This window comes from Homalodisca vitripennis, chromosome 5 (assembly GCF_021130785.1).
Source record: "Homalodisca vitripennis isolate AUS2020 chromosome 5, UT_GWSS_2.1, whole genome shotgun sequence".
Taxonomy (NCBI): Eukaryota; Metazoa; Arthropoda; class Insecta; order Hemiptera; family Cicadellidae; genus Homalodisca; species Homalodisca vitripennis.
Genome location: NC_060211.1, coordinates 123,529,625 through 123,601,713, shown reverse-complemented (window position 1 = coordinate 123,601,713; position 72,089 = coordinate 123,529,625). Strand labels below are relative to the sequence as shown.

Genomic DNA, 72,089 nt, shown 5'->3' with positions numbered 1-72,089 from the left:
AAGTGGCTGAGGGTCGCTTAATTTGTAGGAAGTAATCCTGTATGAATTACTATAAAACTATGGAATATAAAAGTATTATCATCATTAAAGGTGCACTATTACTATATAGGTATAGTGCAAATATTATTGTTCTTATCTCCATGTGTGTACAGCTAAGGGTTTGTAAGTATTGTGAGTTGTGGGAGGAGTCTATGCGCGTGTTACGATCAAACTTAAAATTTATTCTGCTGCGGCCAAAAACAACAATTCCCTTGAGAAATCGCTGTGTAAATTGAGATTCCGACAGGCTAAAATATATTCATCGGATCCAGAGGAATTAATTCCAGAAGAAGGGACGTAGAAATTCTTTCTGGGCAGTTGAAACATTGGTACGCCAACAAATCTGTTTCATTGTAGTATTTGACAGATTTAGATCAATGTTTCAAATATATCACTAATTTTGAGATCATCTTTTTAGTAAAATTATGTGTAATTAATTTATATTGTGTACAATTCTGGCAAAATATTTATTTTATTAAACATGAGGTACTTTTGTATATGTGTAAAATTTCAAGATTTATTCTATATTTGTTTATGTATAGCCAATATTATTTAAATGGCCAGCATATTTTAATCTTCATGATGTTTTCAGTGCATTTATATAAGTTAATTTAAAGGATCGGCCGGGTTGTCCTAAACAGAGATTTTGGCATGCGTTGAATATTTTATTTTGTTCAATAGACAATATTTAAAATAAATTTTAAATTTTAATTTATGAAAAGTTCATTTAAGTTTAAACCTTTAAGTTCATTGTATATTATAAGGCCAAGGTTACTATAAGATTTGAGTTTTAAGTCAGACCCTTATAATTTACTTCTGTCTAAGATATTTCAAATGCCCTAGTTAAGGTTTTGTCTTTTTATAACGAGGAAATAACTTTAAACATACTTAAATATGACTGAAAAGATACTGCAGTCAAAAAGTGTCTATTCCAGCTGTTTAAATTAATTTTCCTTCTCATTTAATGACGGTTCTATAAGTGAAATTACATTATTGAACCGACTAGGAAAATATATGTATTACTGGTTGTTGGAAACCAGCTAACATCAAAAGCGTCCACTTCTGGTTATCTGGCTTATTTTAAAATTACAATTATAAAATTAATTGTAATTTTATTACTCCTTTTCATCAAATATATACATATGTGGGCTTAAATGACTACTTCGATAAAAAATTATCTACTTCAGTTGCTTGCGTTTTCCTTCCGATACAAGGGGAATAATAAAATATCCTTCAATTCAAAATAATTGTTTATAAAGTTTTGCCATATTTAAATCTTGTATTTTTTGTATTGCAGTTTGAGAAGGAAATTCCTTGTTGAGTTATTTTTAGTTTATGCCTCTGTTTTTTTAAGACAGTAAAAATATCATATGCAATGTCAAAGAAGCCAACTAATTTTGAATATCTCATGTATACAAATTAACAGCTTTGTTCATTATGATGGATTTTATAACTGCTTATCATATTGCTATCACATTCATGGTATAAATTCTTCACTTCTGCAATTTGTTGTAAAACTTGGAAATTAATATCGTCTATGCAATCTGCACTACACTACTGATAAAAACTATACGATTAATATTTTCTTTAATTCTAAATCTTAATATATTGTTACGTCTCTTTCGTGAACTTCTGCTGAAAGTGTTACGAGCTCTTTAATTTCAGTTAAATTTGGATTATGTTGCGTGAATATTACTATCATTTTTTTAATCCAAAAAAAATCTGGGTAACATTTCTATTTTTCTTTTCAGGAAAGAATTTCTCGTAGTCCAAACAACATTTTGAAAATTAATTTCCCGAATTTACTTTTTTATATGCGAATGTTCAACTTAGCGCTATACTTAGTGCAGAGTCTGAGATCTGACGCTGCCACAGACTGGTCTCCAAGAATCAAGAATCTATATATGTCTGATGAAATGGAGCTAAACTCACAATTTTCATTGCATCAACTTGTCACAACAGTTCTATATTATATACAGAACATTTTGATAGCAATTTTTTTCTCAACAAGTATCTGACTCTGGGGCCGGAGATGGAAAATTAAGGAACATATGAGAATCATTGCATTGTTACAAACTATCTATAGAAACTAATTTTAAAATTTACTTAGTATTAAGAAGTTTTCACCCGAGATGAAATTTATCAGGGGTCAACATTTCACTGATTTTACGAAACTAAATTATTCTCTTGTCAATGCATATTGTCTGCGGTAGATTGCAGCACATGTGACTTAAGCTAAATATCTCAAATAATCAACCTAATAACGGAGGGGAGTATTGCATGGTAGAAGGGCAACGACTTGTCCAAGAACTGGCTCTAATACCACGGCATGCTCTAACCTGGGTACGCATAACAGTGTCACTGTAACCATTGCTGTTGGTTACAGTAAAAGTGATAATTCACGGCAACTGTTTTAAGCACAAGCTGTCTCAGTCCCTGCCAAGGTTGGCCATTTAAGATTTTTAAAGTTATATTTTAATAAATCTCATTCAAATGTTCTTCGCGATATATTTTCCGGAAAGGTGTTTGGAAATTTCACAATTATAAATGTTACGAGAGTAACATACCAACTAGTAAAGAGGTTAAAGTTTATTTCCATGGTCCAAAATTGCTAAACAAACACGTTGAAATAGTTAAGTCTAGCAAAGTGAAATCCCTTAAAAACAAAGTTGGACTGTAATTTAAGAGTTTTCAGACTTGACGAAATGTTCATATGTAAATAGCCGTTGAAACAATAACATCCGAAAATGATAAGGTTGATTAAAGCCATTTTTGGATCATACAATATAGTTTTAAATTATTTTTATATTTTTAAATTTTATATACTCTAAGATAAATTTGCTGGATAAAAAAAATATAAAAACACATTTTTTATCACTTTACGTAAAGTTTTCTTTTTTAAATTAGCGAATTTATGAAATTTCTTATCGGCCCCATATAAAAACGTCCCATAAGAAATTGTGACATTTTTGTAGATTGTACAGTTTACATACTCACTGAATAACAATTTTGTATTAAAATGAGTGGTAGTTTCGTTAATTATAAATATAACTTCCTGAAGTCATATATTAATAACAGATTTGTCACATTCTAAAATGTACATTGGGTGGATTTGTGTACAACGCAGTAAATAAAATTCATATTTACTACAGGAAAAACTTTAGTTTCTATTGATAACATAATAATATGATTGATCCCAATCAATGTGAGATGTGATAATTGTTCACTTTGATAGAAATCAACCATTTACCCCTGTTCCTGTAATTGGAATATCCTCCTGTGTCGGGCAAGACGGCAGCAGCATTACTGAGATCCACTCAAATGCCAAGTGGCTAAACAGCCTCAGATTATTGAGGCTGAGATCCTCGTACCTTCAAGTACAGATAAATACTCTAGAAGACAATGGCTCTGTGGCTAGACAATGACCGAAGAGTTTCACCCCGGCCTCTATTACTTGTACTTAAGTCTATTAGGCACATTTCATCATTTCGTAAATGGGAAACGCCCCTATTCCGCGTCTATAAGATAGTTATACAAGACTCTCCAGAGTTATTTTATTTTATAATGCTCTAATAAGATTCAACTGAACTTTAATCTTCAATTGAATTCAAAGTGTTTATGTCTCTATGTCACATTAAATTCTGTATGTCCGCACAAATATTTCAAACACGAACTGATTTATAGACTGACGTTCAACATGAAACTTTGTTTCTACACTTAGGTCAATGATGTTTCGTGCCCAATCGTGGAAATATTTTGCTAAAAGTCGTTGCTGTCCAGCACTCAGTACCATGACACAGGTTCTCTTACGTACACACAGAAATGAATGTCTTCTTTTGTGTATGTTTAGCTGCCTGTAGAGTTGAAATATTGTTACCTCAGCGTAATGTGTTACGCAACACGTTGAGTGTCGTAGGCTACTTGGGTCTTACACAATACATAACAATGTACCTGCCGTGCTAGATTGCGTAATGTTTGGTTACCTCAAAGATATTTTTATGTAACCAAGCCTGGGAGCTCTTTTGATGTAAGCTAAGCTTTTGCCATATCTTAGACTAATACAAACGCCAATCGACAACAGTACCAAAGTGGTTGTTGCCTGGTGAACGCGATCAACCAAAGCTCTTTCGAATTTAGTATTAGCCATGATCTCAAACCCATCCTACTTAGACAAAGATATATACCGAATTTCATGTCGCAAGAATCTCCTTACTAAGTAATCAACTTTTGTTAAAAGGGCGTAAGTCAATTTTTTTTCGAAACTGAGTTATATGTGGATTTATTATGTTAGATGATAGACACATAGATTTTTTTAAAAGGGCGTTTTGAAGTGCTACCATAACAGCACAATAAATAGCTGAAATTTGTGGTTTTTGTTTAAAGGGCGTAAGTCAATTCTTGTTTTTTGTTAAAAGGGCGTGAGTCAGCTGGAAATGCCACAACAGCTGTGCTTAGAGTTGACTCCCGCCCTTTTAACAAAAACTAGTTGCTCTCTTTGCAGTCTTGTACTAGATTCTGACTGTGCAATAAGTAACATAACTTCACTTTGTTGGTTAGTTCATTGTGTATTGTAAACATTTTTTGAATTTAGCGTTTGCATTTTATATTATAGAAGAGATTATAATTGGAAGTCCTAGGAAGAGAAAAGGTCGCAATGACTTTGATTATGCAAGGACTAAAATCAAACAGGCTAGACTAAAAGGACAAGCCTATGTGAACCATTTCAGTAATCCAGTAGCAGCAAAACATCCCGGATTTTACTGCAGGTTTGTTTCTAATTTAATTCATATCTAATTAAACTTATCTTAATATTTGTCCAATATCCTTTTATGCATGCATACATAGATACTAGATACATAGATAGTATTTACAGTCATTGCCGGTGCTCAAACAAATCATAAACTTAAAATTGTTTACTATCTCATCTAGGCTCTAACAAACTTAACCACTCTTGCATTGGCTAGATGTAATTCATGGTATTTATTTAACCTAAACATAGCTTATTTAAAACACAACTAACTATATTATGTACAAAGAAATACCCTGTTATACAAAATTGCCATTATGTAGTGTCAAACGTAAGATTTATAATAGCCTAATCGTTGTTTTATTTTCTGATGCTCCAAGAAGTGCCTACAATCGATGGGGGAAGAAAACTGTCTCGAAATTTTCTCCAAGTTTTCCAATATGACATCACAAAATGAACAGGACTTATTCCTACAAGGACTCATTGATGTTATTGATGTCCAGCAACGGCGACCCAGAGACAATGTAGACAACAATGGTCCAAAAACAGCCTCTTTCAAGATTCATGTAATGGTGGGAACTGATCGAAAGGAGGTATGTTTCAACGCTTTTTTATCAGTATGTTCAATAAGTGAAAAGAGAGTCAGACGAATACGGAAGCTCAAGCTCATGGGAAAGACTCCTGAGGATATGAGAGGAAAAGGTATTACATATTCCTTGCCACAGGAGGTTCAATATGCAGTTAGTTTCACATAAAGTCATTTCCCTTGAAGTGCTCACACTATAGTGGCAAAATAATGTACTATTTATCACCTGAGCTCAATCTGAAGCGTATGTAGAAACTGTTTTGTGAGGTAAACCTTACTCTAAAAGTCAGCAAATCCTTTTATTGGAAGTTTTACCGTGACAATCTTAACTATAGATTTGGGCGCCCGCAGGTGGATGTCTGTTTTGGCTTGAAAAATAAAATTAGATCACCTCACCTCAACCCGGTTGCTAAACGGGCAGCTGAAGCTGAGCTTGCCGTTCACACTAGAAAAAGTAAAATATTCTTCTCAGCTCTACAGCATGAGTCATCTAAAGCATGCTAAAGCAGAAACTCATGTTCTATCATTGGTGTTTGACTATATGAAGGCAATGTCTCTGCCAAAAATGCCAGTACAAGAACTTTACTATCTACAACAGCTCTTTGTAAATGTTGATATGATCGCATATAAACCCTAAACGAGGTTTCAGACCACATAAAATACAATACTTCAAGATTTGATAAGTTTAAAGTTTGTGAAATTTTATCTTCTGATATTTTGGACTTCAAAAATTGGGCCAAAGTCCACTACAAAAAATCTTGTATTTCAGATGAGACAAAGGGGAAAAATGTCCCAAAAAAAGACAAGGTGTACTTCCAAATAAGTACCTTATTCCAGTTTGTTTATAAAACCCAAAGAAAAGGGTACATCGAAACATTTTCTTCTATAAACAGTTTGATTCCTCCTTCCACTTTTTTATGTCTAAGTCTCAGGCAGTTGTTCAACCACCAACTGTTCCAGCATATCCATCAGGAAAGTACCCATAAATAAAGTTAAAATCCTGGATATTGTGAAGATGAGTGAGTACATCCCTGACCAGAACAAAGATTACTATGAGGTGATAAGAAACTGGCCTACAACAGATGCTGAACTTGCTGACAGTGATTTTGAACCTGAGTACAGCGACAATGAAAACTAGCTGCTTTCATGTTTTCTCTTTGTACAATTTTTTTACATTGCAACATTTGTATCTTGATCAAATTGTATTAAATACTTGATGTATAGTTCATTAAAAATATATTTTAACCTCAAAACATTTATTTTTAAAGTTTTTTAACCATATTTCCACATTTACTTTTACATTTTTGTTAAAAGGGCGTTTTTTTACAAACTTTAGGATTTAATTGTATTAACCAATTTACGTAAAATTTGTTAAGTATATTGAACAATAGGTTAACTTTCAAGAAAATGGTTTTTTGGAATTTATTTTTACCAAATAAAAATATATATGGTTTTTATTAATTTCCCGAAAGTTTTAATTTGTTGACTTACGCCCTTTCAACAAAAACCGATTCTATATATAGTTATCGCACATGCGGACGGACACATTGACAGACGTACTGTCGGACCTACAACAACATGATTGCAATAAGGCCTATTGGATTCATAATAAAGTTTATACGTTTGGAGGAAAACTATTCCTTGATTAGAAATTTCTGCAATTACAAGGAAGAATATATTGTAAAAGAAAATTTAACATCCACGTAATTCCTTAAAGTTACAAAAAAAATTTAAACTATTATCTGAGAATTGTTATTTATGCTATAGTACACAACATTATATAGGGTAAAGAAAAAAGCTGTGAGCATGCAAATTTTACAAAACCCTTTGTTAAGAAATTATGTGCCAAATTAGAAGCAGTGTTCTTTGTTGCCGGAACCTGCTCCAGACCTACCCACGTGTAAACCGTTACATTCGTAATTCTTCTGTACATTTTTACTGCAATTATGTGATGGACATTTGTATGTTTCCATTTAGTAAGATTGTTTATGAAAAATTATAGTTTACATTTAAGTGAAATTAAAATATTTTTCTCATTTGTTGTTTTGAAATATTCATCTGGAGGTATCAATAACAATCTGTAGTTGTCGGATTGGGTAAATATTGAATTAATCGGGCTCAGCAGCCAAATAAAACAATTGAGATACAACTATCAGTATGATTTATGTTAGGTTAAACCTTATGTTACCTAACAATACATATCTTCATTTCCATGAAAACGATTCCGGGGATTACAAGTTTTCAAGGTTTAGTTGTAGAAGCTTAGTATGAGGTAAATTTGTGATTAGACTACTATTAAAAAAGGATTATAACTAGTGCATGTTTAATCAGATGTAGACTACTGTTTGTATTCTCAAGGGACTACAAGGTCATCCAAAACTCTTAAAAATGGTAAATAAAAATGTTATATTTGTTTCCTCGCTCTTAGATATCGTTATGTACATTATAAACACTGTTTTATAGACGACTGTAAGGTATTGAAAGTGTTGCTGTGTATTGCAAATGGTTCTGTCCATCAGTACAAATCAAACACGACATCATCAGTGCGACATCGGAACACAATCAGTTCCAGCGGGACGCAAGAGTTACGTGAACGTGATCACTTACATGTAAAAAAACTACGTTGTGAAATACTCAGATAGAGCTTATGCATAAGTAATCCAGTTTAATTGACAGATAAGAATGGAAAGTTGGTACATTTTAATGCTCATACACTGTATACAATATTGTTAATTAAGAGCTAAGAGTGTAGCATTACTTGTTATCGTATATTGTATCGCTTCTACTAGAGCGCATGTTTATTATAAATAAATAAATATATATATATATATATATATATATATATATATATATATATATATATATATATATAATATATATATTTAGCAATATATATAAATATATATATATTTAGCAATATATATATATATATATTTAGCAATATATATAAATATATATATATATATATATATATATATATATATATAAGTATGTATGTATTACTGTACGAAATAGCTGTTTTCATTGCGCTATGTTTAAAAATAATGATGTGCTTCATAGAAAATATATTTCTAAACTTTAATAATATGCATTTAGTGACAGGTAAAGTAGTAATAATAATTTCAGTTTCCTTATTGAAAAATAAACTTTATGCTACATACTAAGAATTACAGATCCCTTCCGAGCATCTAAATTATGATCTTGTTTGAGCCACCCATCATATATAGGTATTATGAAGGATCGATAAATCCCACAACCACATGAGCAGAATATGCGTGTCTTCTAACCGCTGTTGATCTCCAACGTGAAATTATTGTCCCTTCCTAGAATTTTTCACTATATTTTGTTATTTAGGTCAGTAAGGTTTACAGTGATCCCCACTTATGGTTTGATCAAATATACGTTGCATCAGTCAGTTAAAACATTGAATTAAATATAGCTTTCCCGGAAACATACGTAGATCCTCCTCCTATAATAAAACCAGACATAGAATTTGCTAACTGCTATTAAAAACACTAACATGTGGTGATATTTATAAATATTATGTTAATTAATAGATATATCCGTGGTTATCTAGGAATCAGTAATTTATACAGAGATCTTTACCCAATCTGTGATCAAATATGTAGTGTAGCTTAGCAGCTCGTGTATTGTTTCATTATAAGATCTTAAATTTACAGTGTTTAAATCATGGTCCATGGTACTAACAGAAACTTGTACGCAGTATAGATCAAACAGATGCATTTTAAGTGATGGTCCAAGACAATCCATGGGCCTCAGCTTCGAGCTATCGTAACTTTATAAATTGGTCTTATGGATAACTTAAAGCGTATCCTGGCAAGGAAAAAATTAAAGAGTAAATAAATTTGTAAATACGCATCTCACACCTGGGCCAATCAAGTGAAATAGTTTTAGATGCAGCGTCAAGCGGCGCACCCACTTAAAACAAATTTTTATCGTAATTGTTTTAGAGATCATGAAGTGTTTTCAAGAATGATTATGAAAAAATAATTTAAATATTTATCATTACTAAATCATACATTCGCAAAGTGAGGTTTAATTGGCTAGGATTTTGCAGTATTTTGTATGTTATTTTATAACTTACCTGAACCATTATTGCCACCAATAATATATACCTGCTTCTCTGCAAAGTTTTTAAAATTTTAATCGAGACACTAAATTATTATTGGACAGGTACACTATTTAATACAATTTTGTACAAATTTTAAGCAAAACACTATTTAAAACCGAATGAAAAAATACAGGTCCAAACAGTTCCTCACTGAACGACCAACCACTCAGAACTGACCAGAGGCCAATATTAAATAGGGATTGTTATGTCTACAAAGTATGAGACAGTAATAGGGTTTTGTTATGGATTCATACTAGAAGAAATACCAAAAAACACACAGTGATAATAAGTTAATTGGACATTTGTAATCTGTTTGACACTTTTTTCTCGTAGGATAATTTTTAAAAATTGGCAGCTAAAGCGGGCCTTCAAAACACATTTTCTCGGTCATTTATTAGGGATCTTCTAAAATATTATTGACTTCGATATTAAAGAGAGACATTTTTCGCGGAGCATAATAAGAAGCAACTAAATGTTACGCCAAAAAGTAAAGGAATCATTCTGCACACGCAGTTGTGAGATATGTTGTCCCTTTATAATATTTAGATATGATGGATGGCCTAAACAAGATCATTGTTTAGACGCTTGTGTGAGATCTACAATTCGTAGTATACATCATAACATTTCTTTACCAATATACCATTTTCATGCTTACTGAGTATTTGGTTATTACTTTACATAACATATTCAATAAGTATAAAATATGTTTTCAGTATAATTTTTAATATTTTTTACAGTTTAAAAGTTAGTGTCTGCGTTGGTTTTACAGTAAGTAGTTTAATTTTATATGATTTTTGTTTTCATTAAGAATACTAATTTATTACTTAATTGATAGTCACCTAGAAAATAATTAACTATTCTTATGTTAGTAATCTTGTTCTTATTCTCTTTCTATATTTAATTGTATATTTACATTAAATTGTATAAATGGCAATAGCCTTATTTAATTTCAATAAACACTGAATCGCAAAAAGTACTTGCTCCGCCGGGAGTCGAACCCGGATCTCTCACTTGCCGGGTGAATGTGCTACCATTACACCACAGAGCGCTCACTTTTTCCGATTCAATTATTTTGTATTTGGCCGTATCTGTCACATATGATTTTAAATAAGCAAACTAACATATGATCGGAAGACCAAATACCTGTCAAACGACTTTTATTTACATTAAATTGTATAAATGGCAATAGCCTTATTTAATTTCAATAAACACTGAATCGCAAAAAGTACTTGCTCCGCCGGGAGTCGAACCCGGATCTCTCACTTGCCGGGTGAATGTGCTACCATTACACCACAGAGCGCTCACTTTTTCCGATTCAATTATTTTGTATTTGGCCGTATCTGTCACATATGAGTCGTTTGACAGGTATTTGGTCTTCCGATCATATGTTAGTTTGCTTATTTAAACTCATATGTGACAGATACGGCCAAATACAAAATAATTGAATCGGAAAAAGTGAGCGCTCTGTGGTGTAAATGGTAGCACATTCACCCGGCAAGTGAGAGATCCGGGTTCGACTCCCGGCGGAGCAAGTACTTTTTGCGATTCAGTGTTTATTGAAATTAAATAAGGCTATTGCCATTTATACAATTTAATGTAAATAAAAGTCGTTTGACAGGTATTTGGTCTTCCGATCATATGTTAGTTTGCTTATTTAAACTCATATGTGACAGATACGGCCAAATACAAAATAATTGAATCGGAAAAAGTGAGCGCTCTGTGGTGTAATGGTAGCACATTCACCCGGCAAGTGAGAGATCCGGGTTCGACTCCCGGCGGAGCAAGTACTTTTTGCGATTCAGTGTTAATTGTATATTTAGAAATAAAGTGTTTTAACGTATAATTTATTGAATGGTATTAGTTGAAACTATTTTATCGACGATAACTTTAGTTTTTATTGAGATTCTTTAATGGTATAATATGAAATGTATACCTTTTTTACCCTATAGATGTATTTTTCTAAATAGTATATACCAATTACAATACATAAAAAAGTTTTAATATGCTACTAATAAAATATGGACAATTGCGTAAAAATTCAAATTGTCTATCAAGTATATCCTTGCAAAGTTGTGGTTTAATATGACCTAATTGTTGAAGCTCAATAAATTTTTTTAATCAATTTTAATAAAGAATTTTATTGAAACATTAGAATTTAAAAATTGTAAACCGAAGCAATGTTTAAGAATTTTTTACTACGTGATGAATGTTATTTTATTCTAATAAGAATTCTGACTTACGTATGTTTTATACCTTAGAATTGTTATATATATATATATATTTGTATTCTTCAATTGTATCGACGAAACTGAGTAATACATGGTAATAAACAAAATTTTGATCGCTTTTTTAGCAATTTGCAATCTGTAATTTGTACCTCGTAAACGCAATCTCTTCCTGTTAAAACAATGTTGCAACACGTAGTTATTACCGTATTACATTATATAACTCTTTAATGCCTGAAATACTTTTAATATATGTATTTAAAAACTCATCACTGAATATCCTTAGTGTAAGTTACGCAGTGAGTATGAGGAGACTGACAATCACATAATTTTGGATTCTGGGAAGTTTGAGGCTGAGAGAAGGACTCTAGAGCCAGGTAATATGTGTGCTGTAAGTATAAGGCTGACACTGCTGGATCTCATTGAACTTACTTGGCATAGCTACTGACAACATCTGAGGTGCACAAGTAGGTTACGTGGACATACTAGGACTATTAATCATCATAAAATCCCCTCATACCCTAATAATTAAACATTAGGTAATCTGAAACCCAAAACGCTGTTATAAGGTATTTAAACTGTAAAGTTCACTACGTCACGGTGAGGATTTACGACTTATCTCTTGTCGTGTATATGCACATTGTTTACGGTAAATAGCAGCACACGTGACGTAAACCTAGATATCCCAACTATCCAACCAAATAAGGGAGGGGAGTATTACATGGTAGAAGGGCGACGACCTGCCCAAGGACTGGCCATAGTACCATGGAATGCTCTAACCTGGGTGTTTATAGCAGTGAAATTGCAGCCATTGCTGTTGGTTCTAGTAACAGTGATGAATGCACGGCAACTGTTTTAAACAAAGGCAGTCCCAATCCCTGCCAAGGTTAGTCTTTTAACATTGTCGAAGTAACGTTTTAATGGATCGCATATAAATTTCTTCATAACATATTTTCTTTGAAATTATGTAAAGTGAATTATACCCATGAATTATACACCTTAATTATACCCAGCACTGAAGCAGCACAACTTCTCCTGATTTTTAATATTAGAGACGAGGCTTGCTCTAAGACTTCACATATCTCCAAGTTCTGCCAGTATCATCATTTTGTAATCGTGTACGATTATTGGCAGACGATGACTTCTTACATAGTTTCTGTCTTACATATCGGCTGATTAGATAAATTACAATTATAGTTAGACGGGATAATAGAATTATATGGAACATGATTAATAGTACAGAAAGCTGAAGAGTGTGATGAATCTATCATGCCTGCAGGTGTTAGGTGAATCGAACAAAATTGATTGGAGCATCTGCATACCACTGTACTTCAAATCCTTACTTTCTTTTCTTCTCTTTATTTTGTTTTATGAATTCCTTCTATATTACTGAAAATGTATAGTAAATTATATATGCCAACGATCAACCTTCATCCATCATCATTTATCAACGGTTAACCCAATAATCAAAAAATATTGTTTTTGTTGAATGTATATGAAATTTGTTTATTTTAGCTTTAATGAACGTACAAATCACTTTAATTACTATTAATTTTTTCATATAACTAACATATTTCAATTTATACTAAAAAGTTTTACAATGGAACATGGTACCACTGATAGACACAATAGATAACGTAATGATAATCTATGGCTGCTATGACAGAATGTCTCTAGGATATATTAAGCCCAGCTCTTAATGTCACCTGCAGTTAATTTGCAGGGGGAAATTCACTGATTCTTGTCACTTATCAATTGATTATAAATTCCTGACAATCCTACTATGGATGCAATAGTACATCACAAAATTGCAAAACATTTCACTTACAATTAGATGTTATTTCCTATAGTAAACTGTGATGATAGAGTTGGGTAGTTATGAGATATACGTCGTTTAGCTTCTCCCAATTTTACTTTCTTGTAGTGTGGTTTTTCTGTTCTTTTTATACATATTCTCATTCAAACTCTAAATAACGATGTTGATGATTGTCTGACTTATGAATTTTTGTTTAATTTTGCTCAGAATGAAAAACGTTTTATTTATTACCTATATTAAACGTGCATGAAGTTAATAACCGTGAATGAAGTTTATGAGTCATTCTTTGGGTTTTAATGGTGGGACCTCTCTCTTGTTAAAGTAAATTACACACATTATTCTCACACAAAAAAAAAACGCTATTCCTTTTTTAACACAACTACATGCTAATCAATCTAAAAGGATCTAAACTAAGATAGCTGTGCCGATTTATAACTTGAATTCTGGTCTTGTCATCACTTAACAGGTTAATGAATACCTTAATGATAACGTGGATTCATTATTGATTAAACACGAAATATTTATAATTTATGATCGCCTGTTATCACGTTGATAATGAATCTACGTTGGGAATTTGTGAAATTCTAATTATTATTATTGACGTTCTAATGTTCATCGGATTGAAGAAAATTTTTAATTTTTATATAAACCAATAGTTAAGCCGTTTTATTATTTTGTAGAACAATCTAATGATAGTTTTTGTAACTCATGCTAATTTAATTCCAATAAACATGACATTACACATACACAACAAGGGCTATAATCAAGGAAACAACATATTTTGATTTACCATTTGGAGAGGTAGCAAGCGGACCACACCCAGCAGGGATCACTTCCGGCTGGTTTATATCGTCCAGTTAAACCCACCACTGGCCACAGCAAAAATCGATGTGTCACTTAAATCTGGGCAACCTTATGATGTCAAGGAGCGGCACATCACTAACCGCAAATGTTGAAATTCTGGGGTTCATGGGCAATTCGATAAGTCTGGTCTGCTGTGGGAGATGACTGTTGGAGTTGGTGGGCTTTGTTCCCTAAACTCAGAGATTTTTGTTAGCTTCAACAAGGGTGAGCCAACCCCTACCTACTTTGACTGGAGAGGCTGGTTTAAAGATGGCCTCCCCTTCTTTCGGGGAGATGTAGTGCCCTAATTCTTTCTCATGGATCTCGATTCTTCGTCATGCATTTATAAGCTTCTTGTCCTAAGACAAAAAAAAGCGGACCTTCAGGTTCTGCTTGCGGATAACCAGATTTGAAGATTTAGTTAAAATTCCATATTTCAGTTGACGAGTGAGTTAACTTTCACTAACTGTTGTAACCATTCACTGGGAGACAGCAATGCACATAAGTAAACGTTATATCAAGCCACTATGCAAACATGTCGAAAATTTAAAAATTGTTTTCATGAATACGAAAAACAGTGTTTCACACTAGATCAATGAGATTGATTTATATCTCCGAAATACATTACTTCAAAATTTGGATACACCGTTAATTGCGTTACTAAAAATAACGAATTATTATGTTAAAAACCCGTTATTAATAAGAAAATTTGTAATGTAAACATAGCACATTAAATTTAATACATCCTGCTGATATAAAACTTTTCAATAGAATCTCCGTGGAACACCTGTCATAAAATAAGTAAATTGTATTGATTAAAACTTTTATATCCAGCAACGCTTGGAAATTATTAACAATATTTTCTTAAATACACTACAATTCAAAAGGGTATTTATCTTTAATATAATTTTATGAGCTTGCTCCGTGTTTTCTTAAAATTAAAACTTTCTGCAGTTCCATCAGGATAGGAATTTTGTGGTATTTTATCGATCTAATTTAACGTAAAACTGTTCAATTTTTTTCATTATTTTCAAAACCTTGCTAATAGATTTTGTCCTTTTCTTTGTCGGAAATTTTAAAAGTATGCCTTGTTATTTCAGTTCTCATATGTTTAGACGTTTCGCACATACAAGAACATTTATGAAGGCTGTAATTATGTACTAAATGTATATGTTTTACATTAAGTTGAAAGAGACAAAATATATAATATGCTAAGTATATTAATTGAATCTGATCCCTCATCAGCAGGTAACGGTCAATAACAATGTTACTAGGGAACAGTAAAAGATTGTCTTAATTACTAGATATCAACAATTCTTGCATGGACCATCCGCCCGGTGTGACAAAGCTCGTCTGGGGCTGATCTCGTAACTGTGTCAAAAATATATTTGTTATTATAGGCCTAATGGCGAAAAGTTACGTAACCTATTTCTTAAAAAATCCAAATTTACTTGTCACCAAATTTGCGATCCCCATTTTCATCATTTTAAATTTACATATAATGTAAATTCAATGCAAAGTAAATTCAATAAAACAATCCTGTAAAAAATAGTTCCACAAACATTTCATATTCCATAATCTTTTCTTATAACTCACAATAAACTAAATTGAGTCACAAATGGTTGTTTTAATGATTACCTTAACAGAGAATAATTTATACCCAGTTACCATAAAAACACAATAAAAATCATAATATTTTCAAAAAGGTTTCAAAGCAGCAGCTTACTGATTCATTGGGCTTTTAGTTGATACGGACGAAGTTAGCAGTGTTCACGTTCGTTCTTCTTCGGACCTGTGGCGTTGACATCACGCCTGAGCCTCTATCCTCTCTTCTGCAATATTCTTCGAAACGGATAAGTCAAAACATCTCAATTTTATTGAATACAATTCACGTAGATGTTGTCTTGCATGTATGGCTTTGTATGTTGTCCGAATATTGATTTTACACAATTATTCCTGTAGTTTAGATTGTAGCAACTTTGCTTATTGCATGTAGAACAGCAGAACTACTATAAGATACTTATTTAACTGTATATTTAGCTGTATGTAATTACTGTATGGACTCCAGCCACTACGCCACATGCTTGCCCGTTCTTGTCTAACGTTGGTGCAGTAAAATTGATTAAATAATTTCAAATATTAAAATATTTATCTTTACTATTGACTGCTTTAAATATAATTATAAACGCATTTGTAGCATTCATCATAATTCAGCATTTACAAGTATTTAAAGTGTTTGCTACCAGAACCTGTTTATCTGTATTATAATTACTTCATAAAATATTTCATCTCTTGTTTATTGTTTTACGTGGTATATGTCCAGGAGCCCAGGGCTCATTATTATTGTTTAAGTACCCAACCTAGTTCTTAGAAATGATAGAGAAGTTTATATTAAGAAAGAAATTATTCGTCAGTTTTGCGTGTTGTAGAGGAGGTCAAAAGGGAAGGGTATGAAAAGTGTTTAAAATATGAAATAACACTGTTTTCTCAAATCATATTTCTTTAGCTTTAAACTTAAAACTGACCGCAGACGAATAAATATGTTTTAATCATATACAGACCTTTAAAGTTATGGCTTTTTCAATTATTTGTTTATATGACAGTATCATTACTATCATTTAATTATTTAAAAGCCGGTGTTAAATACGTAATTACAAGGAAAAAAAAACTAAGGAAAGATTATTGTTTGATATTTTTAACTCTTCCGATACTTCCCTATTTTAGCTTCCACCAAAAGTAGCGTGTTGGACGATCTATTTATTCCAGGCCAAATACTAAACTCAGATTGATTAGGTGTTATTGATAAGTTTTATATCAACAGGCAAAGCTCAACTTGCATTGTAACTGTACTAATAGACAGTGTTAGAAGTGCTGTACTTGATGTTTACGTTTACAAGCATTACTGGTAGAACGTTCCTATCTGGATAAAATCTACATTTACAGAAGATTAAAAGCGATAACAGAATTTCATGCGAAATAAAGCAAGACCCAAACAATAAAAGTTAATTTTGCCAATAAATCTTATATTAATTGGGATCTTTTCAAGAAAATATGAAACCAACTGACTTTTTTTAACCATGAAATGTAAATTTCTCATTCTTGTACCGTGATATTTTATTAGCAAATGCTTATTATGTTCTGACTATTAAATTTGAATTATGTTTCAGGCTACAATGCTACTCATCCTAAACATGAGAAGAACCAGTACCGTAAGTATTTGGGACATAACAAGTGTTTAATGCCATTCTGAAACTGCTATTTTAGTCAAACTTTCTAGGTTTTAGAATATTCCTTTTAAAAGTATTAGTAAATTGACAGCCAAAGGATTTGTTTTATATTTGAGATTCGAGAGTTTTGTTCTAACTATTTTCAGGTTGCCTCGGTCCTGCGTTGACTCGACGTCCTCTCTGTGACACTTCTCATCATATAACACTTCTTCACGTGTGTTGCAAAACACGCAAAGTATGAAAGTTGGTTGTATGGAAAAGTGTGAAAGTATGCGTGCGTGTAGAACTACATTTAACTACAGCAATAATTCTCCACTACACAACATATTAAGGTACACAATTTATCTGCTTTTATTAGACTTAAGTTTAAATATTTGTCCCATGAATACACTTAATATTATTAATATTTATTTAATTAAGGTATATTACTATAATTATATGTATTTTTAGAACTTTGTGGTTTAAAATGATACATTATTATATGCTGTTTTTACTGACTGTCACAGAGTGATGTCGTCAATGTGGCAGGAGGCCGCCCCACTCACACTAATACACACACGACACATACTCTAGGTAATGTATTGTTCTACTTAAAAATTGTATTATAAGTTTGGCTACAATAGTTATTTCAGAATGGCACAATAATTTTGATTGGCTGATTATATGTTTGTAGAGAATAGTTTTAATCTTAATATAATTATAATTACTTATGGCAATTGTTAGTTAAATTAGTTTATCTTAATAGTGATTTCTATGGATCTTTAAAAATATTTAATATTACAGTTATTGAAAAAGAAGCAGGAGGCTTTGTTCCGAGTGGAATATGACTATGGTGACACATAAAGTTATAATCAAAATTTCAGTGTTCCCAGTGGCAAAGAAATGTTATGCTGCAAATGTAATAAGTGTGTTTGTTATCGCCTCGTTTATAATTTATTATGAAGGTCATTAATGTTTACGGAGATCTCTACTAAATGTCTTCTACAAATACTAACTATACGGATATGTTTAATGATGCTCTGACAAAATATGAAGTGTAGCTTAGTTGGAATATATCGTTATATTATTAGCTCTTAAATATATACTGTTAAAAGTATTTTTATGTTAATTATGGAAACTTTCTCGTGACATTGATTTAATAAATGAATTTCAAATGTCACTCAGCGGGAATTAGATGAGCGTTATAGCAACGTTATATCTTGGTCTTATGGCTAACTTTAAACGTATCCTAATAGCAAAGATAAATCAACACATAAAAAAACTGTAAGTAAACGTCTCCTACTTTGACTAATTTATTGAAATTATAATAAATCTGCCCACCCACACAAAACATAGCAATGGAGTGATTTTTCAACTGGAACTTTTGCATGTTATCGTTTTTATTTCCTCATTGGGCTTTTATGGATGTGTTGGAAATGCTTGTGTCTTTAATAGCAAGTTTTGGAAACAAAATTCACTTTTGAAAGGATTTAAAATATTATTATTACTAAACACAAATTCATAAAGTAAGATTTAATCAGATATGCTATTGGAACACGAATTCCATATAGATGTATCATGTAATTGACTATTCCGAGATCACCATTAAAAGAGATTAAAAGTCAAATTGACTGTTAAGTATCAGTAATTAAACTGACATTATTCGGTATCAGACCGGATATGTATTACCAGGAACAAATCCGAATAAAATTAATTAATCCAGGTTTAAGTAGCGGCGCGGCTCGGTAGTCTCGTTCATCTTGGTCACTGTAACAGGTTCTGACAAGTTGACTGTCCAGCCCCTACTGACGTTGATCACCTTCTATATAATTTAAGGTTCAATTAATAATGGTATTTACAACTTAAAAGTTTGGGAATAATTTTTCTGTTTAAAAATTATTTTGTGAAGCGAGAAACAAAATAGTGAACAAATAGGAGATTATTTTTGCCGTGAAAGTTATACTACGCTTCCTTTTACCTTAAAACTGAAAAAATACCAGATTATTTTTAAGGGGAGCCCTATCTTTATCCAAGCCTTACTTTGCCAGTCCTCATGGGCCATTGCCTGAAAGATGATCTAATCAAACGAATTTAATTTAAATGAACCAAGTTCGATGGTACTGATAAAACTTGTTACTACTCACGTTAAGAAAATTACTACTTCCGACATTGTAATCTATTGTCAGTTTAACGAATTTTCGCTAAACGGGAGTCTGTTGAGAGCATAAGAAAACCAGTGCCAATTTAACCTATCTAGAAAATTGGCATGTTGAAAATTAAAACTTATTATTACCTTCTATGGATGTTAAATCATTATGAAAATGCTGCCATGTGGTACATGAGTTTAAATTGAATGTTCTGTGATTTTGAAAAGTACGACAATTAATGGTGAAGTGAGTGAGTGAAGACTTTAACTGTTATATGTAGAAATGGCCAAGTTAAGAATGTAAAACTGTCATGAAAATGCAAGACGTCTTCTGAATTTAAAGAAACGAATTAGAGATTTCTGACGACTACCAGACACCTCTAATATTTTCCACTATTCCGGTCCCCAAACAAACTCACCTTGCCCTGTGTTATAGCTATAAATTCTTTCGGTCCGTCCGGTCTCTAGGAGACTTATCATCCCTTATCCTAAACCTTATTACGGCTGGACTTGAATGGAAACAGAATTCATTAATTCAAGATTCTACATTTTGCTTTTGTTAAAAGCTGATTTATTCCTCGACTTATTCCTATTTCCTTAGAAAAATGTAGTACTGTGGAAAGAGAATACTCTTTTATATTTACTGTTTTTCATTTCGAGTGGAATCAGTGACTAATGGATTAGAAAATATGGTTTAGACCATTTATACTCTGTGAAATAGCTAGTCAGTGACAGCACAACAGTACAGCCTTTTCGTACTCAACGCTCAACGTACTCTTGCAAAACAAAGAGCAAACTTCAGCTTCTATCTACGTAAAAGTAAAATATGGGGCGCCAGAATGAATATTTTTGTAGCTCGTTAAAAAATTAAACCTTGAGCTTAGACCGTAGCAGCTCATGGATTTGTCTTGTTACCTGTAGGGTTGCAGATGATTACAAAATCTCACTTATTGTACTGGATATTTAACATGCATATAAATTACTGATTGGACTCTGACCGTTATGCCACTTACTTTTCCGTTTGTTACTATCACTACAGGAAATACGGTAAAGTTTATACCGCAAAAAATTAAATAATTTTACGAACATCAGAGATAGCCATTCATGTTTGACACATTATATTGAAGACGTTCTTTTTTGAAGCATTTTATACTTGTGGCTTTCATACGATATTTGGTTTACAACACTTTTAAAATAATATACGAGGTTGTGTGCTATTAGATTTCACAAAAATTAGAAACATAATGATAACAAATGTGTTATAACAAAAGATACCTCCAAAATTATAGTTTTAATTTACACATTATTTTTACCGTTATTATTACATCATTCTTTCATCCTTAATATCAAATATCATTTATTGGTTTAAAATCAACTGTACCACACAGATATTATTGAAATATTTGTCCTTAGTTGTATTATGTTGTAAGATGTGTTAATTTTACGTTACATAATTTATTGTTTTTAGTATAATAATTCATATTTCACTTCCAACTAACCAAGTAACAGTGCATTCCAAGTTTCGTCCAGTGCATTCAACATTTCGTCCACTATCCTAGCTTTGGAGATATAATCAGTTTGATTTATCTAGGGTGAAACACCGTTTATCTAACACTGGAAAATCACCATGAAAACAGATCTATAGTTTTAAAGTTGTTGACGACGTAGTACCAAGGTATAATATAGACTTGTGTGTAAATTACTAGCTACTGGTGAGAAGTTACAACAGAAGTTAACTCGGTCATTGACTACCTCTCGAGTTTTCATCAGTTCAGCGATAAGGGACTCAGCGTGAAACTCTCCGGACTGGTAAACAATATACTATATTCCTAGCCTTGGTTGCACTTCTTATTATATACAGTAACTAAGGGGTATATATGATCCAAGTATATTGTAAGCTTTATTTAAACCAGATTCTGTACGACTTTTGTTTACATCAACATTGCAACCACATTCGACGCTCCTTAGAGAAATCATATAAACTATTCTCTACATTCAATAGATTTTAATTTAATTTTTTATTTCACTACTATGAAAGCTTTACACTTTGATGTTTTTAATCTATATCATACATATTTTAATAGAATATGTGTAAATATATTTTGCAAGTAGCATAAACTCATTTATGGATAATTTAAAAAACTTCGTATATTTATTAACAATTACCCTTAAAGTAACATTTTATTTTATTGCGTTGATTCGGTGATTCGGTCAATCATTATATGTCGTGAATGAAATAACTTCTTAAAATGTTCAAATACAATTGCTCATTATGCTATAAAATATTATTCCTTACTTAAAATTCTAAATCAATATAATTCATAAAATATCTCTTACACTACTATTTTCCACAATTATTGCTTATAAATCAATTATTTATTGGCTGATCTAAAGCTAAGCATAAATAGTCAATTCCGTCTGATCATTCAGAATTAAATTTGCTATTAATAAAAGATAATACCGTAAACGAGGTAAAAAAGACCACCAAGAACGACCTGTTTAATGTTATTTTTTGAGATAACCCAAGCATTGATTGTTATTAAATATTGTAATTTATTAAATAAGTATAAACAAACAGTATATTTGAACTATTATTAATTTTAAGGGAACCGTGTAACCAAAAAATCGAAAAATTTTCAATTTTCAGGTTATAATTTAAAATAATTAATTCTACTCTTTTTCCTGTTTAAAATTATGTATAAGTTATAAAAATATGATAAGTATAAATGTATGAAACAATTTTTTGAAGTTTGCTATACACTGAGAAATTTTCCATTGAGGAGAATCATCATGGTGTAAATATCAGCAAAATAAAGAAAAATATGACCATACTTCACATTTTCATCTGCCTGAAGCTATCATGGAGGTTGTAAAGCCTATATACAAGGATCTAGCTGCACCTGATTTACTAAAAAAATGCTTGCATGGAAAAAGCCAGAACCCCAATGAATCCTTCAACAATGTAGTATGGAACCGAATTCCGAAGAATACATTTGTTCAACTAAAAACACTTCAACTGGGAGCTTATGATGCAGTTAGTGCCTTCAACAAAGGAAACATCAGCAAGTGCTTGGTTCTGAATAATTTGGGCCTTCAAGTTGGAAAACACTCTGCAAAAGTATTCAAAAACTTTGATGACCAGCGCATATGGAGAGCGGATCGACTAAATGCAGAAATTGAAAAAAAAGCCAGACAGTCAAAACAACTATCTAAAAAGAAACTGGAGGAGTTGTATGCTGAGGAAGAGGGGCCAGACCAACCATCATATGCATCTGGATCGTATTAAATAAATAGGTAATGTCAAAAATTCTCTTTGTTTTCTTTCTTTTGCGTTTTCCGAAAGTTTATCTTTTTATTATGTATGTACCTTTTTCTCAGCAACCATACAAGATATCAAGATACAGTTTTTTTATGTGTTTGTCTTATAGCCTTCTACATTTTTATAACTTTTGGTTGTTGTAAATTATACCTAACCATCTTTTACACAATTAAAACAAATTTTTTTTTAAATAATTTTGTTTACACTTACAAAAAAATTAACAAAACTCCTACTATGAACCAATTATTACAAAAAGTTATAAATGTGTACAAAAAGGTGTATAGTACATAGGGTAAAAATTTCAAGCACACATTTTTTATAGTTTTTGAGAAAAAGGAACATAAAGTTGGCAAAATTAACATGGGAAGGATAGAGGTTACGTGGTCGCCTTAAGCAATCAAGGAAGCCTGTTTAACAGATTAACAAGTAATATGAAAAAGAAATTAGGATAAGCAATTTGCTTATATTTACCCTACAATACGCATTCAAAGTTATGTAATTTACATCTGTTACAAATATTATATTTATCTCACGATATTACCTGCAAAAATAACACTATGAATAATAGTATCAGTCAATAGATTAAATAATCTCATTCACTTCATTTTGTTGTCTCATAGTTCCCTCCAGTATGTATGTTGATACCTGTAACATATCCCTGGCTCTCGTGTATGGCTCATTCGCTTGGAATAGATACTGAACCTTTGAGAACTTAATGAATGTCTGAAAATTCATACATTTTACGAAATCAGACCCAATCTTCTACAATTTCTTTTCTTAACTTATGTTCTATCATAGGTCATGTTTATTTGTTGCAATTTCCGTACGTTTACTATCCTTCACATTCACAAAAAAGACAATTCTATCAAAATTGACCAGCTGAACCCATTAGTTTGTTATCAATTTCGTCTAAGATTTTTGAAAAACTTATGTTGAAAATAATTCTAACCAACCTATTAAATAAATTTAGTTTTTTAAGCGATATATGCTTTTACAAAAGAGAAGTCTACTGAAGATGCTTTGATTTCAGCAACTGAACAAATTTAAAATAATTTTAACTCTGGTGATAAAACTATTGGCATCTTTGTCGATTTTAAAAAAGCCTTTGATTATGTAAATCACGAAATTCTTGAAGCTAAACTATAAGCGACGGGAATTCAGGGTGTGGCTTTTGATTGGTTTAGAAGCTTTTTGATTAACAGAAAACATTTTAATGGAAAAGAAATTTTTCTTACTTCCACAATAAATTTATTCAAAAAGCGCTTTCGCCAGTTAAGGGATCATCAGTTTGATATTGTTTACAGAAAAACATATGTGTAAAATAGAAAAAAAACATATGATAAAAAAGAATAAAATTTAAAACTAACTGTAAAGACCAAAAGCTAATAAATTATAAAAGAATTATGTAGAAAAATATGGTTTGAAATTCATAATTTTGGAATGGATTTCTTTTTTCACTAATGGTATAAAAATATCACTGAAATTTACTGAAGGTTGGGAAATACAATTATCTTTTAAAATTGTCATACATGCACTTTCAATTTTATTCCTTTTAGTCCAGGAAGATTCTTTAAACACTACACAAGACGATTCAAAATTTATATGATGATTTTCCTTTACTGCATGTTCAACTAATTTAGATTTTTCGATGTTTTCTTTTTTATAATTATAAATATGTTCTTTTACCCTAATTTCCACAGGTCTTGATGTTTGGCCGATATACGTCTTGTTGCAACCACAGTCAATTTTATATATCACATTCTTTGTTTCTTGTTGTTTGTTTTTCGGTTTTAATTTTGTTAAGTAGCTTATGATGTTATTTTGTGACTTAAAAACAGTACAGATGTTAAATTTATAATTTATCTTACGAATTTTTTCTGATGTTACTTTTACATAAGGAATAGTTACAGTAGTGAGATAATTAGGATTGACTTTTTTGGTCATTTGCTTGCAACTTTTGTTTTTAGCCTTAGCTCGTTAAATAATTGACGGAGGGTAGTTGTTTTTAATCAAAAGTTCTGTAGTATAATTTTCCTTTAAAATTTTATCTTTGTTATCAGTTACCAAATTATTAATCTTCTGGAACAAACTTTGTACTAATCCAGTTTTTACATGTTGAGGATGATTTGAATTATAACTAAGGTACTGTCCACTGAAAGTCTTCTTGTAAAATAATGTTGTTTTAATTGTGTTTCCTTTTGTTCTTGTTATCAAAATATCAAGAAATTGAATTTCACTGTTAACCTCATTGTCAATAGTAAATTTTATCGATGGTCTAATTGAATTGATGTGTTTTAAAAATTCGTCTAGGATGTTAATTTTATTTTCCCATACACAAAAGACATCATCAACATACCGTAACCAAATTTTGGGTTTAATATTCCAATTTTCATAAGCAATGTCTTCAAAGTGGTCCATAAATATGTTAATTATTGGGCTGAGAACACCACCCATAGGTAAACCGGATACTTGATTGTAAAATCTATCTTTTAACTGAAAATAGTTGTGGCTAACACATACAGTAAGAACACATTACACAGTTAATAGATAATGTTGTTCTCATTCTGAAGTTGTTATCATTAGAAAGTCGTTGTTTAATCAAACACAAAGCTTCAGAGACAGGTACATTTGTAAATAGACTATTTACGTCGTAGCTGACCATAATATCATTGTAATCAATATTAATATTTTTTATTTTATTTATAAAACCTTCTGAATTCTTTATGTAAGAATTAGCTTGTCCAAATAATGGACTAATAATCGGTAACAAAAATTTTGATAACTTTGATACAGGAGAGTCAATGGAACTTACTATTGGCCTAAGAGGAATTAAATCTTTGTGAATTTTTGGTAATCCATACAAATGTGGTGGCTTTGAATATTGAGGGCTTAATATTACAATAAGAGGTTTACCTAGTTAATTTTCATGGTTTTTTTTAGTTTATGTTTTATAATTTCCTCAATTTTTACTGTAGGATCCTTATTTATTGATGTATATTCATCACAGTTAACTAATTCATTAATTTTACTATCATACTCTTCCTTGTCCAAGATAAATGTAACTTTACTCTTATCAGCAGGAAGAATTACAATGGATTCATCATTTCTTAGCGATTTAAGAGCACTAATCTCTGTGAAAGTAAGGTTACTTTTGGGTCTAATTGACTTTTCCAGTGTTGGATCAAAGCCCGGTAATAGTCTTGCTGTTCAGGAGGTAATAGATTTGCAGCTGAATCTGTTGGCATAACTATATCCACGCATGAAAAGTGTCCATTTGATATTGAAAAATTTAGACCTTTGCTCGACAAGTTTAACTCACAATCTGTCATCGACTTATTAGAAAGATTAAGAACAAACTGATTATTATTTGTCTGGTTATTATCAGAGGAAGGTAATTCGGAATCAGAAAAAGGACATATTATTTTATTGATATTACAAAGCCTTATCATATGTTTTTTTTTTATATTTTACACATATGTTTTTCTGTAAACAATATCAAACTGATGGTGCCTTAACCGGCGAAAGCGCTTTTTGAATAAATTTATTGTGGAAGTATGAAAAATGTCTTTTCCATTAAAACCAACTCACTTCCACCAAGAATACAAAGCAGAAAATAACAGAAAACAACAAGTAAAAATAAATAATTGATACAGTTCTCAACAGGAGATTAAGGTTAGTGTTCCGCAAGAATCAGTGCTCTCAACAACTTTGTTCCTGGTCTTTTTTAATGATTTAATGAAGATTGGTTGGAGGGGAAATGTATCTGCACTTGCCGATGATGTTGTACTGTTTTACCATGATAAGCATTTGAAACTGTTAGATAATTACATAAATAATGATTTAAAATTATTAAGATATTGGTGCAATTTGAATAAAATGTAAGTAAATTTGTATAAAACGAAATCGATACTTTTTTATCCAAATAGTGGCGATTTACCTTTTGAGATAAATTTCCATTCCACTGACTGCAATTTACTTGTTTGTAATGTGGAACAATCCAATGTGTAAAGAGCATTAAATATTTGGGACTAATTTTTGATAAAAAAACTTAAATAGGACGAACAAATATTACCTCTACACAAGAAAATAAATTCATCTATTCGAACTTTTTATGTTTTAAGAAATTTCTGTTGATCTTTATTGTTAAGAACGTTGTATTTTGCTTTAATTCACTCACGTATATACTATGATATCGTCTGCTTTGGAGGCACATTTCAAACTTTGATAGATAAATAATACAAGTCTTTAAAAATAACTTTTTTACGTATTATTTTAAAAAAGCAGAAAAGGGACAGCTTCTTTCCACTATATCAAACGTGAAATATACTACCTTTCCATCATAGTTTTGTGTTTAAGTTTTAAGTCTGTCCTACAGGAGAAATGGCAATAACGAAAATAATTTAATATATCATTATAATACTAGGAGCTGTTCTGCAGGTATATTAGACCAATTAACGTAAACAATTACATTTTTAGGCATTCCTATAGCTACCTTGCACCTAAATATTTTAATCAAGTCCCTTATTATATAAGACAGAGCATTGGACTTAAGGAATTTTGTTCGCTGTTGAATAGTTGGGTAATAACTAAACATGATGTAGAATGTTTGAATCAGGTAATTTTTTGTATGAAAAGGAGAGGCCGATCCCCTTTTAAGCCTTATTCTGTCCGTCCTCATGGGCCAATGGCCTGTGCGAGGATCTTATCAAACAGAATAAGGGGGAGAGTTTATACAGCACAAGGTCAATGGTACTGATAAAAAGTGCAATGGTCACAGACAGGATTTGAACCTGCGTTATCTCTAACTCAGACCCAAAGTCCAACGACTTAGACCGCTCGGCCATCGTCAATTAGTTAATATTATTAAATTATTTCCATAACATACAATATATGTCATACATTAATCTTAACGCACATTTTGAAAACCTCTTCACAGTTCTAATTATTGAATAATTATTACAATATTTAAGTAGTTTATTTCAAAGTTTAAAATCATAAATAAGCATTTCAGAGAGTGTCTTTCTTGAATATTCAAACTTTATGTGCTACACTCAAAAAGAAATTATTATTGTATTTTTATCTCTGCCTTATAAAAACTGGCCACACTACTAGTTATGTGGCCAGTCAGTTTCCAGGTTTTGTATTTGTAATTGCTGTTGTATGATGCTGATGGAATTAAATCATTTATTCATTCATTTATTTAGTTCCGCCTCTAGCGGCTACGTAGCGAACAAACGCGACGTTACGTGCCGTGACGCGAAAAGAAATACATCCATTTTTTTAATCTGCATATGCATTTCCTCTATTGAAAAACTTTTTGAAAATTATCCAAGTTGGGTCTGATTACACAAAATAAGGTAATAAACAAATGTTGAAAAAATTATGACTGTAGCCTAAGTACTTTCTGATAAAAATGTACCTTTGTTAACATGGTGAATATGGGCGTTCCGACTCCCCTTAAACGGGTTATTTAAGTAAAACTAATATCCTACTAGTAATCCTTTACCACTTTAGTAACTGTTACATCTCAATTTATATTCTCTCAAGAAATTCTGGAAGGCAACAACCTTTATTGAACGGGCGAATCATTTTTCCTTCTCACTCGTAGCAAGATACATGTCATGTGGTGTAATAAGAATTGATCACTAAATTTAGTTATTATAAAGTTCGGTACATAATTCATAGATATTACAGTATTTGTAAAGTAAATTTATCATGTATAAAATGGGCTAGGATTGAAATTCGTTAATCATATCTGCAGAGAGCTCAAACCTCGTATGATATGTATCATAAAGAAAACCATTGCACATTATTTTAAGATTCAGTGAAATTTATGTAAAAAGTTTTTAAATCGCTTACGTAAAACTGCAAAAAAAGAATTCTGCTGTGGCTGTTCCTGTAAATTAACCAAAATCTACACAATGAACAATAAAACAACAAATAAAACACCGTATTTGCCTCAATCATATTGACACTGTTTGCATTCTTCACGCTACTCATATAATTTCGTTTATGTTTGACCCTAGGGGTTAAAATCGGTATTATCTAAAGTGCAGGCATATTTGTGCTGATTTGCAATCAACATAATGATATCAGTATACTTCATAAAAATAAAAACTTTCATATTTGTGTTACCACATTGCATACTTATTTATTCATAATGATATGTTCTTTCACATTTAAAAACCTTAAGAAATATTTAGTTTCATGTGAAAATAAGTTAAAGGTAAAGCTAAATTAATATTCAATATGACTGCTCGATATTAAATGCAACCAAAGATTCGAAATTAATCCATCTATAATTAGCATTGTTAAAGTTAAATGGTCAGTGCATTGTTTAACAGTGGTCTTGACAATTTATATCCGGTAACGTAGAACTCTTATCCTGTCAAGATAAAAATTTAGCATTAAAATTAGATATAATTATATCGATATATCTCTCAAGTCAGCACATTGTGCACTGGAAAGATTTTGTAGAATTATTATTTCTAAAACTTTGACTCCAAGACAATAAAAAACATATGTGGTAACCTGATATTATTAATATATATTATTTTAATGGCAACCGAGAATCAAATAAGTTTTACTTTTATCTTAACATGTTCGTCTCATTAAAATACTGTTTTCTTGTCCGAGTCTGCTCGGACTGCAATGATAATTAATAAATATTTAATCTGAAATCCCAAAACGCAGTTATATAGTATTTTTACTTCAAAGTAATATACGTCTCAGTGAGGATTTACGGATCTACATTATCCTTTTGTCATGTATGCGATAGATTGCAGCAAAGTAACGTAAACCGAGATACCCCAATTCTCCAACCTAATAAGGGAGGGGAGTAATACATGGTAGAAGGGTGACGACCTGTCCAAGGACTGGCCCTAGTAATATTAAATGCCCTAACCTTTGTGCGATTAACAGTGTAATTGCATCATTGATGTTGGTTCTAGTAACAGTAGTGAGTGCACGCCAACTATATTTAGCACAAGCAGTCCCAATATCAGTCTAGATTGGTCATGTAATATGTAATATTATGTTAGATCTCATGAAAATTTACTTTGAGATATATTTTTCGAGAGATTTTTTAACCTTTTACTAATCACAAGTTATAACGAAAGTTACATGCCAACCAATAAAAAAAGGTTTTTTTAAAAACATCAAGATGGTCGAGCAAGCATGTTCCTTAGCATAAAGATTACGTATTTTTAGTTATGTTTTACTGTGTTAGGGACGTACTATTTTACTATATTTAAAGTAGTTTCGATTATAATAAAAACCTAGAAAAAGGTAAAATGAGAATTACTCATTATGAGTTACACTGCATTTACGCTTCGCCTCTAGAAGTACTTACATTATAAATTAGTCCCATTTCTAAAAAAAACTGCATTCTAAAATGCACTTAAAATAAGTTATTATGTTTTCGCAGTGTGTTGGCCCTCTAACTTACATAAATCCCAAGTACTGGTGCCAATATACACTTAGTGATGATTATATGAATTTTTGGATAAAATTTCTTCCTTGATAGCTTTACAATGCTCTGTTTAGATTAATTTAGCCATTATAAATTTCATAACCCACCATATTACAACTTAAAACGAATGAGTACAAATAAAAGATCAAGTAGGGCAAGCTTCCAAACATTATCGACATATCTTAGAAAAAACTCTTGGTAACATTTAAACTAGATTAACTACAAGATAAAAGCAAGAACACGAAGTCTAGTAATAACATAATTTTTAAAATCTGTATTCTGAGAGGCTTTTTCAGATTAAAAGCCAAGAGAATCGAGGATATCTTATCTTGGAAAATACGTTCTCTAGTTTAGTCTGTTGACGTGAAGTTCCGGATATTCCAAAAAAGATGAAACCTTTTTGTTTCTCTGAGAGTCAAAATTCACCCATAAGTAAGTGAGTTGTTTTTAAACTATTTTGATATACATGTGAACTGAGTGAAACTCTTTCATATCATCGTTCTTTCTCCCCCCCCCCCACTACTAACTCTTTTAAGCATGTCTGGAGAGATAATACTCACCTCGATAAGATTAATTAAATTTACAGAATAGATATAAAACTATCTAATACACTTTTTCAACAGAAAATATATAATTCTTTTAATATAAATTGCAGTTTTGTTTTGTTTTACAAACCATGAATTATTATTCATTCTTTTAATTTCGAATGCTTTTGGTTCATCTGGTGTAACACTGCTAATGCTGAGATCCACTAAATGATAAAGCAGATCACCACTATTAGTGCTACAGTAGCAATCCTTCTTATCGTTTTACAATGTGATCTAGAAGTGTACACCGATGTACATGAGATTGTATTGGTTCTTGGGAACCAAATACAGTCCAGTATTTCTTTACACACTTATCTATTTACTAATAAATATAATAAACGATACGGTACTTCGCAACTGACTCTAGTAGCGCAATTACTCCTCAGATAATCGTATTTCTTCTAAAACAGTTTGATTACAGGGGAGTGTAATTTAGACATTTTCTACTAGCTCTTATGGATGTAATTGCCTAGTATAGTTATAGTCAGTTTTTAGTATATGTAAGCTTTTACATGTACAACGATATTGAGCAGCAGTATGTAATTATCTTTCTAACATGTGAATGGTTAAGGAACAGACAGGTTTTTATTGATAACGTATTGCAGTCGGTCTTCTGTCCAATAACTCTCAATACAAATGAGGATTGAAACTTGGTACAACTTGGTCCTATATTTTGGAGTCAGATAGCGGTCCGTATTCCTACCTCTCTGCCCGTCTGTGCGATATATGTTGATAGAACGATCATAGAAACTTGACAATTTGTATTTAGTTTTCTCTTGGTTTAAGGCAGAACATCTTGAGATAACTTAATATTTATGTATCTTGCGTATTGAAATCTGAGTACACATTGATAGAAGTAAGTTTTATGCAATACCAAATATTAGTAACTGTTTTTGTAACTATTAATTATACTTTTGGGTGTGGAGTAGTAATCTATCTCAAAATCTAAGTAGGTAGGTATAAATTTTATTTTTACAAGTAACACTCCCGAGAGTCTCCTATAATCACCCAGCTTCCACCGCCTCTTCGCAGCATACATGGACTATTGCTCACGATCGTTTATAGTGTTGTATTTATGATTTATATTTTATTGTCTTATCTGCTTGTTTATGTGTTATGTTATGTTAACTTTATGGCAAATCCACCCTCCACCACGGCACATACTACAGATATGACGATGAAAGTATAGTAAGCCTTCGAAACATGTCATCTTAAATCATACACGTAAATCGAATTGTTTGACAGTAGGCCTTTAAACGTGATTATTAGTCTTAGAAACTCTGTACTATCCACAAAGAACCATAAAATATGTTATATCATATATAGTTTTTTTATATATTTAATTCCTTATTGCATATCGGAGAGGTCATACTAATTTATAAAGTCACAAAGTTAAGTGATTCCCTCGATGTAACCTATCCTGTCACCATACATATATGAATATATTAAAGGCATATGATTATATCAAAGAGAAATTTACAGATAAAAAATATAGAGTACTTATGAAAGCGACAGTCAGGAGCTGTGTTATCTCTAATGATATCAGATTTCTATCATGGTCGCCTGTTTATAATTAATTTCATTTTATCTGGTTTAACTTGACGTTAAAAGATTAATATTATCAATCCATTAAAGATTTTCCGACATAACTGTTTACCACAAGAAAATGTATAAAGTAAGGATAAAAAATCCTATGTTACAGTAAAATCAAGTATTTCATCATGTAAAACTTTAAAAAATTATAGATCATGAATGCATATTAAATTCATATAGTAGTAATTTAAGGTTTGTTATATTTGTTGTATCCACATAGAATTCAAGTCAGCAGAAACTGTTATTACAATAAGACGCCTTTTGTATCTCAAGAAAAGAATTAGTTATTTGTGACATCTGCTATAGTCTATAAGGCCCGTTCCATCTCGACCTGTAACACAGGAGTATAACATATAACAATTTATTTTAAGAATCTCTTTAAATAATCAATTGTAATTTTTTTCAATAAGTTTTCAATACTTATTGGAAATAACGTTAGTATATTTATTCATAATTTGTGTAATTTCAATTATCCATATTTAAAAACAGACAAATTTTATAAACTAGATATTAAGTTAAACAAACGAAGTTAATTCAATAATTCATATTTTAGTACACTAAAGTTAATAGAAGAGTACCTTACTGGATTACTTTAAAATAATTAACAAAATTGCAGTCTTTGTCTAAAGATAAACTTAATAAGAAACTTACAGATTTATTTTAAAATAAATAACAAAATTGCAGTCGATTTGTAATGATAAATTAAAAAAGCAACTAACAGATAACATTTAAAGTACAAGTATTTAGTCAATTTTATTTGTGTAGGTCAACAACAAAAACAATATAATCAACAAGTGATATGTTACACATAATTCATTACCTGAATTCCAATACTTATGAAAGGAAAACCCTAAACTACAAAAAAAAACGTATTATACCAGGATACGGGAGCCTATTTGTTTAGTATAACCACACAACCTGTCTGAGATTTTAGTATGAAAGAAATAATTCGATAGACTTACTATGTTGGTGCAGTTTAAATGGATATGGTCAAAAATATGAAAATACATTTTTTTTAGTTCGGACTAAACTATATTTGTAATTTGTTATTTAACCTATGCAAAATAAAAAAATCTTCTTTCAAAACCATGTTTGAATTCGTCTTTAATTCAAGGTACCTGATAGTACCTTGAATTAAACCTGTTTTTAACTATCCTATACATTGGGTTAAACTGCCCAAAACATATATTCCGAATGTTTTTTTATGTAAATTTGCTTATTTCCACAACAGACGCGCGCGCGCGCACACACACACACACACACACACACACACACACACACACACACACACACACACACACACACACACACACACACACACACACATATATATATATATATATATATATATATATATATATATATATATAATAAAGGGAAAATGGCTTATTTCCAAATATTATGTGCAAAACACTTACACAACAATCACGTATATTTGTTGTATTTTCTTGAAAGCCCAAGTATCGGTAAGTGATGTATTACAATCAATAGGATTCTGTAAATGGGCCTGAAACATTTAACACCCTAGTGTAAAGTTATATTCTTATTGCCCTTTACAATAATGTTTATAATAAGACATACGAATAGTTTACTTCTTAACAAACAACAATTATTCCTCGTTACCATGAAAACACATTTAAAAACCTAATACGTTTGAAAAATCTTTTAGTACATGGGGATCGTGAATAATTTTGCATCAAGTTGGTACGAACAACGTTAGCAGCGTTAATGTTCAGTCTTCTTCGGACATGTGACCAATACACGGATGAGTCTCTGTCGCTTTGATGGAAAAATTCTTCAAATGGATAAGTCAAAACTACATTTTTCATTAAATACAATGTAGATGTTGTCTTGTATGTATGGCTGTATATGTTGTGTAAATATTGGTGTTAAGCAATTAACCCTTGAGTTTAGATTGTATCAACTCATAACTTTACATTATACCCGTAGAACAGTACTATAACCTACTTATTTTTCTGTATATTTAGCTGTATTTAATTACTGCATGGACACAAGCCACTACTTCACATACAAGTGTATTATTATCACTACCGCTGAGGCAGTACAGTAGATTAAATATTTGCATAAATTAAAAACACAACTTATCACTCTTCAATGATGTTATACACGCGATTGTTTTGCATTGTTCACAATCAAAATCTAAATACTTATACAGCCGCATGTGAATCTACAATGTGTATATCCTCAGAAATTCTTAATTTTGACTTTTTAGACTAAACGAAAGAGTTTATAGCAACGTAGACACATACAAAGGAAGAGAAAAACGTTGCGAGTTGTAACGTAATATTAAACTTATTTAATTGCTAAATTTTCGCCACCATTGTTTGTTTGCCAGAACCTGTCCTAAAATTTCCCATTATGATATTATTTTGAAATGTAAGTCTTCACTTGTTTATTTTTTAAGTGGTGTACGTCCAGTAATCCAGAGCCAATTGTTATAGTTCATATACTTAACTTGGTTCTTGAAATTTATGGAAAAGTTCACCTTAGAAAACAATAATCGTCAGTTTTGGGAGTTGTAGTGGTATTCAACATTGAAAAGTATCAATAGGGTTGAAAATATTAAACAATTAATCTGTTTTTATACCTGAGTTATATTTCTTAAGCTTCACACACTAAAACTGACCCCTAGACAAGTAAATATATTATAAATTATATTTAGACATTTTAACAAACTATTATGTCTCCCTTTTAATTGCCTGACAGTGATTAAAATGTTAGCTAAATGTAAAAAGATAAAGATAAAGATAACAGATCCTGGAAAACTTTTAAGGAAAGATCCCAGCTTGATATTTTGTATCCCTATCCTGGTTTTACCAGTTCAACCAATAAACTCAGATAGATTGTGTCATTTATAAGATTTATATGAACACGCATAGGTAAGCCTGCGTTGTAACTGTACTATCTGATTTAACTAGACAATGATGTAAGAGCTAGACTAGATGTTTATGTTTAATTAATTAATGTTAGTGCTTTCTTATTTGGATCTATATTATAAAATGTAAATATACAAAAAAAATAATGGTGTAATTACATAAGTGCGAGAAAACTAGCGGCTAATTAATAGTGATCCACGACTTGACTCCCGAGACTCTGATGACGAGCTGACAGGGTTACGTGCATTTACTGGTTAAGATTTCAAATCTCCTGTGATATCAGCACACACAATTTCGTTTTCCACTGCTGGAATCTAAATAAATATTCGACCGCAAATCGTTTCTCGTTGTGTCTTCATTGACGTCATCAATGTATTGCCTCAGTTTGTTTCTCCATAAAGACTTCCAGGGTGTTGGTAAAGGTAGTACCTGTGTCCGCTACCTGTGGACTTCCAATAAAACATCAGTGAGAACAGGATTATATAAATTATTAACCGAGGATATTAATAAGAATATGTAATAAAAAGAAGGATTCCATGAGGTTAGTAAATGTATGAATTCCATTGTTAGAAACTTTCTATAGAAACTAAATTATAACGTTATCAATATTTATTAATTTTTAACCGTTGTGAACTTAATTTTTATGAAAAGGTAAGTCCTATGTTTAGCATTGGTCTTTAAGTTTTATATGCGGTGAACGTAGAAGTCTTATCCTGTCAGATCCTAATAATATTAAATCAAACTTATCTTTAATAATATTGACACATCTTTCAAGTCAGCACATTGTGCACTTGAAAGATTGGGTGCAATTATGAGTGTATTTCTAGAAAACATTGAACAAAATATGGATTAACCTCTATATTTATATTACTTAAATTGCAACCGAGAATAGAATATATTTCCTTATCGACCGGTGTATTAAATAAAATATTTTTTTCTTGTCCTATTCTATTAGGACTTCAATAATAATTAAAAATTATGTAGTCTGAAATCATTTAACGCTTTTATCAAGTATTTATGCTGTAAAGATCAATACGTTTAGTGAGAATCTATGGATCTATATTATTCTCTTGTCGATGAAGTGCATATTGTATGCGGTAGATGGCAGCACACGTGACGTAACCTACATATCTCTATTAACCAACCTAATAAGGGAGGGGAGTATTACATGGTAGAAGGGTGACGACCTGCCCAAGGACTGGCCCTAGTACCATGGAATGCTCGAACCTGGGTGCGCATAACAGTGTCACTGCACCATTGCCGTTGGTGCAAGTGACAGTGGTGAATGCACGGCAACTGTTTTAAGCACAGGCAGTCCCAATCCCTGTCAAGGTTTTTATTTAAGACAATTTTATTCGAGCCATCCATCATATTTAGGTATTATGAAGGATCAATAAATCTCATAACCACGTGAGCAGAATATATGTGTCTTCTGTCGCTTTTCTTCAGCGTGATTTTTGTCCCCTCCAAGTTTGGTTTTACGAGTTAGGTTACTAAAAATTTAACAATGTAACTAAAGCAACAAATAAATCACTTTATTTGCCACAATTGGTTTTACGCAAATGGTTACAATGGTTATTCTCAAAGTATAAAGCCTATTAGTGCTTCTATATAAGCTATATATTTGTATCATCAAAATTCATAAAAATAAAAGCTTTTGTGTTAACCCTATCCCATTTCATATCAATAAATTGTTTTATCATTTTTACAAACATTTAGAAATCTATAGTTTAAGTTTTTATTTGATATAATGATAAACGTTAAATATAAATATTTTCATAAATATTTTAATACCATTCATTATGTATAAACATAGGCGAAACTAGAAATCAAAACAGTAGAAAAACAGCAAAAATTGCATTAAATCAAAAAGTATGAACAAATTTCAACAATGAAAAACATGAGGCTGGAAAAAATATAATTTTCACAACTTAAATTGATTGAAACTTACAATAAATGTCTTAAATAGAAAATATTAACCATTAGAACATGTTCGAAATATAAGGCACTACTTTTAGAATAAATTATATATGTACGCGCGTGCGCGCGCGCGCGTGTGTGTGTGTGTGTGTGTGTCCAAAGAAACTTGTGTCTATAACCTTCAACAAACCTCCAAATTTCCAGCAAAACTTGCTTCAGGCTTTGAATGATAATCTTGAATGTTTCAAAACAACATCTTAATATAAGGAAGACTATATAGCAATAAAAGCTGTTCTGTCAATAAATTTAATCAACTTTCGAAGAAAATTACTGTATGGTATTTAATACAAAGAGGGATTCCATAGCATTAAGTTATCTATGCATTACATTATTACAGGTTCTTGAAACAAATTTTATAATGACGCCTTCATCCGGTGCATAAAGTTCAAATTTATGTTATAGTTTTACTGGTCTTATTGTTGTATATTAGGTAAACGTGGAATTCTTATCTTATCAAGATCCTAATGTAACTTAAAAATAACCTATGATAAGAATAATATATCTCTGAAGACTTGGTACAGTTTGTAACACTACAGTCCAAAAACATATAAAGTAGGTTATTTATTTATATTTTTTTAAATTTCAACGAAGATTCAAATGCCTTTTTTCCCGATAGACTCGTCTTATAAAAATACTCTTTCTAGTCTAAGTTTTCTCGGACTGCATTTATTATTAAACTTTACGTAATTTGAGAACCAAAAACGCTGTTATAAGGTATTTATTCTATAAAGTTCACTAGGTAACGTTGATAATTTACGAATTTAAATTAATTTCTAGTCATTTAGATTCGTACTCTCTCCGGTAGATAACAGTACATGTGACGTAAACCGAAATATCCCAACTATCCAACCTAGTAACGGAGGGGAGTAATTACATGGTAGAAGGTTGACGATCTGCCCAAGGACTGGCCCTAGTATCATGTAATGCTCTAACCTGGGTTCGCATAACAGTGTCACTGTAGCCATTGCTGTTGGTTATAGTAACTGTGGTAAATGCACGGCAACTGTTTTAAGCACAGGCAGTCCCAATCCCTGTCAAGGTTTTTATTGAAGACCTTTAAAGAAACTTTTGAATATATCTTACAGACAATTTCCTTCATGACATTTTTTATGTAGGGTTTTTGGAATTTTTACTAATCACAAAGTGTTACGAGATAAGCACAAGAACAAACTATACGATTTACTAAAAGTATAGTTTGTTATAAAATCCCAACAAGGTAGAGTACGCACATTGCTTGGATTGACCCATTACACGATTGCTTATTCTAGTTCACAATTTATTCCAACAAGTAGTACAGTTTTTGTAAATAATCCCGACAGGGGCGGATTAGTATGTCGCTTGGCTTGGTCAATACTTTTTTATTAACTATTTACTGTGTTTAAATTAAATTACAACTCTACATCAAAGAAAAACTAATAAGTCCTATTTAATTTTACTATTTATTTCTTTAAATTTCGGTATGTTGAATTGTGTTTTAATGGCCCAGGAATATTTGTTTGTTAAATGCACCCATCATGTACTAGCGTGCCCTAAGTAGAATTATATTTGTATATTTTATATATGCTAAAAGCATTCTTCTCTATTTAAATCACGTCATATAAGTCATGGTTTAAGTTACCCTTAAGAAAATAAACAAATACAGCACTATTACTATTTATCAATAGTTTGTATTACTATTTATATATTAAAAACCAAGCAATTCAATTCTTTAACTACATTATATAACATCGATACAAATCGCAATATGATTATTGTAAAATTTTATAGATTAAAAAGAAAAACCAACTTTAGGGTGATTTTGTATGAGGTTTTGATGGTTAGGCATATTTCTTGTTAAAGTAAATTACGCATATAGCCTGTTCTCACTCAAAAAAGCTCTATAAAATGTTCAACCAAACTACATGGGAATTAATCTAAATGGTTCTAATATGATAAAAGCAGTCCCAATTATAACCTGAAACCTTGCCTTGCCCTAACTTAATAGGTAAATGCATACCATATCTCCAATTATATACACATGTTTGACAGTATACATGAAATACCAAAAATTTGAAATGTATGATCGCTTTTTTTAGATTCCTAGTGAATCCACGTTGGGAACTTGTGAAATACTAATTTTTATTAGTTTCGTTCTAATGTTTATCCGATTTTAAATTTTTTATACAAACTAATAGTTCAGTTGTTTTATTATTTTGTAAAACCAATTTGCACTGTATAAGAGCAGAACCAGGTAGCTTTATCTACTTAAAACCGACCGTCAAACAGTTCTACAATAATGAAATCGCTGTAAGAGCACTAAGTACGCACCACTCACCATCGCCACTTTAACGGTCGATATTGAATAGCTCATGGTGTTTTTTTTTAATTCTAGGTGTGTAACCTCGCATCTGGATGGTTCTATTACTTCTACCTGTTATTAGCTGTTCTTGATTAGGAACTTCCGTTATCTAGTTCCTACAGGATCGAAAAGAGAACGTTTTACGTCATATTACATTCGAGTGAAATATATGTTGATTGTTTAAAACATTTCCTGAGTAAAAGTAAAAACAAATACATTGAGAAATATATATATATATATTTTTTTATTAGGTAAAAGTTTAATAACTATATCTTAAACAGCAAATAAAACAGTATTTGTCATAATTTGAAATTCATAATAGAATTAGCCCTAACTTCGCCTGGTAAAATAAGACATTCTTTACTTTACTTTTACTTTACTTTACTTTACTTTAGAATTGTTTGTGTTATTCCCCACAGTAGCAGGCATATCATTGCTTCTCCTTTAGCTGAATAATATGAATGAGCTTAATGTACTTTGGAGAAATACTCATATTATCTATAATATTATCTAATTATCTTTCCTAATATATCTATAATATTGCATTAAAATTTCATAATCAAAGAGATGTTCTTTCATATTTACTAGGATTTACAAAATTTGAGTTTTAATGTTTCATGAAACAATTTGTTATTTTAAAAAACTAAGAAACATTACTAGTCAAAAATGTTTGCTCTATTTTAATTATATACTTACATAGGCTTAACTTTTTTTTTATTAAAAAACAAAACAGCTAGAAACTATTTACAAAATATTTACAATAAACAAGGTAAAGGAAGTTTAGAAAAAATTTAATTTAGATACATTTTTATGTCCATAAATTTAATTGAATAAACAACGATATTTAATATAATTTTTGTAAAACATTAATTGTAATGACTAATACATGTCTTACAAAAGCTATCAACAATAGAAAATCCAATAAGTTAGGCACTCTTTTACGGCAAAATAATAAGATTAAAATAAAAGAGAACTAAGAACCTTAGAATCTAGGAAAATAGAACGTAGAAAAATGGTTCTTGTTGGAGTAAGTGTTTTTCAGTTGCGTTTCTTCCTTCAGGGTGAAGATAGATTTCTAACATGTATTTCCCAACAAATTTTTCTTATCATCAGAGAAGATTAACACAAATGTAATACCTATTGCAAACAACGTTATTACATGTATACACAAATTATATGATTAATTATTTAATTTATGTGATTGTGATTACAAATCTATTAACACAAATATACAATTTAAATTAAATTTCAAAAGATAAAGACAAAAAATAACAATCGTATTACAGTACAACAAAGTTAATAAAGGAGTAGCTTGTTAGATTACTTTTGAAATAAATAAAAAAATTGCAGGCGTCGTGTAATAATCAAGTTTACAATAAACTTACATACTACATTTAAAGTAATAGTCTTTAATCCATTTTAGGTATCAAATTGTAGAACAAAAACATTATAGTTACTAAATGAAAGAATTTGGCGTTACATATAATTCATATACCCAATTTCCAATAATTAGAACTTACGGAAAGAAAACCTAGCACTAAATAAAAAACAGTTTACTCCAAGAGTCAGGAGCCAATTTGCTTAGTATAAACACACAACCTGCCTCAGAAATATTTTTTTATATTTTAGTACAGGTTGAAATGGGAATGGTCAATAATATTATATAATATTTTTTTCCTCTTGTCGATTAAAACTATATTTGTATTTTGTTATTTTACCTATTTAACCAAAATATTTTGAAAGCATGTTTCAATTCTCTTTTTATTCAAAGTACCTTTTTCTAACATACATTCAGAATTTGTTTTAGTGCAAACCTGCTTATTTCCTTAACATACTTTTAAGGAACACAGCATATTTGCTCAGATTATGGGCAAAGCATTTCGAAAACATAAACAGGCTTTTGTTTTATTTCTTGATGGCCCAAGAATAGGTAAGTAATATTTTTATTTTTACACTCCATAGAATTATTTAACATCCTGGTGTAAAGATCTGTATTATCTCTCCTCCTGAGAATTTATATAACTGTAACTTAAGCCATACTATTATTTTATTTCTTTACTAACAATAATTATTCCTCGTTACCATGAAAACACAATTTAAAACTTAATACTTTTGAAATAATTTTCAGTGCATTCTGAGTCATTTTAACTCATTTTGATAGAGACAAAGTTAGCATATTTAACAGTCAGTCGTCTTCCGACCTGTGACCCCAACACCACGGCTGAGCTTGTGAATTTGACTGCAATATTCTTGAAATGGATGAGTCAAAACATCACATTTTTCATTAAATATAACTCACGTAGATTTTGTATTTATTGCTGTAGATGCTGTCTAAATGTGCATGTTAAACAATTAAGCCTTGAGTTTAGATTGTAGCAACTGATGAATTGGACTTATTATGTAGGACATCAGAAGTACTCTTACCTACTTATTTTACAGTATATTTAGCTGTATGTAATTACTGTATGGACTCCGGCCACTACGCCACATACTTCTCCGTTATTATCACTACCGATGGGGTAATACGGTCGATTAAATAATTTCATAAATTAAAATCGGAACTAATCACTCAATAAAGATTATGAAACACATTTCAATAAAGTTAAACACGCTTTTTTTACATAATTTACACTTCAAAATTAATATGTATTTCCTCAGAAGTAATTAATTTTAACATTTTTGACAACCAAATTGTGAATAGTAACGTAAACACACACAAAGGAAAATAAAAACGTTGCGAGTTTACAGATGTATTAAAACACGTATTTAGTTATTAAATTGGCTCCACGATTCTTTTTGCTGGCAGAAACTTGTCCAAACTTTTGTAAAATTACAATTACTTTAAAATTATTTATTCTCTTGTTTATTGTTTTAAGTTATACACCTCCAGTAGCCCAGAACCATTTTTTTATAAATCAAGTACACAGCCTTGTTATTGAAATGTATAGGGAAGGTTATCTTAGAAAAAAAATATCACTAGTTCTGAGAGTTTGCTGGAGATTAACATGGGAGAGTTTCAAAAGAGTCAAAATTATGAAGTAAAAGTTTTTTTCTCAAATCATATTTCTTTAGCTTTACACTTAAAACCGACCGTCAGATAAGTAAATATATTTTTAATATATACAAACCTATAAAGTGACAAGTTTGTCTCTTATTTAGTTGTCTGACAGTGATATAAGTATCATAAGTTTTTTCAAGTCGGTATTACTAATAACAAGCTAGGTTATGTCTAAGTACAGATTATTATATGATATTTTTAACCCTTTCGATTCTGTCCCGTTTTTGGTCTACTAAATAGTGTGATTGACAATCAATTTATTCCTGGTCATCCAGGAAACTCAGATTGATAATATGACATTGATAACTATTATATAAGAAGGCATATACATATTGCTTCAGGTTGCGAATAGTTTTCTAACATTTGCCAGGGTATTTATCTGACATGCAAACGCAATAAAAAGCAAGTGCGAAGTAATTATAACGTCTACGATTAATGAAAATATTGTAATATTAGATGGATCCTACATAATCTCTGATAATTTAAAGGAGTTTCAGAGTTTTTAGAAGTATTTAATATACAATTTCTTATTTATAGACGCTACATATGTCTAACTATTGGAGAACATTATTTAGGTTAATATAAGGAAATACGCCATGATGATCTATGAATTTCATTGTTAGAAAGTTTCCAAAGAAACTAAATTAATAATAATTTCAATATTTAATCGTGATATCCGTTGTGAACTTAATCTTTATTAAAAAGGTTAGTACAATGGTTAGTGTCTTAAAGTTTTATGTATGTTAAACGTGGTTTTCTTATTTTATCAAGACCCTAATTTTAAATCTAACTTATCTACACTTATAATATTAATACGTCTCTCAAGTCAGCACATAGTGCACTTGAAAGATTGGCGAGAGAGGTGGCGGAAGGTATAAAATTGAAAAACATAACGACGTAACCTGTTTATTTATATTATTTAAATCGCAACCGAGAATAGAATAAATTTACTTTTTATATCAACCAAGTTTTAAAATAAAAAAATTCTTTTCTTTTTTAAATCTACTAGGACTTCAATAATAAATTTTTAATCATATTCTGAAACACTTATCAGGTATTTATGCTGTAAAATTAAATACGTGTAACAATTTACGGATCTATATTATTCTCTTGTCGAGTAAGTGCATATTTTCTGCGGTAGATTTCAGCACACGTGACGTAAACTGAAATATCCCAACTATCCAACCTAATAAGGGAGGCGAGTATTACATGGTAGAAGCGTGACGACCTGCCCAAGGACTGGCCCTAGTACCATGGAATGCTCTTTACCTGGGTGCGCATAACAGTTTCACTGCAGCCATTGCTGTTGGTGCTAGTAACAGTGGCGAATACACGGCTACTGTTTTAAGCACAGGCAGTTCCAATCCCTGCCAAGGTTGGTAATTAAATATTTTTAGTAACATATTAATAGATCACATATATATTTCCTTTGCGACCAATTTTTATTCTATATATCTTTATGCATCTTTTGCAAGCATACAGCTTTATGAGCAAATGCTTATTCTGTTCTTATTACTTCCTTGTAATTATGTTTCATGTAGCAATATTACTTAAACTCAATGCGAGAAGACCCAGTACCGTGAGTATTTGGGATGTTTCAGGTGTAAATTTAATGCCATTCTGAAACTGCAGTTGTAGTCAAATATCTAGACTGTAAACATTTTATTATAAGTTACTAGAAATCAAACAGCCAACTCATTTGTGTCATTTTTGTGATTCGAGAGTTTTGTTCTGATTATTTTCAGGTGACCTCGGTCCTGCGTTGGCTTGGCGTCCTCTCTGTGACACTAACATTTAGCACTAATCCATGTGTGTTGCAAAACACGCAAAGTATGAATGTTTTGTATAAATGAAAGTGTGAGAGTGTGCGTGCGTGTAGAACTACATTGAACTAGAACAAGTAATCCTTCACTACACAACACATTAAGGTATAATAAATATATCTGCTTATATTATACTTAAGTTTACATATTTGTTCCATGATTATACTTAATTTTTAATGATACTTATTTAATTAAGGTATATTTCTGTAATTATATTGGTTATAGCCTGTGCATAAAAAATAGCAAGTGCATGTTTTACCATGATGCATTATTATATGCTGTATTTTCTGATTGTTACAGGGTGATGCGGCCAGTGCGGCAGGAAGTCGCCCCACTTACACTAATACACACACTACACATACACTAGGTAATGTATTGTTCTACTTAAACATCATAATGAATTTGGCTACAATTGTTGTTTCAGAATGGCACACTTATATATTTTTTATGTTTATAAGAATAGGTCATAACCTTAAATAGTTAAAATTACTTATAACAATAGTAACAAATTTGTTAATTTTATTGTACTTTAAGTGTATTCATAACAGTAAATAAATAGTAAAATATTTTATACTTTATTTTTAAGATAATAACCCGTTTGGATGGCTTATGTTCATTCACTATTATCTTAGTACAGAAGAAAGTATTATAATGATTCAGTTTAGAGGTTTTTGTAATTTCTATCTTAGGGTTCTGTTGAGCTCCAAATTAGAGCTCGTAACAAGTGTGTTAGTTTCTGTCTCGCAATCATAGTGTGTGTGTGTGTGCGAGTTTGCAATCTTTTTACTATAACTTATAGAGATCCAGAAAGTTAGATAGCAATAGAAATTATGCATTTCCTTGCACACTGCTTAGATCTGTCGTATTGAAGGAAAATTCTTGATACCATAAAATATAACAAAATAACACTTGTTTCTATTCAATAACAAATACATTGTATATAATTCTAATAATGATTTGTATTCTAAGTCGATCTATCAATCATTTTAATATTGTGAAATAAAAATTTAAAATTCATATAATAAAAATGTAGTTTGAACACAATTAGGTTCAATTGGTATATTTGTACAGTTTCCAAATTATGTTTTTGGACTACAGTTTTAACGTGTTCAGCACCTGATATTTCAATAGCACAATTTTATGTTGCATTAAAATTTCTATGGCAGTTATTTAATTTAAGAGACTTACAAAATCCATAAGCATTATCCATATTGCAGAAATTTATTTCTTAATTTATTTCTAAATGGTAAATCTCTTTTATTATTAATACATATATTTAAAAAAAAATAGATATTCATTGATTAATTTAAATATATTTCATAAAAAACCGCTATATATATAATTCTAAAATCTATATATAATTGCAAATTTACAACAAAATTTCATACCAAAAGTTTAGGCCTAATCTTACCCTCACAAAATGTCGTGGTCTTATGCTTTAGCCTATGTAATTTATTTTTAGAAATGTGAAGAGATCGCGGAACATAAAAAGGTACGTATTAGAGAATCATTTTATGAAATTGTTTTGTGTAGAATATAATTCCCTCCATTTTACATTATTTAAATAAAGGCATTGTTTAAAAACTAACCCAATCTAAGTGCTAATTTCTTTGAACAAAGTTCAGTCTGGATCTGATTACAAATACGGTACTTATTAGCTTATGGTATATTGCATATGCCCATTTAATTTGAATACATATGTGTCTACAAAATATACCTAATGTAATACTATTAAAAATAAATAATATTTACAACTGGTAAATAGTGTTTCTCCGGTTTATGGCAGTACTTCCTGAATACTGAGCTTACGATTGTGAAATTTTTAACGACATAAGAAGGCAAGATATATCAATAATGCTTAGTCAGAAAATTGTCTTTCTCAAGTGTTCTTAACAAAGGAAGTATGGTCTCAAGATTCCTTCACTTTTAAGTATATCGATTTTGAATTCTCTCAGGCTACATCACAGTACACGAATACCAAACTTTGTACATATCAGCTTTATAAAGGCTTGGTAGGGCTGGAGAAATGGTTAAAGTCAATAGCGTTGTTTTCAATATGTAGTATGGGATTATCTGTAATAATATATAACGTATTAAAATATTTTTTTTATCGCTCATGAGATATGAAACAAATTAAAATAAAAAAAGTTTTGCATTTCATTGAATTCTTGAATATTATACTTTGTAACATAGGATGCTATTGGAAATGTTTGGATATTCGGTTTTTTACGTTTAATGATATTTATTGATATTTTAAAATAACAAAAGGATTTTAAAAGTTACGCTACTTCATATTTCCTGATGGGGTATATTAGAAATATCATACAAAAAATCATTGTTCCTAGGGAGGAGGCAGCATAATTTACAGTTAAATTAAAGACATTATGTCACACTATCTAGGAAGCTAAGAGGGAGAGGAAAGGTCCACTGCAGATACCGGTGGATAACACTGCGCTGAGATGAGTTCCAGTTCCTGCCACTTAAGTATTTAGGAGATCAGGATAATTTTCTAACCGAGAAAGGGTTATAGTAGACTCATACCACATGGACATAGAATCAATGGTAAATCCGTAGCCAGTTTGTCACTGCAGTAACCAACCAACTATAAGATGCTAAGAGATGAGCAGCTCACAGTTCCAGTCTTGGTTTACTCTTTGTGCACTGCAAGTACACTTTCCGACACGCCAGAGAGTACTTGTAGTTTATACTTTATACAATTCACTTAACTTTGGAGGACGTTGGATAGAGTTGTCAGTCAAACTTTTAAGTTCTGACTTATTGTGGTTAATATTTCAATTTCAAGCTGTCCTAAGAGATTTTTCGCTTACGTTAACTTTTGTTACTTTACATCAGATGTTTACATAACGGTTTATTTACGTCTCATTAAAGTTGTTATTCTGCTTCGAAAGCACATAAACATGAGTGATGCGAAACACCCCCGTGCAAAAAAAACCTCCATAGCTTGCAAAATGAATTAGTCACTTCCACAAGGAGAGACAGCAGCCTCTCACTAGCACGCCTGGATAGCTACTGAACGGAGCAACGAGTGCCCTAACAACAATGCCGAGTTATCCCGCCATTAGCGGTTAAATAGCGAACGAGTGTGACGTTACGTTCCGTGAAGCGAAACGAAAAGTTTTCGCCCGTGCAAAACATACTTCCATATCCCGCCAAAATATGTTCAAAAACTAATATCTCCTACGTTATTTTTATTCTACTTATGTATTTCTTATACTTAAGTGGGTTAGTTAAGTAAATATAATACCCTAAAAGTAACTTATTACTACTTTATTAAATGTTATCTCTCATTTTATATTCTCTCAATAAATTCTGGGAAGCAACAACTTTTAATGAACGCGCAACAATCTTTTCTCTCTAGCTCGTAAGAAGCTAGCTAGTAAGAAAGTGTCATCTAGTGTAAGAAGAATTTATCCCGAAATTTAGTTTTAATATGTCTCGCCACATAATTCACAACGACATTATAAAATGTATAGAAAGGGCTAGGAATGAGATTTGTGTCTCATATTTACCAAAACCTCAAACGTCGTCTGATGTAAAAGGTAAACATTGCACATTATTTTAATTTTAAGTAGATTTATGTGGGACGTATAAAATTTACCTATGTAAAACTTCAAACCAGAACTTTCCTGTCGCTAATATCTTAAGGTAACCAAAAATTAAACAATAAAACTGAAACAAGAAATAAAACCTGAATTTGTCGTAATTTAAGGTTCATATTTGCATTCTGCGCATTACTCATAGAATTTCGTTTACGTTTGACACGTGGGGTTACAATGGTTATCCTGTAAAGATCAGGCATGTTTTTTGCTTCTCTGTAACTGTATAATGATACAAATATACTTCATATAAATGATAACTTTCATAGTTGTCCCATTACATTGAATACTGATTTATTCAAAATGAGATGTACTTTCATATTAAAATCTTAAGAAACCTTTAGTTTGACTTTCCATGTAAAAAAGTAAGCGTTGACGCTATATTAAAATTTCAATATTAAATACAACGAAAGATTTGACAATTATTCATCTATAAACAACTTTGCTAAGGTTGCTGTAGGAACTAAATTTATAAGGATTCCTGACCTATCTCATCTCCAACAGTTTTAAACTTCAGAAATACTTTTTTAAAAGGTCACATTGTTTAACAAACATTTTATATCTAGTAACGTAAAACTCTAATCTTGTCAAGATCCTAATATAAATCAAACTTATATACAGTAATATCGATATATCTCTCGTCAGCACATTAGGCAGTTGAAAGATTTTGTACAATTATCTAGATAGAACCAGCTATAACCAAAATATCAAGTCCAAGTCGCTGTGACTGTGGGGGGTGGATCCCCCACATCTTTCAAGGCATATGCCGGTTAGGCTTCTGCCTTTTGTCTCGAGGGTCAAAGCCCTAGTAGCTTTCGCTACCTGTCAGTGGGGTGAAGTGTCGTGGTGCAGTCGAAGTTGTAGTCGATGTCATCAGTCATCCAAGGGAAGACGCAGTTGGGGGACCTCCTGGGCGCGAAGCTCACGGATGTGATCCCACGGTGTGGACTCTGCAGCTTCCTCAAGGCTCGATGTCAGGCCTTCTACGAAGCTCCTGATGGTAAGGACGTTGGACGAAGCCCTGACTACGGTGTTCCTCACGAACCAGGGCGACCCAATGGCCCGCCGGAGACACATGCTCTGTACAGCGAGCAACTGCCTCCTTGCGGTCTTGCAGGTGAGGTGGTACCATGCTGGGGCCGCATATGTGAGCACTGGTCGTATCAGAGCCGTGTAGAGCAGGACCTTCGTCCTGGTCGGTAGCTTCGTGGGGTTGAGCAGGGGGCCGATGCTGCCGAAGCCCTTCCTTGCTTGGCCACAGATCCTCTTGACGTGGGGTGTGAAGGTCAGCTTGGAGTCCAGGAGTACCCCCAGGTACTTGACTGAAGTCTTCCACGGTATGTCGTCGCCGTTGAGTGATAGGTGACGGCCGTCCGCTTGTCTCCTTGTCCTTGTGAATTTTATGGCTTCACATTTGTCAACGTTGACCTTGATCCTCCACTTGGTCAACCAGGGCTCCAGTAGGGGCAGCTGCCGCTGGATGTAGAACCCAGCCATCCTCAGGTTAGCAGAAGTGGCGTTGAGGAGCGCATTGTCCGCGTACAGGGAGAGCTGCACTCTCGGAGCGACCGGAAAGTCGTTTGTGTACCACAGGTACAGGATCGGGCCGAGGACTGATTCCTGTGGCACACCAGATGTCACTGGGCGGGTCGTGGAGGTGGATCGGGCAACGCTGACGGAGAAGGTCCGGAGGTGGAGATAGCTGCGGAGCAGCCGGAAAATCCTGCCAGGCAATGGAGACGATGACAGCTTGAAGAGCAGTCCCTCGTGCCACACCTTGTCGAAGGGTTTGCTCACGTCTATCAGGACCGAAGTCTAGTGGTGCTTCCTTCCTACAGCTCCGGTGATGTTGTTCAGGACTCTGCGAAACTGAAGGGTGGTGGAGTGGCCGGTGCGGAAGCCGAATTGTTCTGTCCTGATAGACGTGAAGAACTCCTCAGGGAATCTCGCCAAGACGATCTTGGAGAGCACAGGCAGGAGGGAGATCGGCCTGTGGTTCTCCGGGAAGAGAGGATTATTATTTCAAATTTCACTAATCTTATGATAGTCACTAAAAATATGCCAGATGTATAAGTGTAGTGACAGCTTAGCTAGTGTTAGTATCCTGCTCTTCCAGCGAATGCTCATGATTATATGACATTTTAATAGAGTACATAGTAAATTACAAATTTCATGTCCATTATGACATTCATATTCTTATGCTAATATTGAAAAGAGATGTCTAATTATCAAAAATGTATTTATTCTTTATAAAACAGATCCAAAGAGGAGCGTTATTTCAGAAAACATTGATTGCACCCATTGACCTACCCTTACTCCGTATCTTACCCGTGTTGACTGTCTAGGATTTGTAATATTTTGATTTTTATAATACACAATTGTTTATATGTAACGTTGATGTGGTATGAGGAATACTGTAATTGTTATGTCCATAGTGTTTTACTATTACACTTAGTGTAGAAAATTTGAAATACAATTTTTATTTTTACTACATACACATGGCTGTGGTGACCTCAATATTATCGGCGTAAAATTCGCGATGAGTGACAAGTCTATCCCTTCACAATTTTATGTATATATATATATATATATATATATATATATATATATATATATATATATATATATATTCACTTCGAGTGTATAAAAGCAGAATTGCTCTGTTATATCAATTATTAAACTTCTTGATACAAAGTTCCTTTAATATTTCGGCTTTTTGCCGTTTTCAAAAAGGTATAATACAAAATAACAATACAGCAACAAAATTTACAAAAGTAAATAAATAAAAACTGACATAAATAAATGAACAAGAATTTTTGAACATGTGGTTAACACCAAAGAGAAATAAATAATATCATGAACAGAGAATGAATTTAGAAAAATAATCTAGAAAAAATAATATATAATAAAAACAATTGATCATTTCATCTTTTATTCAGACCAAATATATATATGTGTATATATATATATATATATATATATATATATATAATTTCAACTGATTTGTATAGGTTTCGATATCTTGGTGGAAAACTGCTTAAATTAAACGACCAGTAATTTTTTTAAAAAGTAAATCAACATAAGTTAATTGAAAAATTTATAAAACGGAGGAGTCTTTTAAGGGAAAAATTATGCATTCTAATACATTTTAAACAATTTGTACTTTTTTATTGGAGTTAGTGCTGAATAATTGGTCTCCTTGCTTCAGGGTGCGTATATTGTTCTAACATAGCATTTGTCAGGGTAGTTATCTAACATGCAAATACATCAAACGGGCAAGTAAAAGGACTTTTGTCATGTCTAGGGTTAATCAAAACAAAGTAATATTAGATTCATCCTACTGTTTATCTTTGGGTGGATCCTTTAAAACTTGTTGGAAGAATTTAATAGACTAAAATGTTTTGTTTATGGACACTAAATATTTCTATTTATTTGAGTAAATTATTAAGAATATGTAATAAGAGGACACATTACATATGGTTAATAAATCTATGATTTGCATTGTTACACAGTTTCTATAGAAACTAAATTCATAATTATTTCGATATTTAGTCGTGTTAATCGTTTTGAACATAATCTTAATTAAAAGGTTCCTCCTATGTTTAGCATTCGTCTTAACGTTTTATACCCAGGGGACGTAAAATTCTTATCATATCAAATCCTAATATTCAAACTTACTTATAATAATATTTACACCTATCAAGGCAGTTCATTGTGCACTTGAGTGATTTGGTAGAAGCAGTGAGGAAATTATGTGTTAACTCGAAGAACATATGAAGTAAGATCTATATTTATATTACTTAAATTGCGACCAAGAATAGAATACATTTCATTTTAATATAAACCGGTTTGTTACATAACAAAAATTTTCTTTTCTTGTCTAAATCTACTCGGACTAGACAAATAATTTTATAATATGTCATCTGAATACCTTAAATGCTGTTATAAATTATTAAAACTGAAAAGTTCAATACGTATCAGTGAGAATTTACGAATCTACATTATTCTCTTGTCGGGGAAGTGCATATTGTATGTGATAGATTGCAGCACAGGTGACGAAACCTAAATATCTAAATTAACCAACCTAATAAGGGAGGGGAGCATTACATGGTAGAAGGGCGACGACCTGCCCAAGGACTGGCCCTAGTACCATGGAATGCTGTAACCTGGGTGCGCATAACAGTTTCACTGCAGCCATTGCTGTTGGTTCTAGTAACAGTGGTAAATGCACGGCAACTGTTTTAAGCACAGGCAGTCCCAATCCCTGACAAGGTTGGTCATTCAATATTTTGAAAGTAACATTTTAATAGATCTCACATACATTTCCTTCGTGACATATTTTCCGTGATTATAGAGTTAGGTTGTTATGAGATCTACGTCATTTACTTCCTTGCAGTGCGCTTTTTCCCTTATTTTTATACATATTTTATTGCGTGTTCTAAGGAACAATGTTGATGATTGTCTGACTTGACTGCAATAACATTAAAAATATCTTTGTATAATTCTGCTAAAGAATGAAACGCGTTTTATTCATTACTTATATTAGCTTGAAGTTTATGAATCAGTCTTTCCAAATTTACGGTAATTTTGTATTTGATTAAAGTTAAAGTATATCACACATATACCCTATTCTTACACAGAAAAGATTCAATTTTAACACAACTACAAGCTAACTATTCTAAAAGAATTTAAAATAATAAAAGCAGTACTGCTTCCAACCTGAAACCATGCCTCGCCCTAACTTAAAAGGTAAATTAATACCCTCATAACAAGTCTACATACATGGTTATAACTTTCGATGAAACACCAAATATTTAAATTTATGATCGAATGTTATCAGTTTGCTAATGGAACCACTTTGGGAACTTGTGAAATTCTAATTATTATAAGTGTCAGCGTACTTTGTATCCGATTAAAAATATCAAAATTATAAATATTTTATAAAAACCAATAGTTAAACTGTTTTATTATTTTGTATACTATTGATGGTTTCTGTAACTCATGCTAATCTTAATTAAAATAAACATAAAATTATACATACACAACAAGGCCTACAATCGACGAAACAAATAAAATATTTTGATTTACCATTTGGAGAGGTCCAAGGAGAACTTCAGGTTCTTCTTGCGGACACTCGGGTTTGAAGATTTAGTGAGAATTCCAGATTTCAGTTGACGTGTGGGTTATCTTTCACTAACTGTTGTAACCTCTCACTGGGAGACAGCAATGCACATATAAGTCCATGTTATATCAAGCCACTACGACAACATGTCGAAAATTTATAAGTGGTTTTCATACTGAAGACGCCTGGATGCTTTGTTAAATTAAACGGCGTTTCACCCTTGAGCAATCTGACTGATTTACGTTTCCGAAATTGTTTACTGCAAAATTTTTATACACTGTTTCTTGATTTTCTAGAAATGACAAATTAATATGTTAGAAACAAGTTATTAATTAGAAAATTTTATATAAACATAACACATAACATTTAATAAAGCCAGCTGGTGTAAAATGTTTCAATTAAATCTCTGTGGCACAGCTGACATAAAATAAGTAAATAGTATTGACGAAGAGTTGTATATTCAGTAACGCTTAAAAATTATTAACATAATTAGTGAGCTTGCTACGTGTTTTCTTAAAATTATAATCTACTGCAGTTTTTATCAAGTCACGATATGTTGGTATTTTATCGATTCATTTTAACGTCAAACTTAGTTCAATTTTTTCATGATTTTCAGAATACCTTGCCGAAGGTGTGAATTTATCTTGGTAGGAAATTACAAAAATATATAATTATAAAATGATTAAACGTTTAGTACATACATTAATTAAAACATAACTTACGTAATTTGTATATAATATTCTTTAGAATTAGAATCTATGTAGGCAACTGCAAAGTGGGTTTGTCCAGCATGGTTGATTGTGAATTCTCCTACAAAATTCTTAACCCAATATCGTGTTTTTACATGGGCCAAATTCATTTATTTTATTGTTTTTTTTATGTATAAAAGGTATGAGTACGCTACAATACGAGTCGAGTAATGGGCTTTACTAAGGTTGCATGCTAAATTTTAAGCATATAGCTTATTTTACTATCGGTGATATAGAGCAATCATGCAGAAAAGTAAACGTAACATACTCTCAGTAGACATAAACGAAATGCTTCAGGCTAGTAAGTGCTTCAATAGCGCTCAACTAAATTCCACTTTTGAATATGCACAATCATATAACTTAATGTTGCTTATGTAGAAAGAAATTATCATACAAATTTTAAAGATCATGATCATGAAATGTGTGTGATAATGATAATTAATAAATATATAATCAGAAACCCCAAAACGCAGTTATATAACGTTTATACTTCAAAGTTCTATAAGTCTCAATGAGAATTTACGGATCTGCGTTATTCTCATACATATTGTCTGCGGTAGATTGCAGCACAGGTAACGTATACCGAGAAATCAAAATCCTCCAACCTAATAAGGGAGGGGAGTATTACATGTTAGAAGGGCGACTACCTGCTAAAGGACTGACCCTAGTACCATGTAATGCTCTAACGTGGGTGCGCATAACAGTGCCATTGCAGCCATTGCTGTTGGTGCTAGTTACAGTGGTGATGCACGGCAACTATTTTAAGCACAGGCAGTCCCAATCCCTCTTTAAATTGGTTATTTGTATCATTATAATAGATCCAATAGAAATTTACTTCAAGAAATATTTCCGACAGATTATTTGAATATTTTAACAATAATAAACAAGAGTTACATGCGACCAGAAAAAATAAGGGGTTTTATAACAAAATCAACCTTGTCGAGCGAGCATGTTTGCTTATCTTAAGGATTACACATTTGTTCGTTATGTTTTACTGTGTTAGGAATATACTAATTTAATATATACAAATTACTTTAGAAATTAGAGCCAAAGAGGGTGAATTTTGTCAATAATCCCAGCTTGGGCAGGTTGGTATATCGCTTAGCTTGGCCACACTAACATTTTGCAAATAAATATTTTCTGAGTTGGGTCAAATTATAGTTCTTCAGAAAAAACTAAAACAAACATGGTCTAATTAATGAAACTATTTATTTAATATTACTCCAGCATACGACTGGCGATACCTATTTGATTAATACAACTTTCTGTAATGGTTTTATATACTTAATCTGCTGTAAAAATCTATACAAAATTAGAGAAATAAGGTTTTCTGGTGTAAATGTTTAGAAAGTTGTTGCTGATAATTTTTTTAATTAACTTACGCCATACGAATAGAATATTTCTTAATCAACAATAATTATTCCTCGTAACCATGAAAACACAATTTTAAAACCTAATATCTTTGAAAGATTTTTAGTTTAGAGGCATCATGAGTAATTTTCCTTCAAGTTGAAACGTACAAAGTTAGCGTAGTTAACGTACAGAGTTCAGTCTTCTTCCGGCCTAAGACCAGAACACCACGGCTGAACCTGTGTCGCTTTGACTGGAATATTCTGCAAATGGGTAAGTCAAAACATCACATTTTTCATTGAATAAAATTCACGTAGATGTTTTCTTGTATGTATGGCTGTATTTTTTGTCTGAAATATGGTGTTAAACAATTAATCCTTGAGTTTATACTGTAGCAACTCATGACTTTGACTTATTTACCTGTAGAACAGCAGAAGTACTATAACCTACTTATTTTACTGTATTTAGCTGTATGTAATTACTGTATGGACCCCGGCCACTACAAAACATGCATGTCCGTTATTATCACTACCGCTGAGGCAGTACATTTGATTAAATATTTGCATAAATTAAAAACTCAACATATCACTCTTCAATGAAGTTATACACGCAATTGTTTTGCACTGATCACAATCAAAATTTAAGTCTATTTCCTCAGACGTACTTAATTTTGGCTTTTTATACTGCAAGAAAGTGTGTATATATAGTAGACACAACAAACGAAAATAAAAACTTGCGAGTTTACAAGACAGTGTAATAATAAACACATTTAACTGTCAAATTGGCGCCACCATTGCTTGTTGCCAAAACCTATTATAAAATTTCTCTCTTATGATATTTACTTTGAAAAGTATTTTTTCATTTTTTTTTGTTATAAGTGGTGTACATTCAGTATTCCAGAGCCAATGTTAATAGTTAAAGTACTCAACCTGGTTCTTGAATTTTTTGGGAAAGTTTATCTAAAAAAATAGTTTTGGGAGTTGTGGTCGACATAGGAAAGTATCAAAGGGTTAAAAATATGAAAAAAATAATTGTTTTTCTAAAATTATATATCTTAAGCTTTACACACTAAAACTGACCCCCAGACAAATAAATATGTTTGTAATTGTGTGTAAACATTTTAAATAACGATATCTCTCCCTTTTAATTGCCTGACAGCGATTAAAATATTACATAAATGTCAGTATTATGTATATAAAGCCCAGACATTTTTTAAGGAAAGATTCAAGTTTTATATTTTCTATCCCTTTCGATGCTGTGTCGTTTTGATTCCACTAAAAGTAGCGTGGTTGACAATAGATTTCTTCCAGGTCAACCAGTAAACTGAGATAGATTGTGTCATTTATAAGCTTTATATGAACACGCGTAGGGGTCACCCTGCGTTGTAACTTTATTATCTCATTCAACTAGACAATGTTGTAAGAGCTTTACTTGATGTTTATGTTTGAAAGCATTATTGGATTATAACAGCATTATTCTTATTTGGATTAAATCAAAATATACAAAAGTTACAAGCGTTAACATTATCTCATGCAACTTGACAAAAGCCAGGTTTTTTGTCAACCAAAGAGTGTCATCAACTTTTAGATCATAGTGGAACAGAAGTTTGCTAATCAACAATGGGTTTTGGCTACTTTAGCTATCAATAAACTCCACATTAAGGGTAGTCTGAGTCAGAAATATATATTCAACGTCACCAAACCACAGGAAGAATGCATGTGTTATTTACTGCGAAGCGCTCAATTTTTTTTTCCTCAACCTTCTTTTATCTTTTTTTTCCACGCTCAACCTTCCTCCTATACAGCAGAGATTTGGGATGAATGTACATTTGCTCCAGGGTCTCTACGGAAAGTTTGTTCTTCAATCTTTCCTTGTAAAAGAAACGGTGGAATTACGTTAGTGCGAGATCACTAGCCGTTAATAGTGATCCCCTTTGATGGCGTACTGACAGGGTTTGGTACATTTACCGGTTTAGTTTCCAAATCTCCTGTGATATCAGCACATTTAATTTCGTTTTCCACTGCTGGAACTCAAATAAATATTCAATTACGAGTTTGTCCTCGTTTGACGTCACCAGGACGTTGGTAATGGTAGTAGCCTCCGCTACCTGTGGTCGTGGCTAACTTCCAACACAGTGTCAGTGAGAACAGGACGGAAATTATTAACAGATGGTATTATTAAGAATATTTAATAAAAGGAAAGATTCCATGAGTTTCATAAATCTAAGAATTCCATTGTTAGAAAGTTTCTACAAAAACGAAATTCAAAATGGTTTCAATATCGAGTCGGTTTTCTTCGTTATAAACATGTCCGTTGTTGTTCAATGTTTAGCACCAGTCTTATCGTCTTAATCTTATTCTTATCATTTATATGGAATTCTTATCATATCAGATCCAAATATTGAAACAAAAGTATCTATAATAATATTGATACATCTCTCAAGTCAGCACATTGTGCACTTGAAAGACTGGGTGGAATTGGATCAAAATCCTTTGTCAGACGTAACAAAATTATATATGGGGTAAGCCCTATATTAATATTACTTAAATTGCAACCGAGAATAGAATAAATTGCCTTTAAATATCAACATCTTTGTTACGTAAAACGCTCTTTTCTTGTTTAAATCTACACGGACTACAAAAATACTTAAAAATTATATAATCTCAAACATTAAACGCTATAACCAAGTAATTATACTGTAAAGTTCAACTAGTCTCAATGAGAATTTACGGATCTACATTATTCTTTTGTTGAGGAAATGCATATTATCAGCGGTAGATTGCAGCACACGTGATGTAACCTAAATATTTCAAATAAAAAACATAATAAGGGAGGGGAGTATTACATGTTAGAAGGGCGACGACCTGCCCAACGATTGGCCCAAGTAATATAATAGAGCTGTAATGCTCTAACCTGGGTGCGAATAGCAGTTTAACTGCAGCCATTGCTGTTGTTTCTAGTAACAGTGATGAATGCACGGCTACTGTTTTTAAGCACAGGCAGTCCCAATCCCTGCCAAGGTTGGTCGTTTTAAATTCTTAAATTTAAACTTTAACAGATTTATTTGATATTTTTTCTATATAGATCTGGAACTTCTATCTCATATACATAGAAACTAAATTCATAACTATTTCAATATTTAGTGGTATTTAACCTTTTTTAAGACAATCTTAACTAAAAGGTTAGTCCAATATTTAGCATTCGTCTTAACTTTTTATACCTAGTGAACGTAAAATTCTTATTATATCAATTCTTAATATTATATCAAAATTATTTATAATAATATTTATACATCTCTCAAGGCAGCACATTGTGCACTTGAGTGATGTGGTACAAGCATTGCAGAAATTTGTGCTAATCAAAGATTATATGGAGTAACCTCTATTTATATTACTTTAATTAAAACCGAGAACAGGATTCATTTCCTTTTAATATCAAGATGTCTGTCATATATATATTTTTTTATTATAAATGTACTCGGACTTCAATAATAGTTTAAAAATATATTATATAAAACCCTTTAAATGTGTCATAAAGTATTTAAGCTGTAAAGTTTAATACGTCTCAGTAAGCATTTACGAATCTAGATTTTTGTTTTGTCAAAAAAGTGCATATTGTCTGCGGTAGATTTCAGCACACGTGACGTAACCTAAATACATGAATTAACCAATCTAATAAGGGAGGGGAGTATTACATGTTAGAAGGGCGACTACCTGCTCAAGGACTGGCCCTTGTACCATGTAATGGTCTAACCTGGGTGCGTATAACAGTTTCACTGCAGCCGTTGCTGTTGTTTCTAGTAATAGTGATGAATGCACGGCAACTGTTTTAAGCACAGGCAGTCCCAATCCCTGCCAAGGTTGGTCGTTTTAAATTCTTAAATTAAAACTTTAATACATTTATTTGACATTTTCTTCTCTATATAGATCGGAAAGTTCCATCTCATGTACATTTCCTTCGTGACGTATTTTCCGTCTGCATATTATTATCTGATTGTGATTTGAAATTTATTTCTGTTTCAGACGATTCATTGTTTTCAAATGTATCGTTTTTCATGGTGTTGTAGACTTTATGCTGCGTATCTTTCAGGCTTCGTTTACTTATTCTCACTTTGTCTTTGCTTTGACAGTAATGTGCTTTAAAGTTGAGGAGCATAAACAATGTCAACTTACAAAAGACAAGGGATGCACCTGACCAAAGCAAAATCAAAACCAAACATCAGTTATTTCACAAAATAGTGTTTAACTACCAAAGTAACATCTAAATGTGCTGAACAAAGAATGTGTCTACTTAAGTGACTGGACTTACGTCCATAACGTGTTATGGATTACATGTTACTGTATTTTGTTTAATGTAAATGATTATTTTATTGTTTTGGAATATTCTTAAATAATAGTTTTTATGTGGGGCTTATGTGTTTTGAGGCTACGATATAGTTTTCACTTAAAATATATGCTTAGTTTTCCTTTAAATATTCGTAGTCACAAAATCTAGTAGACTCTACATACGTTATATGACGCATCACTCCAGAGACAATAAAAAACTTTAAATTGTTTGCAACGGAATAAGGTAATAAATAGAAACCTTTGTGTTTTAGAAGAATTGAAGTGAGGCCGTATTAAAAATCATTGGTAATTATAACCTTTCTCACATTTTAATTTATTTTATTTCAAACGTGCTGACTCATTAAAACGTAATATCGCTTATTATTTCTTTTAATAATCAGACATTTTACTGAGTTCAAAATAGATAACAAATCTAAAAGTAGTTTTTTTAGAAACTTAAAGTAGTATACTAAGGTGAGTCTCCCTTTATATGAAATATATTAAGGTAATCTGGTTAGATCAAATGGTTTAGACTAGAACACTAACACTGAACTAAACATGAACTCATATGAAACTGGAATTTTAATTAACTGAATAATAGCTTTGCCTATCAATCAGGAGGATATATCGATAACAAATTAACCTACTGACGTTAAGTGCGTGTCCTTGACTGGATATACCTCGTTCTATCCTTAGAGAAGCCGTTTGCGTTAAATATTATGTTTAAATATTAGGAATAGTTTTACTTAGTCGATTATTCCATACTTCTAAATTTTTTATATAAGAAACTCCAAGTGGTCAAATATTAATTACCGTTCCAATATCGCTTAGTGAGTTTCATCACGAAGACTTTCTCCAGAGTGTTGTTTTAAACAACAACAAAAAATGGCAGACATAGTTTAGCATTAGATTTAGCATTACATCACAACCCTTGCCAATGTCAATAATTCCAATAACGTTGAGAAGAGTTTAAACAAATATAACTAAAACAACGAATATAGCACTTTATATATCTTGATTATAAAATTATATTGGTATTTTTTTAATTCAGAGCGTTACTCATAGAAAGTAATTTAATTTACATTGTAATTTTGAGCTAAGCATTACATTGTTACCTCCCTACAGTAGCAGGCTTATTACTGCTTCTCTCCATGCTTAGTTATAAAAGTATACCCTATATATAACAGCTATCATAATTATCTTAATATAACATTAACCAATAAGAAATAAATATTTTTTCATATTTTTGCAAATGCTTGTACATTTTTTGTTTAACTTTTCATGTGAAAAAAATATTATTAATTGTAACAACTACATAAACTTTCTTTCCTACCCTAAAATCTGTTATAATAATTATCTTATTTGTAAGCAGTTTACAATGCCAATCAGTATACATTTTGACAACTCATATTACAAATTGCGAGTCGATATTACAATAATACACAGTTTTTATTCTTTTTCTTTTTGTACATCACAGATCAAGAACAGCACCTGACTATTATCGTCTTTTGTAAATGAGACTTTAAGTGAAATATTCCCTGCAAAATCTCTCAGATTTTGCCCTTCCCCACTAAAGCAGAATTTTGGATGGACAAACGTCTACTCCAATGACTGTTTCTTCACTCTGTCCGTGATAAAGAGACGTTGGGTGGACATTAGCGAGGGATTGCTAGTGATTCCCGGCTGCTCGTTTCCCGAGGTCTGGGAGCGTCCTGACAGGGAATAGTGCATTTTCTGGCTTGGTCCCGAACCTCCAGTGACACCAGCACACGCCATTTGGATTTTGCCTGCGCAAATGAGGACTCGACCGCGAGTCGGACTGGCGATTAAGATACTCATGTCGGTCTTCCTTAACGTCAGTCATTTCATGCCTCGGTGTGTTAGTGACCTCACTTTTCTTTTTAACATCATGATTTGTAGTTTCTCCATCAAGACAATCTACGTTGACAAACTTTACTTGCGTAAAAATTTCACTGGTAATTAGAATAGCGACGACGTTTAATCAAACTAAATTTTATAATAGATTGTTTTTCTATAAATGATACTGCCATTAGACATTTGAAGAAACCTTAATTCCACTTAGTTTGAAGTATATCATATATATATATATATATATATATATATATATATATATATATATATATATATATATATATATATATATATATATATATATTAGCTTTTAATTTGTCAGTGCAAAACTAAACTTAAACCTGTACTATTTCTAGCTTAGATCCCAAGTTCAACGTCTTAGACAACTTGGCTACCGGAACTTATATACATACACACATATATATATATATATATTCACTGTTCACCACTACTATATTATATATATATATATATATATATATATATATATATATATATATATATAAAGTATTAGTTTAATAATTTACTCATTATGTTTTGATTATTAATATAAAATCATGTTTCAGCATGCTATATTACTTATCCTCAATGCGAGATGACACAGTACCGTAAGTATTTGGGACATTTCAGGTGTACATTTAATGCCATTCTGAAACTACAGTTTTAGTCAAATCTCAAATCTGTTATTACACTCTTTTATAAGGTATTAAATATAAATCAGCCTACTAATTTATGTCATATTTGTGATTCGAGACTTTTGTTCTGATTATTTTCAGGTGACTTCGGTCCTGCGTTGGCTTGTCGTCCCCTCTTTGACATTATCACGTAACACTACTCCACGTGTGTTGCAAAACACACAAAGTATGAATGATGATTGAATGGAAAAGTGTGAAAGTGTGCGTGCGTGTAGAACCACATTTAACTAGAACAACAATTCTCCACTACACAACATATTAAGGTAACTAAATTTATCTGCTAATATTAGACTTAAGTTTACATTTATTTGTTCCATGAATATACTTAATACTAAAACTATTTGTTTAATGAAGGTATATTTCTGTGATTATATTGGTGTTGGGAACTCTATAGTTTTTCATTATACAGTAATACATGCTGTCTTTTTGATTGTTACAGGGTGATGCGGCCAATGCGGCAGGAAGTCGCCCCACTTACACTAATACACACACGTCACAAACACTAGGTATTGTATTGTTCTAATTAAAATATTGAAAATAATTTGGTTAAAATTGTTTTTTCAGAATGGCACATTTATATTAATTTTCGTTTAGTATATTTTACAGAGAATAGTTCTTAATCTTAGTATAATATTACTAATGAATGTAGTAATAAATTGGGTAGTTAGATTGTAATATAAATGTGACTCACTACCATAAATGAGCCGAATAATCTTTCATACTTTACTTATAAATAAATAACCTGTTTGGTTTTCTCATTCCCTATTAACTTAGTACAGAAGAAAGTATTGTAAAATTGGAGTGATTTAGATTCAAGTCTTTGTAATTTTTATCTTGGGTTTCTCTTGAGTATCAAACTATTATAAATCATGAGGATCCGGCAATTTAAATTACAATAGTAATTATGCTAAATCTCTTTCCTTCCACATAATAATACGATTAATCTAATAAGATTAATCGTATTCTATGAAAAATCTAGATAGTACACAATATACCACCGCATAGGTAACACTTTGTTTCTATTAATTTAAAATGTAATGCATTCCGTTCTAATAATATATTTTGTATTATTTTGTATCACCCACTATAATATTATAAAATACAGTTTTAACTTCGTATAATAAAAATGGTGTTTGAATATAATTTTACATTTTTTCACAATATCCAACTTACGTTGCTGTCTGCATTTTTAACGTGTGCAGCACTTGATTATTCGATAGCCTAGTGTATTTAGTAGTTATAATGGTGTATTTTAAATTATTAATTATATGGTTTATAAGCTGAGATTTATAAATATAAAATTACCAAATAATTTAGTGTCATAACTCAAAATTTGAATTTTTATCGCAAGTCACTCGCAATCATAGGTTTTAGTCCAGATATAAAATGTATTTCTCCCAAATTTGAACGGGCTCATTCTCGAAATCTGAAGGGGTCTCAAAATATAAATGGTATATATTGGAAAATATTGTATTTAACAAGTTTTCGTAAATTAGAATATCCGCCTTTTTAAAACGTTTAATTAAATAATTTGTTTAAAACCTCACCCAAGCTATGTGCTACTGCTATTGCACCAACTTCAATCTGGATATAATAACAAATACGGTAGTTATTAGCTCACGTTATATTGCATATTCCATCAAGATATAACGTGATAAGATATAACACAGTTGTTTAAGATGAACAAGATATAATCGAGTTTCACAAATATGTTTTTATTAAATCTTCCTAACTGGTAACACATTTAAAAAAATAATATTTAAAACTAATTGATAGTGTTTCCCTATTGTAATCAATAAGTAATCAATAATCCTTAGTCACCAGATCGTCTTCTTTAGATATCCTTAACAAAGGATATAGAGTCTCTTAAGTCATCCTTTAAAGTTAAAGGATGTGGATATGGCATTCTCTCTCAGGATATATCAAAGTAGAGTTTGTGGATAAGAAATTCTCTCTCAGGATATATCAAAATACAGAACTTGGGCATGAATTATAAATAAAAAATTGTGTTAAACAATCGTAAAATGTCTATATTTATTTCTCTATTCTTGTTATAGTAAACTGTTAGACAAGAATAGAGACAATAACCCCTTAACAAGTTTATTGGAACAATTCTTTCAAACATTGTATGAAAATTGAACTTATGTACTTTTACAGTGTATTGAAAAAGACAAAATATATAATATATGCTAAGTAAATTTTTTTAATCTGACCCCTTAACAGTAGATAGTTAGGATGAATAACAATATAAAAGTGACAATAAAATATGTAGTTTTTCGAGAATCTTACATGTCTACAAGACGCTCGTTGAGAAAAACCTCGTCGGGGTTGATCTCGTAAATGCGTGTCTAGAATATCTTCCATAGCATATTTTGAAACTGTTTGTTACCTCTTTCTTGATAATTTTCCAGTTTTATATTCCTACAAAGTTTGTTTTAAGTATTTTATTTTGCTTAAAGTATTACATTAAATCATTAAAACACGATTATTTAATTATTCAGTTGAATCTAATATGTTTTAACAAAATATAAAAACAAATTAAAGTCCAATAAAATAATTCCTGAAAAAGTTTTATACTGCAAACAGTTATTATGCTGTAAACTTTCATTCTATATTACATAAATCTAAAGTGAATTATACATATTTATTTTCAAATTCGTTTTTTATCTATATGTTTTATACCGTACCGCTGACGGAGAGTTTTCAATAGGGGTTCACTCTTACTATTTGCTTATTTTTAAAACCAATTTTAAAAACCAGAAATTAAATTAAATTAAGAAAATCTGAAGTGAGTGAATTCTAATTAAAGCCTTAAATACGATGTAATTTATAACTACGATGTTATTCAGTAAAACGTTTGTAAACGACAAACGCTCTTAAATAAAGGCATTTTTGCTTAAATATTTAAGAGCGCTATTTATTTTGAGACCATACGGCCAAAGGACGTACGTCTGTCTGTTTGTCGTCCTTATTCCTGTCTTTGACAACTTTTGATAACATCTGTACATAGATTCCTTGTGAGTAGATTATACGAGTGTTAGTTCTGAACACGCTGTTATTTGGTTTAGCTCGGTTTCATTTTAATATCTTCTAAAATTACACAAATTTACTAAGTATCAATAACACTTATAATAATATTGAAATGAAAAATACTTTTAATAGTGAAAATGCTATATCAGCTGTCATTATTCATTCATAGTATATCAGCCTGCCGCCTAGTATCTCTGCGTGCCTTAGAGTGACCAGCCATTCAAGGAATGTTGCTGCCCTACCTAGCAGGAGAGTAACGTTGTACTTATGGGGTTCTAAACCCTTTCTTGCCCTTGTTGTTGAATATTAACTGTTGGAAATTCCACTACGACCGTATATAGATTGGGGTTATTTGTCACAAAACCCTGAATACAATTCTAGGATTAAATTGTAATCAACTCTCCAAGTCGGTACAAAATATTTTTGATTAGTTTGGCCTGCTTAACCAGTGAACACCAGATATATTAAACATTATAACCAATGTGGCCCAAAAAGCTACAGGTGAAACTACCTTCGCCAGAGCACTATTTTATCGTGTTAGTCGTTACTGTCCACTAGAGTACTGTCAACGATTGGTGTCCATATCAGTTCAATATATCGTGAAAGCTCATCTTTATGAACGTAAAAACTGTCTAAGGTCCCTGACTGGATGGATTAGGAATAGGGCTTCCACTGTAATGTCTTCTAAAGTTCATTATACAGGATAGTCCCAAATTAGGAGAAAATTTTTCGGGTAGTCTCTAGCCTAACTGTAGGAAAATTTAGTATTTTACGCAGACTAACACATCGTTCAGCAACCTCTTTCCGGGAAGTCTCTCACTAAGGTACTGCGGCTCCTTTAGAGACAAGACGTTGTTGACCATGCAGCACGTCACCATACTGAAGAAGTCTTATATAGGACGAAGGTGGGCAGCCTCACGAGAAAGGGACACTTGGTCAAAACGTAAGAGGAGTAATCTTTGCTGCAGTGTTTTGCAACTTTGGAATCCTTCCCGTATCCTCCCTTGAGAGGCTACTCTCATATGCTGGATAACAGTAATAAAATACTGACAAAATTATTGGCAAAAGAGATCGCTGAATCATCAGGATCTGGGCTTCAAGTATCACCTGCACCTTACGTGGTCGAGAGACTGTATCTCTTGTTGTGTAGCTATATGTAAAACAGTACACTTGCTGATATTCAACTTGAGGCCGTTGCTAACAGACCAATAACCTTATACTGATAAGAATTTATATCAGCGACTACAAGTTTAATATTTTCAATTTTATATAAAATACGATACTGACGACTGTCTTCATGTAGATTGACTGTGCAATTTTTTACACGTACGCATAGATTAGATGGTCACGTCGCTTAGGAAGGGGTTCAAATCTTCCTTCACACGTAAATCAAATCTTCCTATAAAGAGTTATCGTACAGACAGACAGACGGATGGATTGACGTACTGAAAGACGTACAACAACAATATTTTAATAAGACCTTGGGTTCTTAATAATGTTCATATTTTTGGAGGATATCTACTTCTTGATTACAAATTTATGCAATTGCCATCAAGAAGATAATATTGCAACAACAAATTATATATTCTCGTAACGCCTTTAAAATAAAAATTCCAATTTGTACTGTACGTTGCTGAAACACTGTGGAAAAAGCAAAACGTTGTGAGTGTGCAAATTTAATGAAACCCTTTGTTAATAACTAATGCGGCATGTTAAGCTAGTGTTGTTTGTTGCCGGAACATGTTCCAGACTTTCCAACGTGTGGCCAGTTACATTTTTAATTACTTCTATACAAAGTTTACTGCTCTTACGGGATGTACTTTTATATGTTCGCATTTATTAAGATTATGTTCGAGATTATGTATCCTTCCTTTAGGTTTTTTCATAGTTTTTTAAATCTTCACTAGGAGGTATTATTATCAATTTCTAGGTATTGACTTGGTTGAAATAATACATTCATGTGAACAGCCAATCGAACAAAATAGCAAGACTCGAAGATACAATTATCGGCAAGAATTATATAGGGATAAACCGTATACTACCTAACAACAATTATATATAATTATTCCTCGTTACCATGAAAACACAATTTTAAAACCTTGTACCTTTGAAAAAGAGTTTAGTACAGCGGCATCGTAAGTAATTTTGCTTCAAGTTGATACGGTCAAAGTTAACAGAATTCGTATTCAGTCTTCTTCCGCCCCATGACCCGAACACCACGGCTGGACAGTCTTTTTGACTGGAATATTCTTCAAATGGATAAGTCAAAACAACACAATTTTCATTAAATACAATTCAGGTAGATTTTGTCTTCTACGTAAGGCTGTATATGTAGTCTGAATATTAGTTTTAAACAATTTAATCCTTGAGTTTAGATTGTGGCAACTCATGACTAACTTATTTACCAGTATAACAGCAGAAGTACTATAACCTACTTATTTTACCGTATATTTAGCTATATTTAATTACTGCATGGACTACGGCCACTACGCTATACATGTCCATTATTATCACTACTGCTGAGGCAATACAGTTGATTAAATTTTTACAAAAATTAAAAAACTTATCACTCTACAGTGAAGTTATAAACGCGAGTGATTTGCATTGTTCAAAATCAACATTTAAGTGTATTTCCTCAGACGTACTTAATTCTCGCTTCTTATACTGAACAATGTTTAGTATCGTAGACACACACAAAGGAAAAGAAAATGAAGTAATAAACGAATTTAACTGGTAAATTGCCGCCACCATTGCTTGTTGCCAGAAACCTTTAAAATATCTCCCTTATGATTTTTACTTTGAAGAGCATTTCTTCACTTTTTTATTGTTTTAAGTGGTGAACTTTCAGTATTCCAGAGCCAATTGTTATAGTTCAAGTATTCAAATTGTTTCTTGAATTTTTTGGTAAAGTTTAACTTAGAAAAAATCATAAGTTTTGAGAGTTGTGGTGGTGGTTGAAATTGAAAACTATCACTAGGGTTTAAAATATGAAATAATTAGTTTGTTTTTCTAGAATTATATTTCTTAAGCTGACTAGACTAAACTAAACTGACCCCTAGATAAGTAAATATATTTTTAATTATATGTCGATATTTTAACCGACGATTTTCTCTTTCTTTTAATATCCTGACAGTGATTAAAATATTACCTAAATGTAAGTATTAAGTATAAATAGCACTAAACATTTTTAAGGAAATAGCCTATTCTAGTTTTATATTTTGTATCCCTTTCGATGCTGGGTGCTTTTAGATTCCACTAAAAGTAGCGTGGTTGACAATCGATTTCTTCCAAGTCAACCAGTAAACTCAGATTGATTGTATCATTTATAAGCTTTATATGAACACGCGTAGGTCACCCTGTGTTGTAACTGTACTATCTCATTCAACTAGACAATGTTGTAAGAGCTGTACTAGATGGTTATGTTTAAAAGCATTAATGTTAGTGCATTATTATTTAGATTATATTTAAATATACAAAAGTTACAAGCGTTAACAGTATCTCGTGACACTTGCCAGAAGCGAGGTTGTTTTATCAAACAAAGTGTGTCATCGGACTTTCACTAGTCAATCATAGTGGAACAGAAGTTTAGAAATAAAAAATAAGTTTTGGCTAATTCAGCTATCATTAAAATCCACATAAAGGGTAGTCTGAGTCGGAAAAAAATTATTCACTGTCACCAAACCGTAGGAGGAATACATGTGTTATTCGCTGCAAAACGCAGAAAGCTTTTCCTCAACCTTCTCCTCTAAAGCTGAGATTTGGGATAAATATACATATGCTCCAGTGTCCCTAACTAAAGGCTTTTTTTCAATATGTCCTTGATAAAGAAACGGCGGAATTACATTAGTGCGAGTTCACTAGCCGCTAATAGTGATCGCCAGCTTTTTCCCGAGGCTTTGATGGCTTACTGACAGAGTTTACCGGTTTAGCTTCCACATCTCCCGTGATAACAGCACACGCCATTTCGTTTACAACTTCTGGAACTCAAATAAATATTCAATTATAAGTTGGTCCTCGTTTCGTCTCCTTTGACGTCACCAGAACGTTGGTAATGGCAGTAGCCTCCGCTACATGTGGCCGTGGCTAACTTCCAACACAGTATCAGTGAGAAAAGGACGGAAATTATTAATAGAGGATATTATTAAGAATATTTAATAAAAGGAAAGATTCCACGAGGTTCATTAATCTATGAACTAACTATTCCATAGTTAGAAAGTTTCTACAGACACGCAATTCACAATGTAATCGTAATCGTTGTAAACTGGCCCGTTCTTGTCCAATGTTTAGCACTGGTCTTATCGTTTTAAACTGGGAACGTGGAATTCTTATCATATCAGACCCTAATATTAAGTCAAAATTATCTATTTTAATATTGATACACCTCTTAAGTCAGCACGTTGTGCCCTTGAAAGATTGGGTGGAATTTGAGCAAATTGTCAAGTGTAACAACATTTCAAGTCAAGTCGCTGTGACTGTGGGGGGGGTGGATCCCCCACATCTTTCAAGGCCTCTGCCGGTTAGGCTTTTGCCTTGTGTCCCGAGGGTCAAAGCCCTAGTAGCTTTCGCTACCTGTCAGTGGGGTGAAGTGTCGTTGTGCAGTCGAAGTTGTAGTCGATGTCATCAGTCATCCATGGTAAGACGCAGTTGGGGGACCTCCTGGGCGGGAAGCTCACTGATGTGATCCCACGGTGAGGACTCTGCAGCTTCCTCAAGGCTCGATGTCAGGCCTTCTACGAAGCTCCTGATGGTAGGAACGTTGGACGAAATCCTGACTACGGTGTTCCTCACAAACTAGGGCGACCCAGTGGCCCGCCGGAGACACACGCTCTGGACAGCGAGCAACTGCCTCCTTGCGGTCTTGCAGGTGAGGTGGTACCATGCTGGGGCCACATATGTGAGCACTGGTCGTATCAGAGCCGTGTAGAGCAGGACCTTCGTCCTGGTCGGTAGCTTCGTGGAGTTGAGCAGGGGACCGATGCTGCCGAAGCCCTTCCTCGCTTGGCCACAGATCCTCTTGACGTGGGGTGTGAAGGTCAGCTTGGAGTCCAGGAGTACCCCCAGGTACTTGACTGAAGTCTTCCACGGTATGTCGTCGCCGTTGAGTGACAGGTGACGGCCGTCCCCTTGTCTCATTGTCCTCGTGAAGTTTATGGCTTCACATTTGTCAACGTTGACCTTGATCCTCCACTTTGTTAACCAGGGCTCCAGTAGGTGCAGCTGCCGCTGGATGTAGAACCCAGCCATCCTCAGGTTGGCAGAAGTGGCCGTGAGAAGCACATCGTCCGCATACAGGGAGAGCTGCACTCTCGGAGCGACCGGAAAGTCGTTTGTGTACCACAGGTACAGGATCGGGCCGAGGACTGATCCCTGTGGCACACCAGATGTCACTGGGCGGGTCGTGGAGGTGGATCGGGCAACGCTGACGGAGAAGTTCCGGAGTTGGAGATAGCTGCGGAGCAGCCGGAAAATCCTGCCAGGCAATGGAGACGATGACAGCTTGAAGAGCAGTCCCTCGTGCCAAACCTTGTCGAAGGCTTTGCTTACGTCTATCAGGACCGAAGTGGAGTGGTGCTTCCTTCCTACAGCTCCGGTGATGTTGTTCAGGACTCTGCGAAGCTGAAGGGTGGTGGAGTGGCCGGTGCGGAAGCCGAATTTTTCTGTCCTGATAGACGTGAAGAACTCCTCAGGGAATCTCGCCAAGACGATCTTCTCCAGAATCTTGGAGAGCACAGGTAGGAGGGAGATCGGTCTCTGGTTCTCCGGGAAGAGAGGGTCCTTGCCGGGCTTGGGTATCATGATAACCTTGGCATCCTTCCAGGTGGTAGGGAAGTGAGCCAGGCGTAGGCATGAGTTGAAGATGCAGGTGATCGTGACGATTACCCCAGCCCGCAGGTTCTTCAATAATACGGGGTAAGCACTATATTCATATGTATTACTTAAATTGCAACCGAGAATAGAATAAACTGTTTTTATATAGGGCTTTGTTACATAAAATACTCTTTTCTTGTTTTAATCTACACGGACTACAATAATAATAAAAAAATTATATAATCTGAAACATTTAAACGGTACAACCAAGTAATTAAAGTTTAATACGTCTTCGAAAGAATTTACGGATCTACATAATTCTCTTGTCGAGGAAGTGCATATTGTCTGCGGTAGACTGCAGCACACGTGATGTAACCTAAATAATTCAAATAAAAAACCTAATAAGGGAGGGGAGTATTACATGTTAGAAGGGCGACGACCTGCCCAAGGACTGGCCCTAGTAATATGTAATGCTCTAACTTGGGCGCTTATAACAGTGTCACTGCATCCATTGCTATTGGTTCTAGTAACAGTGATGAATGCACGGCAATTGTTTTAAGCACAGGCAGTCCCAATCCCTGCCAATGTTGGTCGTTTTAAATGCTTAAATTAAAATTTTAATAGATTTATTTCACACGTTCTTTTCTATATAGATCGGGAATGTAACATATTATTTTATTGTTTTAGAATTTTCCCAATTGATAATTTTACTATG

General features: G+C 32.1%; 1 long non-coding RNA gene across 2 annotated transcripts; it reads right to left on the bottom strand.

Moving 5' to 3' along the window:
* Nucleotides 1–32,876: 32,876 nt before the first annotated feature.
* LOC124363906 lies at nt 32,877–53,903 on the bottom strand. 2 transcript variants are annotated; one of them, XR_006922566.1, is made up of 4 exons: nt 53,512–53,903; nt 35,766–36,056; nt 34,129–34,217; nt 32,877–33,041 (listed from the first exon to the last, which is right to left on the bottom strand). It is a non-coding gene; the product is annotated as an uncharacterized LOC124363906 (long non-coding RNA). The 2 variants fall into 2 exon arrangements; XR_006922565.1 differs by lacking the exon at nt 34,129–34,217.
* Nucleotides 53,904–72,089: the final 18,186 nt, after the last annotated feature.